General features: G+C 36.2%; 1 protein-coding gene and 1 long non-coding RNA gene across 4 annotated transcripts; one reads left to right on the forward strand and one right to left on the reverse strand.

Moving 5' to 3' along the window:
* Positions 1-3,468: 3,468 nt before the first annotated feature.
* AUG3 (HAUS augmin-like complex subunit) lies at positions 3,469-44,776 on the reverse strand. Of its 3 annotated transcripts, none has more exons than XM_088957653.1 (18): positions 43,361-44,776; positions 40,559-40,595; positions 39,279-39,382; positions 30,960-31,155; positions 28,406-28,472; positions 27,193-27,296; positions 25,911-25,995; positions 20,471-20,528; positions 20,092-20,223; positions 17,473-17,542; positions 16,741-16,798; positions 16,573-16,628; positions 16,054-16,206; positions 12,913-13,024; positions 12,664-12,805; positions 6,771-6,846; positions 4,735-4,830; positions 3,469-4,050 (listed from the first exon to the last, which is right to left on the reverse strand). In XM_088957653.1, exons 1-18 carry the CDS (start codon positions 43,534-43,536, stop codon positions 3,922-3,924), a joined length of 1,851 nt encoding a protein of 616 aa, XP_088813779.1. In that variant the 5' UTR covers positions 43,537-44,776; the 3' UTR covers positions 3,469-3,921. The 3 variants fall into 3 exon arrangements, with proteins under 3 accessions (XP_088813779.1, XP_088813778.1, XP_088813780.1); XM_088957652.1 differs by having other exon boundaries at positions 20,471-20,531; positions 43,361-44,069; XM_088957654.1 differs by having other exon boundaries at positions 20,471-20,525; positions 43,361-43,965.
* Positions 44,777-54,434: 9,658 nt separating this feature from the next.
* LOC148843339 (uncharacterized) lies at positions 54,435-55,070 on the forward strand. Its single transcript, XR_016103857.1, has 3 exons — positions 54,435-54,678; positions 54,800-54,866; positions 55,019-55,070. It is a non-coding gene; the product is annotated as an uncharacterized LOC148843339 (long non-coding RNA).
* The last annotated feature ends 722 nt before the right edge of the window (positions 55,071-55,792 follow it).

Raw genomic sequence — 55,792 nt, forward strand, 5'->3', positions numbered from 1 at the left:
ACACTACAACTGGCATTGTATTGTGCGCATCGGTACACATAGAAACTGCACAATGCAGCTAGTGTGATTCAAACCATGGTTTAATTAATCAGATACTAAGCACTAAGCATCTAAACCACTAAGCCATCCATTAATTTGCAATAAAAAATGAAATAAACTAATTTTATTATTTTTATTTAAGATGCAATCAAAAGAAATGCCATATTAAAAATAAATATGTTCAAAGATTAATATTAAAAATTAATGTTTATAATTATAAATGAAATAAAAATGCTACTAATTTTATATTTATATCAAAGATTGATTTTCTATTCTCAATAAATTTATACAAATAAAAATATTAATAACAGAATAATTATTTTAGTACTTAAAATCCATACATTTGTACATATTTATTATTAATTGATATTTTAATTTACACTAGATAATGGCATATTTGTTATTTATAAAAATAAAAATTTCAAGCATAAATATTAAATCGTATCTATCAAATCCACTAATTTAAATTTATATCAAAAATAATTTCTCATTTTAGAAAAAAAATATTGAAATAAAAATGTTAATAATGGAATAATTATTTTATTAATTAAAAATTATGAATTTGCATATGATATCTATTTTAAAAATGTTAATATATAGATATGAAGTATTTTAAATTAAGATTATATATTTTAAAATTTTCAATTGATATTTTAATTTTCATTTTATAATAAAATATCTATTATTTAAAAAAATAAATATATTATTTATCAAACATTTCAAAATTTAATATTTAATTGACTTTGTTAATGTTGAAAAGTAAAAATAGTAAAATAGAAAATAATTGATATAGTAATTAAAATATAATAATCGAATATGTTTTGTGTCTTGGACTTAAATAGAATATAACATATTAATGGTTTATGCATGTGTTATTTTGTAAAGATCTATATATACGAGTCTTGGATTCTTAATTGATGGATTGTCAATATGATATCTATGCATCCCATTATATTAATTGTAATATATTTTTAATATATACTATTAAAATATACATTTTTTATGTATTCATATCTTATTTGTGGTTATTTTGACCTTAAAACTAATGTACGTGAAGTATTTATGAAATTTGTATATATTTTCCTAGCATATTCATGTATTTTCATATATTTCGTTCGTATCTATGCATTTCCAAAGCATATCCATATCCATATCCATATCCAAGTCTGATACAATACCCAATACTAATACTTTAATCCTTGTCCATAAGTGCCTTGCCCCACTATTTTCATGCAAAAAACCCCTTTTGACCTCAAATTGTAATTTTTAATATTTTTTATAAATAAAAAAATTAAAAATTGAATTAAAAATATATATTTAATTTACAATAATACATGTAACATATCTAAAACATATTTATACATTATTTATTGCTAAAATAAATATTTATACACATTTATATACATACATACACACATAAGCTGACATGGCATGGTCTGAACTGTTTGACCCAACCAATCAAACCGATGACCTATGACCCAGAGCAAAAAACGACTCAACCTCCAGATAGGTTTTTAAAACATTGTTTACAAGGATGATGTTTGGCATTCTAACACCATCTGCTAACTCTACAAAACATGCCAAATTTTTCAATACTTTTTTTCTTAAAAAGTGTTAAAATATTAATTAGTTTAACATGTTATATTTTTTTTACTTCATCTCAGTTTTGGAGAGCACAAATATTATATATATATATATATATATATATATATATATATATATATATATATATATATATATATATATATATAAATTTTCTCCTTTTTTTGAATTTTATATTTTTTATTCCATATCATTTTTAAAGAACCAATGAGACGCTCTCCTTCCTAATAAAAAATTATCTAAAATCTCTCTCTCTCTCTCTCTCTCTCTCTCTCTCTCTCTCTCTCTCCCATACATACCCAACAATCTCCTCTCCTAAAATTTATCCTAAACTACATCCCCTACATTTTCCTAAATCATCTCCAACTCCTTAACCTAGCCAACCAAATCGACATGGCCAAGTTAAGGAGTTGGTTACCCAAAACCTACTAACCATTAGTTAAAACCAACTAAATCAGATTATATTGGTTTGAATTGATTTTTGTTTTGCTCAACTGGTTTAAAAGATTAAATTGAAAGCTTAATTTTAAATTTTAAAAATTGCATTAACATTATTAATAAATAAATTTATAATATAAAATATTTGAGACTAAGAAATATGGGAATTTCTCCACTTTTCCATATTAAAAAGTTATATTTAAAATATAAAATATTAATATATGTATCTGCAATTGGGTCATTTGATTTTGATCAATTTACAAATGGCCACAACAAAACTAATCCAATTTCAACAAAAAATATTATAAACTGAGCAATTCAGGTCGAGCTAGCCGGGTTGGTTGGTTTCATCAGTTTGATGAACAAGCTTAACTGAAATAAATTATTGTTATTTTTGTATAGTAAAAAAGTTATTAAAAGTATTATAAAATATAAATAATTAATAATTATTTAAAATTTTAAAAATATAAAACAATTATACTCTTATGTGTTTTATTGTTTAGCTTTCCTTAACAAATGTCATGCATCAAACAAATCCCTGCTAGTACAAATATATAGAATGCAAAACCTTATATTTTATATGTATTTATACTTTACTCTTTTCAACCTTGTATTTTGTATGTTTTTACACATACAAATATATAGAGTGCAAAACCTTTTATTTGTACTCTTTCCAACCTGAGACTTCGGAACATTCTGCTTCAAATTATTACAACTTAAAAAGGCGACATAATAACACGCAATTTTCTGCTTTTCCAATATACCACATCATAACTCCCCCCCACCCCCACGAAATTGAAATGAGTTTGTTTGTTGTATTGAACTATTGATGTTTGTACGTTAACAGGCATATAGAGTCATAGACAACACGATATTTGCCAAACCACTTATTGATTAATCATTTTAACTTAACACATCAGCAAAATAATCACAATGAAGCTAAACACCACCTCAAACAAAACATTAGACATCCAAGTCAGCGCTGTAGCCTGTAGAAAAATTTTTGATACCAGGTAAAGAATCGTTTTTTGTAGAAACTAAAATGTTTCTAACAGCAGCAATGTCAAAACCAGTAAACCAGTCAAACTGCCAATCAGATCAACCAATTTTGTGATTTTAGTTGCTATTAATTATATATAACAAGACAAACATCAATATTACAAGTATGGTATAAACTAAAGTTTAATGCACGTTGTAATCCCTTTCCGATTGATATTAGTAAACATTCACATATCTTTACTACATAATGCCAATACTTGGCGTACATTCAGACCACCAGAAAGTTGCCCAATAGTTTTCTCATCTAGTCGTGAAAGATCATGAGCAGATGAGCTCCCGACCAAAGATCAACAGTAATAGGCAGCATCAATAAAAATAGTTGCCCAATAGTTGCATGCTCAAAATTTCACTATATTTCAGTCAAGCTAGTTTATAAATCAAGTTGATTGGTTGTCCATGGAACTGCCAAATTTAGCCATTTGATTTTACAAGGCTGGTGAAATACACCCATAACACCCCAACCTTGTCTCACCTCAATCAGGTCAAACCTACCTCAAGTTCATAATTACAATGAGCAAACAGATGAAGTAACTATACAACCATATCAGAACGAGGTTGGTCAGACAGATTTTTATCATCGAAGTACGGTAAAAAACATTCAGTTGCTTTACTAATTTACAAGGTTAGACCAATCTCCCCCAACGAGATGGTTGAACAGAAGGAGAAAGAATCGGGTTCTCACTGACAGGAATAGAGAATTGAACATGACTTAATTTTCATCATGCTGGCCTCCAGTTGGCAGAAAACTTAGCCACAGTATTGCATCTAGTGTAACAGAGGTTTCTAAACCTGAAGAGCCTTTACTCTAGCTGTGAGTTCTCTAACTTGGTTTCTTAGGCGCTCTGGATTGCAGAAGAAGTCAACAAAAACTTGCCTCTCACGACCCACCTCATGAGGATGATGCTTTACAATCTGCACCAAGACCATAAACTATATTAGCACTAGCTCCTTTTACACCTACATTAATCCAAGGTTACAGTTAATGGAAAATCACAGAAAGGAAAAATTCTATACCTATAGCCACCATCTGTTTTCTTGTCTTTTTTTTTTCACCTTTTCTTTATGGTGATCAATAACAAGGGACATTTATTAAAGAAGAAATATTAGAAAGTTACACCCCCACCCCACCAAAACAACAGGACCAAGGCTGCAACAAGCTTCAAAAGAATTCTCTGTTCTCAAGTAGTATTCCAGTTAATTGCATGACAGGTATGTGAATGAGAAATATATGAAGGTTCAGGAATCATGGGCTGACAACAGATTCACAATCTAAACCCACAACCAGTATCAGTACTTTCACCATATTAAATAAAACTAAAGTTAATTGAATAGACATAGGTGTATAAAAGGTTAAAGCACAGATTAAAAGTTATGAGGCTATATCTAGGAAATGAAGCTTGGTGACACTGATCAATGCCAGTTGATTGTTTATACACAGACCAGTCACATGGAACAAGACATCAACAACCCCTGATTCTAAATGTCACCATATTTTCTAAAGGTATAAACAAGAAGATGGCAGCATTGATCATGTAGTTCAATTGGTGAAGAGGAACTTAGTGACTTAGAAATGAAGGTAAATGAAACCAAGAGTACCTCAGCCTTCTCACGCTGTTCACGTGTCACTTGTTCAATGGCAGGAAATAGTTGTGTGTTAAGCTTATCCATTTCTCCAAATTCTTTGGTTAACGGCTGGAAAAGATAGCAAAGTTTCAATGTTAAGCACATCAACTTAGAATGCAGACCCCATAAAAGAGGCGATATAATAAGATTGATAAAACTTAAAAGAACTCCTTCACTACTGCCTTCTTTGGTTTTATGCCTCATTTCTACTTATACATCAACAGTCAGTCACAAAAATATTTAAAGCAACATAACAAAATAAAATCATGCGTTATATTAATTTAAAGAACTAGAGATAAGCACAAACAAATAAAACTTTAAAATAAGTTTGCAGGTGTCTAGGTTGACTAGCCGTTAGTCAACCCTGTTGAATGCATCAAGAGTATCTATTGACTACTTAGTGATGCAATCACTCTGGCCCTGGCCTTTAACTGACTACTCAACATTTTGATAACACTAAAATGAGAGACCTTGACTCCCTTATGGAATAAACTGGAGAAGATCATGTAATTCAAGTGGTGACAAGTGATACATTCGTTTATGTGATGGTATGGTGATAACAAAGTTCAAGTAGTAACAGATAATGCCAGGATATGCAAGGGAAAATGAACTATGGAGAAATGAAACATGTTATTTTTAGGTACCATGCACAACCCATTTTGTATACAATATGTTGATGAATACTGGAAATACACCAAATGTGCTGAAATAGTTATGAAAGAAAGATTCTTGGCTAGGTCCATTTACAAGCATTGTTAGGTTCTAAATTTTGAAATTCGCAATAGTAAAACTGGATCAGGTAGTTGAGTAGAGCAGGTATTAATATGCTGTCTTATATGAATGTTCATAAGCAAAGGATTGATTTAAGAAACATAGTTCAAGTTGTAACAGATAATGCCAGGATATGTGAAGGCAGATGTAGGGGTGTCAATTGGACCGGATTTAGTTCAATCCGATCTGGTCCAATATGAGTCCATTACAGCTGAACCAGGTCCAATCCAATCCAATGAACACTCTGGACCATTTTGGAATTTGGACCACTCCAATTTAATGCCTGGACCATCCCAATCTGTTCAAATTGGCTTTAATTTAGAATCAGATTGGTTCCAACCCAAACCAGGTCCATTGAAACTTGTATTCTTATCTTCTATCCCTGGACTGGATATTGATTCAATCTGACCCAATCCAATATAAATCTATTATGGACGGACCAGGTCCAATACCATCCAATAAATACTTTGGACCATTAAGTCTGGACTGGTCCAATTCAATACATCTAATTGTGATGTCCAATCCATCCAAATTGATTTTAATTTGGACGGGGGTCCAATCCAAAACCAGTCCATTGGCATCCCTAGGCAGATGAACTTTGAAGAAATGAAAGATGTTATTTTTAGGTACCGTGAGCAGCCCACTTTGTAGACAATATATTGATGAATATTGGAAATGTACCTAAATGTGCTACAATAGTTAAGAAGCAAAATTCTTGGCTAGGTCCACTTACAAGTTACAAGCATTGTTGAATTCTAAATTTTGAAACTCATAATAGTAGAACTGGAAAAGGTAGTTGACTACAGCAAGTATGAATATGTTGTCTTATACTGGAGTGTTCATAAGCAAAGGATTGATTTAAGAAATGTTCATTTATTTAAGAAAGGTGTTCGTATTAGAGGAGTAAGGTAGAAAGGGAATAAAATGTTCAAAGAAAGATGAAGTGATTAAAGCATATACATTGTTGAAGTTGATGCTAACTTTTGGGCATTAATCAAGAAATACACATACATCATTTAAAGTTATTAAGAATCGACAAAATTTCAGCCATTCTTGTGACAGAGAAGTACATTAAATAATAATGCCCTAGTCCTTTATTATGAAAGATGTTAATGATATAATCAGACAAGATGTGAAACAATACAAGAACAAAAGCACAAAACATAAACAGTAAGAGCTTGGAAAATTTTAAAACCACATCCACAAAATTATATCAACAAGAAAATATATGAAATTACCCAAGGTTGTAATATTGGTTCTGCAGTTGTTGAAGATGCAAACAGTAGTTGCTGCAAACTTTGAATAAGAGTACACCTAATAGACAAAAAGAAGATCCCAATAATATATAAGTAATTGAAGACAGCATTCCAACTTCCAAGTGTAATAACATTTGGAAAAAAAATAGTGCAATTGTTTTTATCCACTTGATGGAAATAACCAGTTAATCACTAACAAGGTATTCTCCAATGTGTACAGTTTTGGTTTCTGAAACAAAAAGAATTGCCACATCAACAAAAACAATATACTTTTGCTAATGTGGCAATTATTTTTTTAGAAAACAAAACCATACACATTGGCAAAAACCCCCATGTTGATAAAACCATTTTGTAGCAATATATACAATGTAGTAGTTTCAACAATCTTCCTATATGCCTCATGTTCTTAACTTCCACTGAAACTTAAGTAGGTGTGGTGAAACATTCCCATCTATGCTTCCTCATGTGAAGTGGAGGGTGATCCACAGGCAGTACTAGGAATATTTGCTGGATGGGGAAGAGTAATGAGGGGTGGGTAATAGCTTCTTTGAAAAGGCTGGATCCCCAGCATCAACATTGAAATCTCATTCAGATGAGTAGAGTTCAGCTAATTCATTAGCATATACCTTGGTTAAGAAGTTGAACTCAATTGTATTGGAGATCATCTCTCATTCAGAGTCATTGCCCACTGTACAATACAACCTTTCAAATATTGTTTTCTTTGCATTGTCTAATCCAGTTTGCCTGCTTGTAGTATTGTTTGGTTGCTCCTTCCTATCTTCCTTTTGGAAAGACTTCAAAATTACACTTGCTCCTCTAAGTTTTCTTGTTACCAATTGAGGAAAAAACATATCCATTTTTCAGCAATATAAATGAACCTAGGGATGCAACTTAGGTGGCGTTTGATAAATCTGAAAAGTGAAAAAGATATTAAAAGTATCTCAAATCTTAAAAGAGGTATAGGTGCTTTTCTACTTTTTAGAGGCTCTGAATAGATAAGTTTGTTTGTGTTGGATCAACCCTTCAACAACTGAAATTCCCTAATTTTACTATTTTACCCCTAAAACATACTATTTGGTAATTTTGAGTTCAATTTGCATTATTTCATAAAAATAATTTATTAAATTCAAAATAATATTGAAAAATATGAGTAAATTATAAAAAAGAAAAATAATATATTAAAATAAGAATAAAATTGAAAAATACATATAAATTTATAAATTAAAAATAAATTATTAAGAGTTAAAATAATAATGATAATAGTAATAAAATCCATGAAGCAATAAAAATATTTAATAATTATCAAATTGTTAAATTAAAATTATTAAAATATTTAATAATTAATATAAATAAAATTTATAAAAGTAAAAAAAATCATAAAAAACTATTAATATATTTACTAATTTATAATTAATTTGGTGTTGAATGTTGTTGAAACAAGGCCACTGCAACTGCGGGAAGACAGGGGAGATAGAGAGAGGGAAATCAACTGCCGCTGCTGAGAGTTGCAGCAGCGGTGGCAGGAAAACAGGGAGGGAGGGGGAGAGAGAGAGAGAGAGAGAGAGAGAGGGGAGAGGGAAATCGACTGCTGCTGCTGAGATTTCCAGCGGCGGTGGCAAGAAGACAAAGAGAGAGAGAGAGGGAAATCGACCGCTGCTACTGAGTTGCAGCGGCGGTGGCAGGAAAACAGGGGAGAGAGAGAGAGAGAGAGAGAGAGAGAGAAAAATCAAACAGCTGAGAATGGAATCTCAATCGCCGACAGCTATAGGTTTTTTCGAGTTCACCGTCGTCATTGATCGCTGGAATGTAGATCGCCGGAAGAACGGAAACATAGATCATGAAGAGACTTCTCCGCTGCGTCGACTTGAAGTTCAAGTGAGAAGAAATTTGGGTTCAAAAGGAGATATCTATTCAAATATTATCAGGGGCATTCTAGCCTTTTGAACACATCTGAAACGTGTCTGAGCATGTTCAGTGATGGCCCACGGTCTAAACATTTCAGTTCTGAAATGCAATGTCATATCAACTTTCAGACACATACCCAAACACTTCTGGAATCTAAAAAGTAATGTTTTCAGATTTCAGACCTCTTAAAAACGTTATCAAACGCCGCCCAAAGGCAGGCTCAGTTGAGAACTTGTCAAAATTTGACCGAGTCTGGCCTGAAAAGCAGAGCCCAACACAATGTAAATTCTTCAAATTGGGAACCCGATTTGCACCCCCTAAATTTTCCTCATTGAAGTTTCACTAAATTTTGGAAAGTTCTGGTCAAACTTCAGTAAGTTCTTTTGTTCATTCAAATGCAATTGTTATACCCCTAATATAAGAAATGCACTTCAAACTCCAAAGACGTGATACAGAGAAGGGTCTTCACATTGAAACTGAAAATAGCGAAAAAGGTAAAATCTCTTCTTTTTTGAGAAAAATAATGAAGCAAGGTTTAAAGTATCAGAAATGAAAGATGTATCGGCAAGGAAATTTTAAGAGATGTATCAGGACACACTTTAAATACGCATCGATACAGACAAAAAATTAAGTAATGGTTTCAGCAGTATTCATTAATTAGCTGGATTGAAATCAGAATTATCCATTGAGTAAAGACAAGGGAAGAGTTTTCATGCTTCTCCATGGATGATATTCTCATAAGATGGTGGGATAGAAAAATCGCTCCCACGATCGGATGTTCTCTTCCAACTCCTTTCTTTCTTATCTTCTTCTCCCAACCTTTCTCTTCTTCCCCCACATTTCTACAGGTTTATTGTTGTTACAGAACAAATCTGTACTGGTTTCAGCCCTAGATTATCAGAGAATAAAAGCAGGAGAGAGAGAGAGAGAGAGAAGAGGGAGGGAGAGAGAGAGAAAGAAGAGGACTGAAAAAACTAGTTCAAACTAGAAAAGATAATTTCCCCTAATTAAGTATGGGAAATATAACTTAAAGAAAGAGCGAAAAAAAACTAGTTCAGACTATCAAGACTTAACTCTTGATTGCTGGTTTTCTGGACAAATCTTTTACAAACAATAAAGTATTGTAGACTGGTAGTATACAAAAGAAGGAAACTTAAAAGATGTTTTACATTGAAACCAAAATAAAAAAAAAAAAAAAAAGTTTAGTCAAACGGAACCCATAACCAATAATTAGAAAGGAACCTATCTTTTTAGTTTAGTTGATAGGAAGCATTTTCATTCAATCAGAAAGTGGAGAAATAATAATAAGGCTATAATACTAGATATCCAAAAAAGAGAAAAGAGGATAAAAACGTATAAGATGATCAGATCCAAAGAAAAGTTTCTATGATAAGGAGGCACACCAAACCCCATAAAAGTGCACCTTCAGTGGATTTCAAGTATGTTCCTGTATAGCTAGCAAGTCAATAATATCATTATCTTAATGAATGATGTGTTACTATGCTCCAGTCATCCTACAAATCATATGAGTTTTATATGGTATATACAGTTATATCCCAGGTTAAGTCATGGATAAGGTAGTTACATAGATGTGTTGAGAACAGGGCTTACACCCACTTTGAAGATTTCAGTTAAAGCCATTCTAATGCATTGGCTTTGTTCATTCTCAAATCCCACCTAACTGAAAGCCACTTTGGCTACTCTACCAATCAAATCATGACCATGTCAATCATGCTCTCACACTCTTGTAATGTCATGTTTAAGATATTTGGGAGAAATACACCATAAAAGTCTTTCCACAGCATTGCCAAGAGAACCAGGTGGAAATTTTGGATGTTGAAGGTGTTTGGGGGAATCCAGTACCACCCCCCCCCAGGGTGGAAGCTTTTGATGGTTGGTTGAAAAAGTAGAGGCATTCAGAAGGTGGGCAGACACTAATTATGTTTGGAAGAGGAAGAGAACGTATTTCCCCTATGCATTAAATGTTGCTACTTGAAGATCATCTGGGATTTTTAGATTATTCAAAATTGATATGTAGTTCCCAAGATCACTAAACGAGATTGTTGGTCTACGGTCGGTCCTAAATGGAAATAGAAAAAGGTCACATGGAGTGGTCTTTTTGCAATTTGTTGGGAGGTTTGGAAGGAAAGCGACAGAAGAATCTTTTGACACAACTACAAAAGTTATGGAATAGGAAAAAAGTTATGAAATGGACTGACTCTTCCAGGATTTGATGATGTTAACAAAGATTCATTTGGGGCTGGTTTCTGGTCAGCTTTAGAGCTGGAATAGGAAAGAGGAGATATGGATTTTACTTTGTGCTCTCTTTTATGCAATGGGAACATGAGATGATGTTATTGTTGTATTTTTTTTTTCTTTTTTGTCATTCTTGTTTTTGTGGGTGACCTCTCATCACCACTCTCTTGTAATCATTTTTTTTGTCTTTTTGATAAAATTTCTTTCTATTGACTACCAAAAAAAAAGTGTTAATGCTTCTCTTATAACAAGAGCAACATGGACCATATTGCTTGGCATGGTGGAGCCTAGAATTACCCATTGTGGATCATGCTAAGAGAAATCCGTTCACAACTAGGAAGCTTCATGGAGTTGCAAGAAATCCAAGCATTTCTCATGAAAAGGGGTTTCTCATTTATAATGAAGATATTGAAATATCAATGTCTTTCCTCTCGTTAGATAAAGAAATTGAGTAGCCACTTAGGAAATATGAATGAATTTACAAGACTTCACCAACCAAAGACACCTAAAAAGTTCATAATAGTCACCTACCGTCCTACCTGCCATTATTTAATATCAGATTTGCTTATCATCAGCTGAAGTGGGTAATTCACACCACAAGAAGACAACAGGGTTCTTAATGAAATTGTTGAATGTCTACCTCTTTAAGTAATCCTAACTTTTTTTTTTTTTTGGATAGAAAACGGTAACTTTCATTAAATAGAAAATCAGGAATTACAAACTGTAAACCTACAGAAGGACAAGGTGAACCCTGAAACAAAAAGCAAGTCACAACACAACCCAAAACAAAGTCTCTCTATTCATCCCTTGCTTTGCTAGTAAGTCAGCTAAAGCATTTGCCGACCACCTAGTCCAATTAACAACCACATCCAGCTCCCTTGTAAGGCTCAATAATTCTCTTACAGCTTGTCTTAGGGACCAAGTTCCCTAAGGCATGATAAGACAGATGCAAGATATTAGAACTGGGCAAGTTCCTAACTATTTGTAAAGAGACTAAAATGTATATGCTTTTGAAGACAAAGATACCTTATGCATTAAGTTTTGTCACTACAAATGGGGAAATATTTTTGTCTTTTCACTGGAGATGTTCCCCGATTATAGAAAATGGGATGTGTCCAACTCATCATCCTTTTTCTTTTCTTCATGAAAGGATACATAGAAAATGAACAAATAGAGTGTGATCCAATGCACCATAGAATATTGCCATTAACGGACAATATGAACATGCAACACAATCCATATCATATCATTTCACTGCAAATGGGGGAATATTTTTGTCTTTTCACTGGAGACATTCCCCAATTATAGAAAATGGGATGTACCCAACTCATCATCCTTTCTTTTCTTCATGCAAGGATAACTAGACAATGAACAAATAGGATGTGATCCAATGCAACATAGAATATTGCCATTAACGGACAATATGAACATGCAACACAATCCATATCATATCATTTAGCCATCAATACACATCCAAGAAAAGAAAGGATGATGAGTTGTGATCCAGTGCAACATAGAATATTGCCATTAACGGACAATATGAACATGCAACACAATCCATATCATATCATTTAGCCATCAATACACATCCAAGTATCAAAATTCAAAACCATGTAAGAACAGTCTATATACCCTATAGTATATCATACAAGGAACAATTATTATCCCTCTTGTAATAGGAAAGATTTTATGTAGATAAAAACAAATCACTCACAGTTCATTGATGCATCTATTTCTATCCTCTGGAAGAGAATTTTCAAGGTCTGACTGCAGGGTCATTAATTCTGAATGAAGTGCTGTTATCTGCTGCACAATGCCTGGTGCTGATACATATGTTGGTAACCCACCTTGAGCATCTATAAAAGAAAAGCAAGGAGTTCAAGATGCAAGAAAGAAATATTTTTCTACTGAGAATATAATAAGTTTTTAACTTCTTCCTAAGTACAACAGATACTGTGTGTACTTGAATGGATGCTCAAAAGATCTCTAACACCATGAAGAAAAGTATCCCGATCATCCACGGCTCCTTGTTCATGAACCTCAGAAGCAGCTTGAATTAGTGATAGGCAACGGCCCTGCAATGATTACAACAATGTCGGAATGCAGGTTGATAATGCTGTGTAGGTAAACTTAGAACAACATTAATGATATAGCTGTAAAGTGTGATAAGTAAGCATCTAACATGGAAAGAGGGAAATATTCGGGCATAGTGTTTCTAAGACTTGTTCAATGTCTAAAGGATATGCTGATTAAGTGTTGATATTACAAACCTGTTGGCAAGACAATTTAAAAGGGAGTGTGAAAAGGCTAAACAGCAAGTTCATTAGGGGTGCAAGTCAGATACCTGATTTGAAGAATTTGCATAGCATTGAACCCCAGACCTTGGGCCAGGCCCATTCAAATTTCAACAAATGCTCAACCTGAGCCCACCTAACTTGCAGTACTAGGGTTCGTTTGGTATACAAGAGGAATGAGAGCTGTGGATCTAAGGATAGATAATAAGTGGTTCTGGTGCAGCACTCTTCCTGAGGATGAGGGTTTGTTCAGAACTTTGAAGAACATTCAAAGAAATGGAAGAAAATAGGAGAACAGAGGGGAGAGAAAGAGAGAGAGAGAGAGAGAGAGATGTTATGGTGTTGTCACCAAGACATAAGACTCTTCAAAACACAAACACCAAGAGCTACGGAAAAACAAACTGATTCGAAAATACCGTTATTCACTACAAAAAAGAAAGAAATACAACTAATTGTACAGAAAAAGAGAACCATAACCCAAACCTTACTTTCTAGTCAAGTGACTTGATAAAATAAAACAAAAAAACACAAAATATCTTAGTGCACATTCCTGAAATATTCTCCTTAGCTTCTTCCAGTCTAGTTCCAAGACTGGGTTCAAATATGGGCTTGGCCAAGAGGTCCAATGGCCTTAAATGAGGGCATTGTGCCCCCAATGAAAAGTGAAGGATCAGGAACAATAAACAATAGTTAGAAATGTCCAGCAAGATCAGGCATGGGATTCTAGGCTGGGCATACTTCACATTGGCTAGAGTTTAAAGAAGATATTGCTAGGGAAATAATAGAAAATTAGGATGACTGGACTTTATATTAGATTTGCAAAGACCAGAAAAAATAATAAAGGACCAGATTGAGTGAACAAACAAGAAAAAAGTACTTAGAAAGATGAAAAAAAAATTAGAAAGGAAAAAAATAGAATACAAAGTGAACAAAGAAGGATATGTGAGAAAGAGAACAGACTCTTTTCCACAATAAACTTAACAGTAAATTATAAACGAAAAGGCTCCAATTAATTCATTCCACCCCCTCCCAAAGAAATGAAAACGAATACATGTATATGTAGAGCTAGAGAGTAGAGAGGGATATCCAAATTTGTGTACATCCTACCAGAAATAAGCATAAAGATTTCGAGAAAACACCCCTAACATATTTAGAAAAATATATGTAAGAATCCTGACTCCTAAAAAACTCATAATAATAGGACTACATAGCTGGTGTTTAGAAGTATGAAACATTGCCACTTACATCTGAAACCAGTTAAAAGGTTATTTCCCTTTTAGTTTGCTTAAGAATCTAAATGACTGTATGTACATAAGTGCTTCTTTTACTCTTTTGACCTTTTAAGTTTTCATAGTAACAAGGATATTCCTTATACCCATATTCAAAAAGAAAAAATGCAGTAACCACTCCACTCAATAACTCCAACATGATAGCTTAATCAGACTTCAGAAACAGATTGTTTTTATTTGGATGGATACATAAAATTTTATTAAGAACAAATATGTATAATATACCCAGCATCCATTACATACATAACCCAGCCACGGCCACCCAATCCCAATTGTAGATTTTTACATTCATTCTACATTTAAAAGGCCCCAAAATAATTGTTCCCTATTTGCTCCTTGTTTGGCTAGGATATCAACCAAGCCGTTGTCTGTCTGATATTCGAACCCATGTAAAAGTAATACTTCTCGCTTATTAAGCATCTGATTTCCTTTAAGATCTGTCAATGTTCTTGCCCTTGTTCTCCACACCAACTGACTATCACCCATGAACCATGTTCCATGGCATCCATGCTTAGATATTTCTGTAATTTAAAGATCTTGCCAGTCTTAATCCTTGAAAGGGTGCAAGAAGTTCAGTCCCTATGGAGTTTTCAAGCCTATAAGTCCGGTACATATTGCAAGAATAGTCCTATACACGCCTCTGAAAACTCCCTCAATACCTATAGGGCTTTGACTTCCCATGCTACACCTATAAAAATTTAACTTAATCTGATTACTTCAGGCACAGGTAAAATTTGGGCTAACAAGGATAAGAATGCAGGTTTGAATCTGAGAGCAGCCACTTTGTGCAAAAGATGATGCCAAAGGTTAGGACCATATATAGTTTACCCCTCCCAAAACCCCATATGGATGGGACCAACACTGGGTAGTGTCTTTTTGATAGTACTCCAGGCACAGATTTTCAGACAATAACAACAACAACAATAATGATAATAATAATAATAATAATAATTAGACCTTAGACTTTCAAACAGCACCAAAAAAATAACTCAAAGTATGAATAAAAGAGAATAAAAAAGTTAGAAACTAAAAGTGCCATAATACTAAAATAACTAAAACACTTGTGCACCTACAAAGACAGAAAACAAATATCCCCTGAAAACAGGCCCCTTAGATGAATTTCATCAGTTGCACTGCTTATTGGCCTTATCCCTAGGAGGAAGCAGCACTGGGTTGGAGCCTCACAGACTTCATATGGGCCCCATAGGTTAAAGGGTTGTCCTCTCTTCTTTCTTGTGTCCATGTCAAATCTCACATGTAATGACCTTTCCATAGGTAATTTTGCACAGAAAGAAGCATACACTTGAGGGTTGAGAACATAATGTTAATATCCAACATTCTGGTCTTCTTTTTAAACTATATACCATGCATAGGCAATTTAAACACAAACCATAACATAACCAGAAGTAATGATCCTCTTCTATGTTTCATATACATATGACTAAAGAAAATATTATCTAAGAAAAGAGAATATCCAATGCAATTCATAATGCAGTAAATGTAACCAGGTGGGATGCATACCACTCTGCCATTAGTTGATGAGAGGTAGCCTTGCAGCTCTGATTCAATGACTTTAAGCAATGAATATGCTCCAAGCATGGTTTTCTGCTCCAGTTGGCAAGCAATTTTCAGGAACTGATGCCTAGCTAGCTGATTAATTAGATGATCTATGAACTGCATGTCAGAAATTATCAGAACAAGGTAAGTATCCTGAAAACGGCCCAGTTTTGTTATTCCAGCCCACACAAGAAAGACTGTCTTAAAGCAAGAGAACAATAAAATGGTAGTACTTATCAAACATGTGTAGCAATACTGCCAAAGACCTTCCACCCCATATATGGAGATAGAGTATTTATGTCAACAAATACATACATAGAAAGAAATTAAACAGATGAAATATAATATACAGGAAAAAGGTTTCCTAATCAGGTCAACTAGGAGATTCCCTACATGATCTACTTTACTTTCACCAAATAGAAGAGCAATGTGGCTGATCAAACCATCCACTGAATTGGGGATTCTTAGTAGAGTTAAACATACCGCCTTTTGCCGGCCAATATAGGATTCTTGGCGCATAACTTTTAAATCATAATCACCTAATAGTTCAGAAAGAACAAGGAGAAAGAAAGGCAAAGTGATTATGTTAATTAAATATCAAGAGTTTGTTTATTTGTTCTCTTCAATTTCATTAGGGCATTTATGCAGTACCTTGCAATATGTAGGTGTCTTGAAGTTGAGCAAGCTCCCAACACAGATCTGGAATTGTCTGCAAGTCGGAACAAAATGAAAATAGACAAAGAAAAGAAAAGAAATGGAACAGAAGATCTTGTCAGAAATGCATCAATGAATACAGGAGGAAAAAAATCCCATTGAACAGTTATAAAGGAAATCTTATTATAAACAAACCTTGGCATTCGGATTTACCAAAAGGGAAAAATGGGTGTGCAAAATTTTCCCTTGTCAAAATATTTTCTCAAAAGTGAACTCTTTATTATAAACTCTTTGCGAAACACAAATCCATCAATCCAAAGACCAAAAAAAACCTCATCCATTTTATAAATAGAAATGAAATCATACTTATACTGTAACTTCATGCCTTTGGTCTATTTGTGCTTTTAATACTTGGTATGTGATGATGTAGACATGGAATAAAGGAAAGAAACCATGGAAGTAGAAAGCAAGTTTACTCATATTCTTTAACCAGTGACAATTTTATAATTTCTGGGTGCTTTGGATTTGAGTTTTCTAATAAACTTTCTAGTTTGTTAGTGTCTTAGGAATAGGGTTAGACATTTTGAAGGACCAATTTAGTTTTTAAGCTCATGCAAGGAGAAAAAAATAATAATTTGCATTCCAAACCATATACAATAATTACAAGCTAAAAAACTATGGCATGTGATTATTAGATTTTTGTCCAAAATACAAGTGCAGAGTGCAGACCTCAGATAACAACTTCTCCTCTTTACGGTATAGATTTGAAAGCTCTGCCATTAATTCAGAATGCTTTCTCCTGCCCAGTCAAAAAAAAGGCAGCAAAAAATGTAAGATAAAGCCAACAAAAAAAATCATACACAATTGCCTTGCCACAAGCAACAGAATCTTGTTCACAAAGGAGCATTATTAGATGCCTAAAATCAATCCTACTAAACACATGTTTTGAGGAAAATCTGATAATGTCTTGAATATCCGTCACTTCAACTGAGGATAGCTTAAAGTAGTCTGACCATATGACTCAAATCAACACTGTGGCAGACAGGGGATAAGTGTTTGAGGGCATTGCGATATTATGGGCTCATTACTGAACTCATTTATTTGGTGGTTACCCAGCAAGATATTACCTTCCTTGTAAGTGTTTCAAGTCAATTCATGTATTTTCCTAGACAGCCATACAGGGATGCACATACAGGGATGCAGTTATTCATATCCTACAGTATCTCAGGGTAAGACCGTAACAAGATGACTGTATGAGCAAAACAAACATCAGGCAAGAAACAATACTGAAAATTTGCCAACTGCTTATTAAGCAAGATATCCTATCAATGGGAGGTGTACTGCTGGGTATTGCATCTTTATTGAAAGTGATTTTGTCAAGTGGCAAAGCAAGAAACAGCATTCAGGTTTGAGGCAATATTGTCAATGCAACAAATAGATGACCAAATAGTTTTGGCCGCCCCATGCAATGACTTAACTAGCAGGTGCCTAGGTAATGAGTAATCAACCACAAAAATACTTGCTAAACCAAATATAAAGATGTATTCTTATCTACATGCTCATAAAGACTATATATGCAATAATAGATATGAAATAGAACATTCTGTGCCCCCACCATGCAAACATAAAAAGGACAAATGGAAGGGCTAAGGGGTCATCTCATGATGGCTAATGTGGCTGGACAGGATGGCTTATTGCTATGATTTTTAGTGGATAATATATTTTTTATCAGCAATAAGATTAATTTCACTAAAATGGAATATCAATAAGATTAGTACAACATGATGACAAAGGAGTCAGCCCCCGATTATCAAAATCAAAGTTACATAGAAGCCCAAAACAGCAATAAAATTCAAATTTTTAGTGGATAATATAGTGATATAATAAAATATTTAGACCATATTAATCAATGCAACATGCCATTCAGCCATTAAAAAGTATACAATCTACTTAATGACTTATTCACTAAAAGAGAGAGCAATGAGTCATTCAATTCAACCACTTCATCCATTACCAAGCAGGCCCTAAGATATGAAATGGACAGTTCTTGTCTATCAGAAGACAATTACTGTCTAATGTGCTTCCCCTGCTTGTAAAATCTTAAAAAACACCACCTATTGGAAGAAGATTTACAAGCTCCCCCCCCCCCAAAAAAAAAGAAAGAAAAAAAATATTCCACTCATTTTATGACTTGATTCCATTTTATTTACACTCCAGCCACATGCCATCACAAATACTTAACCAGCCCACGTTCATATAACAAACAACATAAAGTCATATATAATATCATTTCTATATATTGACAAATAAAATCAATTAAAACTATAAAATACATTGATGATTAACTACTTGCCACGAACCTAGTGATGGAGCACAATTTACTTGGTTAGATCAGTTTTGAGTCTCTTTGGAAGCCCAAAAAGTAGCTAATAGATCTGAAGAGAATGAAGAAGTGATAGTGGCCTTTAAAATTCTTTTGGCCTCATTCTCGCCATTAAGGAATCTCACAGTAAAAGAATCAGCAAAAACTAAAAGTGGGGTCTACCTAAGACCAATATCATCATCTAAGTCCTGCCCCAACTATATATGGTCAGCTACATGAATCCTGTTTCACCATTCCATTCTATATAGTGACATATCCATTGTTAAATAATGGGTGCAGTGGGGTCTACTTAACATTCAACTCTTTTATTAGTTGTAGAGTCTTACAAATAGGATTTTAAGTATCCTAGAAGTTTTCTGTTATTCCAAAATTACCATTTGTAGTAACATCTGGTCTTACTATTTGTAGTAATTCTAATGGTTACTATTTATAGTAACCATGCAAGTTACTATTTTCAGTGATTTCTAGTTTCTTCACATTGAGTTAGTTTTTGTTGAAATATGGCTGTATCTGCATGTTATTCTTTTCTTCTTGATAGTATTCAGTAGTGGGATTATTTGTTATCTTTGTTTTGGATCTTAGAAATCAGAATAGATTTTTGGTCCTCTATTTTATAATTTGCTGTTTTATTTACAGAAACTGATATAAATAGCAATGGGGGGCATATTCAGATGATCATGAGTTGGGCCAGATCTTAACAGAGTAGTAACAGCAAGTTGGGTGGCCTGGGCCTGGCCCAGCCTTAATCCCGGCCTAATAATAAATGTCCACACCTAGGCTGGACCAAGCCAGGCATCAAAGCTTTCCATAAAAATTAATAAAATTATATTTAAAAAAAAAAAGATGCAACTTAAAAAAGATGGGTTGGAGACATATTTCAGGAAAAGCAGAAAAGAGAACAGAAATCAGTTCGTGGAAAACTGGAAAACAGAATAATATCAGTACAAGAAACAACAAGAACACACCGGAGAGAATGAAGATCAAGATGAATGTGAGCTTCATCCAATGTTATTTGAGATTTAAGTGCCACAAGAATAGCCTGTTGCTTTGCATTCTCAACTTGGGCTTCTACCCACTGCCTTTCACTTGTTCCAAATCTGTCTCAACATTGGAGGTATCACAGGCCATAAGAACACAACACAACACAAAAGACTAAAAAGCAGAAGCTTATAAAACACAACAAAGGAGAAAAACAAGAACAATGAAAATTGGACACCAGATAGCAAACAGAAGTAGAATATGTATGTGTGACAAATCCAAAATGTAATAACAGTAAATGAACAAATGGAAACCTAGTAAAAGGAATCAAACAACTTGAACAAGTGTGTAAATGCAAATACATACATAGAGCGAAGCCTTTGCAACTCAGCTACACGTTGATGGTGAGATTTCTCTGAATCTGCTGCTTTGGGAAAAAATGCCAGGAAATAGGTTAGTGGCTTTGTCTCTCATTTCAAAAATTACTAAAATTAACTTAGAACTTAAAAGAACAAATTGAACGGATGAAATTCTGCAAATAAGAATCTAGGCACATGAACTGCATGCACTGTTTTTTTCTGATTGGCAATTCAGGCTCAGTTTGGAAGGAGTACAAATACAAACCTGTAGAGTGCAAAACCTCGTATTTTGTATTATTCTGTATGTATTTGCACTGTACATATTTGTATTTGTATTATTTCCAAACTAAGCCTCAGTATCACTTCTATTAATCCAGTATCACTATTCAATTTAACAAAAATATGGAGTTATGGACCTTAAACGAGCAAGAAAAAATAAAACAAAACAGGCATAAATATGCACATATATACAGATTTGTATATATCTTTCGGCCTAAAATATCCCTGAGGGGTCTTGCTTCACCATTTGAAACACATTGAACTGGTGTTGACATGGCTACCCAAAAAGTGCATCACTCCCACTCTCTCTACCCATGTCAATCACTCCCACTCTCTCTACCCATGTCAATCACTCCCCTGGGGATAATTGAAAATGTAAACCATGTCACACAAGTTTCTTTTGTTAATACATTTTTGAAATTGTTAGTATGATTTGGGAAAGAAAAAGAATAAGAGAACTTTGTTAAGACAAAAATTGAATTATACTGTAAATGGCATATATAAAGCCAAAATACTTGTTCTGTGCCATATCTAATGGGAATGTTTTTATCAACAACAAAAGGCAAGTTACTCAAAATAAATGGCAAGAAAAGAATACAAGGAGAATAACTGACAAAAAAAAAGAGAGAGACAAAAGGAACAGAAACCAAAAAAAATAACAAAAACCATCAAAGATGTCCCAACCAGTGCAACCCCAGCCAACACAAACAAACCAAAAACAGAAATATACTAGTCATTAATTGATAGTAACAACTAACAACAAAAGCAGCAGCAGATAACTTGCTAGATATCCAAAAACATTATTTCAGTGACTCCACAAAGACCCAAAAACAGAGATTGCCCTTTTAGAACTCTGTTGTGCTTTTTCCTACCCATCCATCACTCCTTTAAGCATAATCAGATGAGCAGAATCATCAACTTCACCATCAAACACAGGTTACACTTACACATCTAGAGCTTCTTGCTAACCATCCCAACCAAGTAAACCACCTTTAACTCTCGGCTAATTTACTACTTTCTACAGATTCAGTCATCGCCTTTAATGTCCCTTTGTCACAAATACCTGATTCCTCCAAAAAGAACAAACCAAGAAACCTATTTTTCTAGTAAGCTTGACAGAATGGCTGATGTCTGCCTCCATATCAGGGTCATGATGTATGTGAGATACTTTATCCATCTTCATTTCCTCATCCAAGGAAGATACCTCATCCTCAGATAATGCAGATTAAAAAGACAGTTTTCTTCAAAAACCATGTTCTGTCTCCCTTTGAAAGGACCTTCATCTCTTCTCTCCAGCACGGCCCCAATTGAACCATAGTCACCTTGATATCCCTCCATCCTCCACCTGCTCCTAAAGGCTGAATTCACTGATCTGAAGTTGCCCAATCATTGATGCAGGGGTAATATTTGTACCTTTAAGGCTATGAAATGAAAATTATAGAAGCTTCTATAGTTCTGACAGCCATCCATGTCCTCATTAACTACTATTTACCAATAATAAAGATACTATTAAATATATAATGTAAAGTTGTGCACAGAAGTGAAAATAAACCATGGAGGTCAAGGTCAAATACAGATATAGTGCAAGGCACCACACAAAATACACAACACATAGAGAGATCCACCCAGTGATGGCCTAATATCTCCTCCCACTATCTGTCAAAATAGATCATATGCATTTCTTTGAATTCTTTGTGTATCATTGCCAAATACATGATAAAGAATCTGATGCATTTGCAAACTATGTTCTGAGATCCTCAGGTGCCATCTAATATTCTTCCACTATTCCTCTCATTACTAAGCCCCCAAACAACAGCAAAGGGAGTTTTTTTTTTATCATCAACAGCAAAGGGAGTTACTGTCCACTACATCCTACCCTTTGCTTTAAGTGGAATTCATACTATGTTTGTAAAGGAGCTTGAGGTATAGAGGTTTCTCAGGTATTCCACTTGCATATAAACTTAGCGGACATTGTATATGGATATTATTGTCTTTGCCCTGCCACTACAGTATTAATAAGATATTATCTTGTAGAGCAATGTAGAAATACATATTTCCCCTTCTTTCTATTCTTATTCTTCTTGCTTTTCTTTTCTTTTTTTAAATGGTTAAGTAAAACTTTATTAGAACCAACAGCAGTATAATACAACAAACTCCTTGGGGCAAAAAAGTAACTCTTACCGCCAAAGGAGCAAATAACACAACTTTACAGATCCCAGAGCCTATTTGAGCTTAAAAGCACAAATACATTCTGATTAGAGAGTCATTTTGAAGCTGAGATACACAACACCATCTTGCCCACAGCACACCTAATTAGATCCTCTACCTCCCTACTCTTTCCATTGAAGACTCTCCTCTTTCTCTCATCCCACAGCACACCTATTCTATTCTTCCAACTCATTTTCCTTTTCTAATCTTTTTTTTTATCAGCAAGAATTTTTTTAATTAATAAAATAGCAAAAGTTACAATCAGTTACAAAGGTTATAGGTAGCAGAAAAGCATTAATCTAATCTGCACCCACATACAATTAGTTACAGTTCTGCCCAGTACAATGTAGATCTATTTGCCCCCTGTTTTTCTAGGGTATCCATCATCCCATTTGCAATCCGTTTGACCCAACCAAACTGAGAGTTGATCCTCCTTGTAAGCATGTCAATTTCTCTGAAGATAAATTTGAGCTTCCAAGATACTGATGTGATGTTTTCAGCCATCTTTAGACCTTGAAGTAGGGCTAGAGATTCAGCCTGTATTGAGTCACCAATACCTATTAGTCCTGAGAAGAGTGCCACCACCACACCCAGATGATTTCTAATCACACCCCCTATGCCTGCCCTTCCTGGGTGACTAGAAGAACTCCCATCAAAATTTAGTTTTAGTTTGCCTGGTGCCAGTGGCTTCCATTCTGCACTCACAATTACTTTGGGTGCATCTGTTAGTGCTACTTTAGCCCAACTTCTTAAAATCTCATTCGTGGACAAATTTTTTAATAGCTCCATGGTCTCCACCCAATGTGCAGTTCTGACTTTTATGGCTTCAATAACTTCCTCCTTTGATTTACTTTTTTCAGAGAAAATTCTTAGGTTTCTTTCCTCCCACATAGTCCATATTGTAGCTGCTCTTGCTGCCTTCCATAAGCATTTTCCTCTTTTCTTCTATTGTCTCAAGAAGGAAGGGCTGAAAAGACTTACCACATCCTGTGGGGGAGCCCATCTGCATCCAAAGAGAGAACAAACAACATTCCAAATACCAGAAACAAAGGAGCAAGATAAAAGTAAATGGGGTAGGGTTTCACAACAATCCATACAAAGGACGCGCACATGAGGAGAGAGGCATTTGTTTGGCCTCCTTTTCTATAACACATCACAAGTGTTTACCTTCCCTAAGAACACTTCCCAAAAGGAAGCTTGTACTTTTAGAGGGATCGGTTTACACCATATTTCTTTCACTAGGAAGTTCACCCCCATAGGATCAAAGTGAGTGAGCAAACCAAAGAAAGATGCACAAGAAAATAAACCATCAGGAGTTGGGGACCAAACTCTACTATCAGCTATAGATTGGTCTAAGTAGACCCTCTCAAGTGTTGAGATTAAAAGCACCAAAGACTCACATTCATTTTCCCTCAACCCTCTTCTAAACCCAAAATCCCAAGAGATACCAAAGTCTGAGAGCATACCAAACCTAGCAACAGGTTTGTTTTTAAGGTTTGATAAGGAGTAGAGATCCAGGAATTTAACCACAAGAGGCACATCCCCAACCCAAAGGTCTTCCCAGAATAAAACTTTATTGCCGCATCCAACATCAAACCTGATAAATTGAAGAAAGGTTGGTAATACCTCATAGATTGCCTTCCAGTGAGAGTTTGGAGCTGCATTGGAAGCTAGTTTTGCATCTCAGCCGTTAATTGCTTCACCATGAATGCTTTTAATGACCCTGTGCCACAACCTATCTTCTTCACAAGGGAATCTCCACAGCCATTTCCCTATAAGGGTCTTATTTTTCTTTAATAAGTTCCTTATACCTAGGCCACCCCCCTGCTCCTTAGGGTAACAAACTTGCTTCCACTTCATTAAATGATCCTTGTTTTCATCGCCAGGTTCCCACAAAAAAATCCCTCAAAATCTTCTCCAATTTCCTAGCTATTTTCATCGGGATCTTAAAGGTGGAGAGGAAATAAGTGGGTAGGTTTGCTAGGGTAGATTTTATCAAGGTGATTCTTCCCCCCAAGGAAATAATTTTCATTGGGATCTTTCTCATCCACCCAAAAAAAAGTATAGAAAATAACCCAACTTCTTTTGCCCTCTTGCACTTCATGGGTACATAACTAAGCATCTTCTTCACCATTCTCATACACAAGAAATTTGCTTGCCAAACAAAATGGTTTCACTAAAGCTAACCTTGTGTGAGAAGTTTGACAAACATAGTGAACCACATGAATGCTTTTGCCTAGGGCACCAAATTGACCTAAATTTATGCTACTCCACCACTCTTTCTTATTAGTTTATTTTAGAAAGATCCAAAGGAGATTGTATCTTTTGGATCATCCTCCCAGACCTTTTGCTGATCACAATCTGGTTCCACTTCCACCAAAGCTACCCCAAGACCTTCAACTAAATCATGTATGTGTCCATTGCCATTGCAACAGTGGTCTTCTAAATGTTGGGCCATATACTATTAGCAGTCTCTGGTCTCATAGATCTGTTGAGAGCGAAAAAAAAACTTTTTCCCCAACGAAGGTGGCCTAAAGTTAAGTACAGGTCTTTTTAAAGTGATATAACAAAAACAAAATGCAGACTCATACAAAATAAAATCCAGGTCTGCCCCAAGAATCTCCAGCAGAAAGTAAAATGGTATGAAGTAAACTGAAACAACAGTTAGACAGTTTTTCTTAACAGAATAAAAGCTTACTACCTCCTAAAGACATTCCACAACTATGAAGCCACAGGAGAAATATGGAGTACTTGGGACACCAAGTACCCTCATATAAACCCACAAATTCTAGCATCAAGCCCCCTTTTCTGTATATTATGGTAACAGGACATCATATGATCAAAATAAAATAGTTTACATTGCAGAAGAATCTAAACCAGATTAGAAAGTTCCATGGACAGAAATTTACACTTTTAACTGAAGCAAATTAAATGCAATAGGAACCACAGATGAAGAATACCTCGTACTAAACAATTTGAGATGTCATCAAGGCTCACCCATGAGCATTTAGCTTTACCCTCCTCAGCAACCAATCGAAAAGGACCCTGATTGAGAACATAATAACACCATCAAAATATAAGATAATGCATGGCTGAGAATGCATAATAACACATCAATAAAAAATACGAACAAAAAAAGGGTAGCCCAGTGCACAAGGCTCCCACCAATGCAGGGGGCTGGGGAAGGACAGATGTACACAGCCTTGCCCTTGCAGATACAGAGAGAAGCTGTTTCCACATCAAAATACAGAATAATGCATTGACAAGAGCAAAAAAAAAAAATTCTTTCACCTTAGAGATCTAGTGGCATTCAAAATCACAAAATAAAATGGCTATAATTCCTAAACCATGGGTCATCAAATGCTAATGAAATTAGATCATTAACTTTTTTTGAAGATAAAATCATAAAATAAAATAAATTTTATTAAGTCAAAAAAGCAATTACAAGGAAGGTGATAAGCAAAACCCAGAGAACCAATCAAATAAACCCCAATCCCTAAATAAGAAAACCACCCCAAACAAAGAATAATCCTTTCGACCCAGCTAAAAGAAAAAACTACACTGCAACACTAAGGCAAAAACCAGACCCTACAAACCAAATTCGACACCCTCCAGAAACCCATCCCTACTAAGACAGGACAAATTAGATCATTAACTTCTCCCTCTAAGACAGGGCAAGTAGCATATAAACTAAAGAATAAAACCCTATTCAGGGACATCACCTAACAGCTTAAGCTTTTAGGCCAAACGGTTCCTTGATATGGTATCAGAGCCTGTTTGACCAAGTGGTCTAGTGTTCAATCCTCATTAAATTTCAGCATAAAGTATTATGGGCCTGTGCCTGTCCATACTTCAAGCCTGATGGGCTTTCATGTGAAGGGGCGTGTTAGAGAATAAAAACCCATTAAGGGACCTCACCTAACAGCTTAAGCTTTTAGGTAGAACGGTTCCTTGACATCTATTAAATCTACAGTGCTGAGAAAAATGTCCTTGACAATCTTTCATGTTCTATCCTAGAAGACAACAACAGAAACTTTTAATGATAAATAGGACATATTTTTTTGTATTTCTTAATATTTTCTATATTTTTAGTAGAGTCCTTTGTTAGGCTACAGCCACCCTTGGTGCTCTTTGATTCCTCAGTTGCTTGTATGCATCAAAAGTCTATTATGTTAATATATATCTTTTGCAGTTGCCAAACCAAAAGAAGCTACTAAAAAAGACAACTAGATGAAATGATACCATTTCAAACTGCTTCACAAACCATTGCTTTAGCTCCTTTGTACAAGCAGAATCTCCATTCAAATATGAACGAAAGTCAGAGTAAGCCAGGTAAATTCCATCCTCTGCATAGGGAAGTTATAGTCAAAACACGTCAGATGGTGAAAACAATGACTAATATAGCAAAAAATGCCTATACTCGATCCCCCCTTGTTCATGTAGTGCAATTTCAGCTAATATTGTGAGAGTTTTTGCCTCCCACTTGATGCGTTTTTTTTCTTTGGAAAGTTTAATTATGGTTTTCCTTTAATTTCTGATTTCTTGCCTAAAGTAATTGACAATCCTTGAAGCAAGGTTGCACCATGTGGTATCCAAGTCCCACTGACTGTTCTAGAACGTTAAGAAAAACTAGATTCATTAGTAGCTATTTCCAGAGGAAGCTAATGGTTTTACTTGAGATTTTACATGATTATTGATAGTTGGGAGAAAACTTAGTTGATTTTCTTTTCTTTTTTTTTTTTTTTTTTTTTTTTTTTTTGGGGGGGGGGGGGGGGGAGGTGGATAATGCTTAGCTGAGTTTTATTTATCTATTTGTAAGTATAGAGACCCAAACGTCTTTAGGCCCCGTTTCAGTCACAGGAATAGGGATCCTGAATCGGAATCCCATTCCTGCTGGAATGGCATTCCCCCATTTGAGGGAATGGCCATTCCCTGCCCCTCCCTTGCGAATGAAACCCCATTCCTGCTGAATCCAATTCCCATTCCCATTCCTGTCTGAACCAAACAGACTATGGGAATAGACCATTCCGATTCCGAAGGATTTTGGTTCCGATTCCGACTGCGAACCAAACGGACCCTTAGTTCATTTAAAGGGTAGGGAGTTAGGGTTTTAGGAGAATTAAGCAGCAAATAATAAATAACAAGAAAGGACACCTTGGAGGCAAGGACGTTCTGTTTTAAATGGATTGATTAATACAATTTCATACCTCATCTATCAAAAGAAGATTATTCAGTGAAGTTTCACCTTATTTTCTACCTTTTTCTATTATATTTGGTTATATATTCTTTCAGCCTTTGATTTCATATATTTCACAAGTCTAGAGAACAAGACCAAATAATCTCCCTTACCATATTGCAAAATAATTATTAAGTAAAAAATCCAGGAAAATACATTAAGTAAAATGGAAAAAAAAAAAATCAGCCTTAAGCTTATGAGTTAAAGTGAAGAGAATACCATCACCGGAATGATAGTGAGCCAACTCCTGTGCAGTAGAAGCAATTCTTCCAAGAACTGCATTCATCTAAACACAATCAAACAAGTCAGAGAACCTTGAAAATGTCATGGAACAGTGTTTTAAAAGCGCAAGGCGCAAAAAAAGTGAAAGGGCCAATTTACGCCTGAGGCACAACGTGTAAGGCAAGGCGCAAAATTAAAAAAAAAATGTCAGCAATTTCAAAAAATGCCAAAATAATTTTAAAAAATGCAAAAAAAATAAAAAATATATATATTAAACATAAAGTTAATAAAAAATATAAACGTAAATTTTAAAATAAATGTTTCAAAAAACCTATTATCTAAAATTAAAATACATAAACATAACATGTAAAGCGTATTCAAATGAAAATTTAAAAATAAAAGCAAACATATAAAGCATTTTCAAGCATGTAAAACCCATAATCTCTTTTTTTTCCACAATTGCATTACTTCAAGTAGCTAATGTGATGTAAAACATAATGCACTCATGACTCTATGAGTCGCCTTTGTACCACGCCCCTCGAGGCAAGCCCAAACAAGTCCATGTTAGGGTCTTAAATTCTTATTTATCACATAAAAATAATGATTTTATAATTTTAATTGCCTTTTAAGAAGAAATTTTATTGGAATGAATAACATTAACAAATAGGGGGCCGGGGGCCCCGGCCCAGCCGTTAGGCTCAGAAAAAGAAAAAGCAAAAAGCACAAAATTTTAAAAAGGCACACGCCTGGGCTGAGGTACAAGGCACATCGGGTGTGTGCCTTTTGAAAGGGGTGCGACCAGGATTTGGGTGAGGCGCATACCCTAAAATGCGCCTAGGCGCACCTTTTAAATCACTGCATGGAACCAAGCTTGTTGTGTGAAAATTCTTATATGATAAATTATAGCTCACACCCATAAATTGTTTCTTCAGTCCCTGTTGTGTTCTATACCTCTTCGTGTCTTTAGGTATTGTTGATTTGTCCATCACCTATCTCATTTCATGTGGTAAGTTAGACCCTGAAGCCATCCCATGTGTCTTCCTTGGGCATCCTTCCTCTTAGAGGAGAAGCAGATCTAGCTTGGACGTGATCCTTTTGACAGAGAGCCCTTCTTCTTAGGCTCCTATCATTTCCTCAGGGGGAGAGTAGTGTAGAGAAGAGGCACTTTATTAGAGAAAAACTTGAGAAAGGAGAATTGTGTTCTCCATATGTCAATTTCAAGGAGCAACTTGCTGATGTTCTCACAAAGGGCCTAAATAGTCTGCGGATTGTAACAAGCTGGCATGATTGATATCTACGACCTAACTTGAGGGAGAGTTCTGTAAATTCTGTTATTTGTGTCGTAGTGACACTATTGTCTTTTTACCTTTATTGTACATTTGTACTGCCACCCTAATGTAAATAACATACTAGGTGTCATCAGCCTAGTTTTTGAGCCTCCAGTACTTTTTTTCTTCTTCTCTTCTTTCCACTCTTCCCTCTCTTTCTCTCTCATTTCTCTCTGTTTTGTACTTGGATAATAGAAATAATATTAAAGATCACTTGTGAGCTGTGATACTAAAATATACAGGCCCATTAGGGAGGGACTTCCATCAAAGCATAGTTCTTATCATCTATGATACCCAGATACCCGTACAAGGGTGCCATATCATATTGGATACTTTAATTCTCACTGTAAATTTTGTATCCAATACCATATCCAGCCACATCCTCAATTCTCAATGTAAATTTTAGTATCCAATAACATATCCATCTGCATCCTTGCCATATCCAGCTTTTCCAAGGCTGGAGATTGAGTTTCTCCTTAGGCCACACCAAATTGGAGGTAGAAGGGGATTTCAAGTTGTCATTTGATGGATGAGGAATGAGAAAGAAAAGCCATGGACATACCACCATCAAATCAGATGAATGAGATCCCTAACTGCTAGAATAGTCAGATCATTGAAGTAAATTAGGAGATCAGAAAATGAGATGGCAGACACCATATAGTTGGAACAAAGCTTAGTTGAGTTGAGCAATGAGATGGCGGACTCCCTTGCTAGGAATGGTGCACATTGATCTGTGTGTACTGGGAGCTTCCAGAGTAGATAGTGATATGCACGGGCTTTAAATAGAATCATTAGAATGGATTGACGAAACAGGATTCATGTAGCCAACCCCATATAGCTGGGATAAGGCAACGATGATGATTATGATGATGATGTTTGCTGTACTCTGCATTTTTTACCGGTTTCGCTGTACACTGCATTATGTGATTCATTTCATAAATGAATAAAATCTGAATCAATTTCTTGGCGATCAGAAAAAAAAAAAAAAAACAAACAAACAAACAAACAAAAGAAACAAGAGCAAACAATTTTGCAACTGATATCGTCCATATGATTTGAAGTCATTACTATACAAGTAGACATCAATACATGCTTGCATTTCCAACCTCAACAGAGAACAGCTGTACTATTTCAATCACATTAGCATATAAAGGTTGAATCAAGTTACATTATCATTAAATCAATAATGCATTTACTTTTGCCAAATTAACTATATCAATTACCTCTAAATTTCTAGCTGAAAGCCTATCATCTAACGCAGTAAGTTGTCCATTAACTGTTGATGTTGCTGCTACCCTTGCCCTTCTTCCTTGAATCAAAGCTGAAGCTTGGCCCGTGAGCAAATCAAAATGGGTCTGTAAATAGCTAAGCTGTTTCTGCAATTCCAGTGCTTCTGCCTTGTAAGCCAACGTAGCATCCCTAGAGATGAAAATCCAAGACATCAATGGCGGGGTAAAAAATATCAAAATGCATCACCAATAAGAAAATACCAGAACAACTAACAAGATATGTCAGGACAAGCTAGCAAAGGCAATGCATACACATATACATACATACAATATATACCAATGGATAAATATTCTTGGTCACCATATTCTATCCTTTAAAATACCTCCCAGCCATAAGCAGCTTATTCATCTCCTTCAAACACATCATCTTGCCTGTCCCTTTCCTCATTCAACTCATTTATCTCTCCTTGCTATGATCTTCTTCAAATTCTCTTCCTTCGTACTCCTTTCAAAAGCTTCGAAAGCCCTTCAAGCAAACTCCGCCCCTCCAAAAAAAAAAAAACAAACAAACCAACCTAAGCCCTTGCGAACCCTAACATCTCTTTTGGCCCATTTTTCAATCTCCACTCCCCCCCCCCTTCTCTTTCACATTAATTGGCTGAACCTCAGCTATGTTCTTATCAATGTATTTACCACCTTCATCAATCTTTTACTCTGATCCTGATTCAGCCTTCACTCCTTTCTCAACAGAAGACAACCGCTGTGTCTCCCCCTCCATTGACACTTGTGGTTTAACCTCCCATTCCTTTTCTGCCTTCTTCTTCAAACTTTTGAACTTTATCCCTCTCTTCTTGTATGCTATCTTAAATTTGCTTGTAGGGCAAGCACTAATCAGGTCATCCTTTAATCTTGAAAAGACCTTGGAAGTTAGAAAGACGAACAATATGGGCCTTACTTGAGTCTCTAACTTTCTTCAACACCTCTGACGTATCATCAACTCCTTTGTTCACAGCAATCCTTCTTCGTCCCATTTCAACTCCAATCCTATCAACAGGAACTTCCAACTTTAGAAACTCCTCACAAACTGCTGGTAAATCTCTATCTCCTTTTTCACCAGACACCCCGCCCCCTATTTGATGCAACCCAATTTGCTTTCGGTCTCACTTCGCTCACTCGCCTCCGCTTCAACAAGACCCCCCTTTGAACTAATGTTATGCATCTTTTTTCTTCTTAATATAAAAGATTTATATTAAAAATAAAGAAAGAATGAAATCCCCCTTCCTCTTCATCCTGCTAACCCCCCTCCTCTTAAGGAGGCATAAGCCTCCTTGTGTTCGGGAGGCTTACGCCTCTTGCGTTCTGAACTACGCCTCACGCCTCTAGGTAGTGGAACGCATCGCGTCACGCCTCCGCGTTTTAAAACATTGATCCTAAAAACACCAAAAATTATAAAGTAAATTAAGATTTTACTATAAGTAGTAATTAAAGGGATACCATAAATAGTATGTATAGAAACTTTGATTTTTTTCTAAGAATAGTAAATTCTAAATGATTAAAAGTTAAACCAAATTCCTAATACACCACCAAGTTAAAAAAAAAATCAAATAACCCAAAAATCATGGAATTTGTTTTCTTTCTTGAAGAGAAAGAGAAGCGAGAGGGGAGGAGAGAAGAGAGAAGAGAAGAGGAAGAAAAATGTTTTGGAGTCAAAAGGTTGGGCTGGCGGTGCCCAGCTTCTAATTTATAATAACATGATGTAAAAATAAAAGAAAATGGAATTACAAATATGCCCCTAGTGGCACACCCTAATAATAAAAAAACTTAAACAAAGAAAAGAACATGCAGGCAGCACCCTGGACTGACAGCACTCTAACAACAAAAACAAAACCAAATCTAACAACACTCCCCAACAAGTTGGGCTAAATATGTCTATCATGTCCAACTTGCCACATAACTCATTGTGCCACAAGCATGGAAGCCCTTTTGTGAGAACATCAGCTAGTTGTTCTTTGGAGTTATCATAAAGAGTACAGATTTCTCCCTTTTCCAATTTTTCTCTTATGAAATGCTTGTCCACTTCAATGTGCTTGGTCATATCCTGTAAGACAGGATTGCTAGCAATGTTTATAGCTGCCTTATTGTCACAGTAAAGGGACATAAGATTGTGAACAGTAAACCCAAGTTCCCCTAGAATATTTTTCAACCAGCCCCATGTGTCATAGCCCTATACTCCAATTCAGCACTTGACCTTGCTACTACACCTTGTTTTTTACTTCTCCATGCCACTAGATTTCCTCCCACAAATGGGTAGTAGCCACTTGTGGACTTTCTATCATCCACAGCACCTATCCAATCAGCATCTGTATAGCTTCCACCTTCAGATGATTATGTTTGCTAAATAGCAAACCTGTTCCTGGATACTTCTTCAAACACCTAAGAATCCTCTTTATTGCCTCCATGTGTGGTCTCTTAGGGGAATGCATGAATTGGCTCAGGACCCCAACTGAATAAGCAATGTCTAGACGTGTCATGGATAAATAAAGCAACCTTCCCACTAACCTTTGAAACTATTTCACATCTTTCATAGGTTCACCATCACAATCACCCAGTTTATGATCAACATCCATGGGAGTATCTGTTGGCTTTCCACCTAACATGCTTATGTCTTGTAACAGATCAATGATATACTTCCTTTGAGAAATGAAGGTGCCCCTTTTTGAGCTGGCAACTTCAATTCCAAGGAAGTACTTTAGAGGACCCAAATCTTTCACTTCAAATTGAGAGGTTAGGAATTCCACAACTTTTGTATGGTAACTTCAATTCCAAGGAAGCGCTTTAGAGGACCCAAATCTTTCACTTCAAATTGAGAGTTTAGGAACTCCTTCAACTTTTGTATTTCTGAGCTTCAATTGATAAAAATGATGATATCATTCACGTACACTATCAACACAACTTGTTTTAAACCATAGAAGGGCTTTCTTAGCTTGCATATTTTATTTTCACTTCCTTTGGCACAAAAACCAGGAGGTTGAACCATGTACACCTCCTCCTCTAGGTCACCATTTAAGAAGGCATTTATATCCAGTTGATGCAATTCCCAGTCAAGGTTTGCAACCAAAGACAGAAGAATCCGAATTTAGTTCATCTTAGCTATTGGAGCAAATGTCTCACCATAGTCAACACAGTAGACTTGAGTGTGCCCTTTTGCTACCAACCTTGCTTTGTACCTTTCAACTGTCTCGTCTGCCTTGTCTTTCATTGTAAACACCCACTTACACCCCACTAAGCCTTTCCCTTTTGGAAGATCCACCAATTGCCAAGTCTGATTCTTATGGAGGGCATTAATCTCCTCCTTCATAGTATCTATCCATTCAGGACATTTTAAAGCCTCTGCAACATTTCTAGGTACGGGGATGCTATCAACTGCATATAGGAAGTCACAGCAAGAAGAGGTATAAGACACATACTGGGTAATGGGGTGTTTGGTAATGCATGACCTGACTCCCTTTAAGCAATAGGAATGTCAAGGTCATTCACAACTGAAGTGGGAGCCAAGGTATCAACTGGTGCAAAAGTGCCTAGTTCATTTGGACTTACCTCCTAGGAATCTAAAAGTGTCGGTTGCTCAATGTTTGGTGGCTCCACATCTTTGTCACATTGTTGATCTATACAACGTGTACATTGGAAGACACAAAAAAGAGCAGGATTCAAAATAGAAAGAAGAGAGACTTGATGGACCTGGACATGCTTCTCCACTTCCACGTTACTCTCCCCTTGAGGAGTAGGGAAGAATGGTTCAAACTCAAAAAAGAGGCATCTATAAAAACAAAAAATTATGACCAACGGGATCAAAGCACCAATAACCCTTTTGAGAGGAGGGATACCCCAAAAAGATACATGGGAATAGAAAATTAAGGAAACTAAGGGAACAACAACTGATGAAGGGCCTTGTAGTTCAACACTCTAGAGGGTATGTGATTGATGACATTAGGAGCAACAAGTAAAGCATCTATCCAAAAAAACGTTTTGGTACATTCATGTGTAACATCATCCCTTGTGCTACCTCAAGGAGGTGTTTGTTATTTTGTTCTACAAGACCATTTTGTTGTGGTGTTCTTGCACATGAGCTCCTATGAATGGATCCATGAGAAGCAAAGAACTCATTGAGCTCACCACGAAAATATTTGTTTTGCATTATCTGATTGAAAAATCCGAATTTCAACACGAAACTGTAAAAACACCATCCTCTAGAAATCTCTCACAATCTTTGGAACTTTGTCTCTGCTACGCATGGGAAACACCCATGTATAACGGGAAAAATCATCAATCAATATAATAAAGTACTTATACCCACCCTCCAAAGTTATAGTAGTAGGCCCACACACATCAAAATACACAATATGGAAAGGCAAACTTGATCTTTTAGTACTTCAATGTAATATTATTCTACATTGCTTGCTCAACTAACATCTTTGACACTGGAAATCTGACACTAAACATGACTTAAATAAATAAGAAAACAAAGACTTCACTATTTAAAAAGACACATGACCTAACCGATTACGCCACAAAAAAAGACTCATATTTGATTGACTTTGCGACTTTGAGGATGGCACCAAGAAACCAACCTTGTTATCGAGAGTGTAGAGACCATCCACTAAGCTTCCTCCACCAATCATCCTCCTAGAAGTTAGATCCGAAAAAACACATGAACCAGGAAAAAATGTTACACTGCAATTTAAAGAGTTCGTGATACTACTAATGGAAAGAAAATCGACGGGAAGTTGAAGGACATGCAAAACATTGTTCAGGTTAAGTCCATGAGGAAAGGATATCAATCCTTGGCCTACAATGGAGGAGAATGATCCATCTGCACGTCTCACTTTACCCCTTCCTAACAAAAAGCTATAAGACTGAAAACGGGTTGGCTTACCGGTCATGTGGTTAGAAGGCCCTAAGTCAAGACTTAGAGGGAATCTGTGATAATGGAGACATGGAAGGCAAAGATTGCATTACCTAATGTAGACGCAAATGAAGTAGAAGGGGTACTAGTAACTAAATTGTCTGTCCGGTGCAAGGCCCTACCATATGATTCCAAATGACTACGAAAGGAATTCATGATATCTTCCTTAGGGTCAAAACCAGTGAAATGCTCCCGAGCAGTACCAATTGACACCCTAGCAAACTGAGTATCTTGAGTTGCCACATTTTTTTACATTGTGTGTTGTATTAGGCTTCTTTTGAACATGCACCTTACCCTGTTCTTGGTTTTTCACAGCCCACTTTGGCGTCCCATAGAGCTCCCAGCATGTGTCACGTGTATGTCTTGAATGCCAACAGTGGATACAGAACAACTTCTCCTTATCATTAACTTTCTTGGAGTCATTTTTCTTTCCCATATTATTACCACCCATTGCAGCTAATGCCACCTATTGATCCCCCTCAATTGTAACCATCACACTCCGCCTACTTTCCTTAGACTGAACAAGGGCATACACCTCCTGAACTAAAGGCAACTCTTTACTTCCTAAAATATGAACTCTAAGAGGTTCATATACAGGGTTTAGTCCTAACAAGAAGGCAAAAACCTGTTGTTGAGAAACCAATTTCTTATTGGTTTTAACATCATCAATATGTTTCCATTCTATAGCCTAATAGTAGTCCCAACTCCTTCCATACTGAAGTAAGAGCTGAATAATAGGCTAACAAATTACGGTTCCCCTGTTTACAGGTTGAGGATTCAACTTGTAACTAATAAATCTTGGCATAATACCTTTGCTCAAAATAGGTGGTTTTGGCTTGTCCCCATATCTCACAAGCAATGCCTGCTACATAAAGTTCTTCTTCACATTAGGTTCCATAGTTGCAAGAAGCCAGGACATCTTCATACTATTTTCTTGGTCCAACCCATCATGCTCAGTTGTCCAACTCTTGGGTTCTTTCACTCTTCTATTTATATAACTAGTTTTTCCTTGTTACATAAGGTTTTACACCTTTAACCCATTCCAAATAGTTCAAGCCATTTAAAGGGGTAATTGGCATAAGAAACATCATATTTTCAGCTCCCATACCAGTTGTACTACGGGTTGATGCAACTCCAGATGAGGTAGAATCATCATTTGCCATTGGCAGAAACAAAGTCTACAAGACAAAAACAAATCCCACAAGTGCACAAGACCAGTCCCCACTCAACTACTACCTCTCACAGTCACATTTAGGCAATTAAACACCAAAAATTCTGCTTCTGAATTAAAGAACACACTGCTGAAGTCCACTGGCAGCAACTAAACAGTCCAAAAAAAAAAGAAAAACACTGTTGTAATCCACTTGCAGCAAATAACAATCTAAGAACAGTCCACCAATTTAAATTTCAGTCACCATTGGACTACACACTTCACAGACCAACCAATCACAGCACATACCTGTGACAAAGGGGATCACACACCCCTGTACAGCACCTGTACAAAGGTGCAAATCCAAGACCAAGTCTCCACAGTATCGGCCTGTTAGTGAAGGGGTATTTCGGTCTTTGTACCTGTTGAGAATGCTGATGTGTACTATTATGTTAGTTCGAGTGCCTCTTACTTAAATAAGGGCACTTATGTCTTTTCTAATTACATTAATAATATAATAACAGGTCTGGCCGAAACTAGGGTTAACTTTTTCCTAATTTCGAACCAGACCTTTTCTCTTCTCCTTCCTCTTTCTTCCTTCTTTCTTCTCTTCCTTCTTGCTGTTTACTTCACTTTTCAGCTAACAAACAAAACAGACTTCTAGGGCAGGCCGAACTTCAACACGGCCAAAGGAAAGAAGGAGCCTTCACAGCATCGGCCCCCTCCTACTAGGGTTACCTTGGTGCTATGGCCAAGGAAGAACCCAGAAGAAACAACAAGAGGTGGTTCTGATCAATCCGATTAGGGTTTCTTGTCCACTGTCCAAGAAATCAGAAAACTGGGTTGAATGGATGTGACTCAGAGAAGAAAAGAGACTCCTACTGCCCAGACTTGCGCTCTGATACTATGTTTTCTTTCTAGAAGAGACAGAGAAGAGAGAAGGGATGAGAGAAGAGAGAAGAGAAGAGAAAAGTAAGAAAAATGTTTGGGAGCCAAAAGGTTGGACTGGCGGCGCCCAGCTTCTAATTTATAATAACATGATGTAAAAATAAAAGAAAAGGGAATTACAAATATGCCCTTGGCAGCACACCCTAATAATAAAAAGCTTAAACAAAGTAAAGAAGATGCTGACAGCACTCTTACAGCAAAAATAAAACTAAATCTAACAACAGAATTGTCATTGGATGAGGTATTAGGAGAAACCTGCTTTTTTTTTATCAGTGAAATCTGATTTTTTATCAATAACTGCAAATTTCGTTAAAATGAAAAGTAGGTGAGTTAAGCAAATTTCATTAGGAGAAATCTGACTTCTTTCCCCATGGTTCCTTCCCTGCTCCAAGCTTGCATCAGATTCTTATCTAGTCATTTATTCTCTGAATCAGGTGACTTAAGACTCCTTTCCTGGATGAACTGCCTGTGTGGAGATGGTATCCAATCCATACATCCATCAGATAGGAGATTTTGGGTTGGCCAGGCATTAACCAATGTTTTGACAACCAGACTGGATTGGCCATTTGAGCTGGAGAAAAAACCAAATCCATTCCATTCTGATCCAATGAAAACAGGGTAGTTTTGCTGTTTTGAGGTAAAACTAAGAAAACCTGGAACTGGATCCCTTTACGGTTCAATATCTGGTTCAGTTTTTAAAGCATTGCATTTGTATAGGAGATTCCCAAAAGTGATATTAGCCATCCTAAACTTCAAGTCAAAAAAAAATGCCATCAAAACGAATCTAATTGTGTAGATGGAAATAGGGATTCTAGGGTGAAACTTGCCCCATGAAGCAAACCCAGAGGAAGAAAGATGGTGCTCTTTTAGGCCAATGAAATTCCCAAGCCTATTAGATATCTTCACAAAATGAGCCTAATTAACAATCATGTATCCATATGCACCCCAATCAGAGGTCTTCTAGATGTTTTCTATAAGACTATCAAACTGATGGCCATCTCAGAGTATACAAAAATACATATGTGCATACATATGCATATACATGCACACTTAATAGCATAATTACCTAAGCCAAGATTTCCGTAAAATCTCATAGCATGATGCCTGCTTATCATAAATCTTTCATGCAGAACAAATGTGGCATGTAGTCACTCATTAATGATCTAAACTTTAATAAGAAAGTATATAAAAGGAACATGAGAAAATAAGCATAAAATTAGGAACTAAAATAACTTATTGATAAAAATATTACCGGATATCTTTCAGTCCTTCTTCAGCTCCAAAAACAGCCTCTTGGTTGTCTCTCCTGCTTGAGAAGGCTGAAATGCTACCATAAGCAAAGTCCAAGTCCTCCCCCTATCAAGTTTAATCATGATATAATATACATGTAGTCAGACAAGTGCTTCTGCATCAATAAAAGAGCAGCAGCATGATGACATACAAAATAAGATAAGGAATCACACTACCAAATAAGTCCTGTTTTGCAAACAGAAAAAAAAAAAAAATTAAACAATATGTTGTAACAAATATCTGACAATACATGGCTTAATTCATGTGAACCCACAGGGCATGTATGAACTTACAGTTCAAAAGAGATATGGCCCTTGATAGAGTGGAATTGCAAAACAGCATTTATAAGGAAAAGCAACAAATACTCCTCTAAAACAAACATATAACTACTACGAGATAAAAGTTGTAAGCTATATTATGGAACTTCAGGGGAGAATAAACAATATTAATTATGACATGAAAACAAGAATATCAAAAATGATCAACTTTATGCCACGAGGGTCAGTTATCAAGAGGAAAGCACTGAAGATAGAGGGAGGGAGGGAGAGATAGAGAGATTAGACAGAACACCCAATTACCCATATCAGTATCTGTATCCTGAAAGAAATAAATAGTATGTATGCTAATGATGTTAGTTACCATATCCACATTTAGATATGGACAGATTATGATTATAACACTACATTCTTTCTTTATCTATAGAAAGAGTGGGTAACATTTAATCGCATGTAAGCATGCAACAATAGAGGTTCTCTGTTGTTTAAACATAAAAAAAAAGAGAGAGAGAGAGAGAGAGAAATTATAAGAAGAGGGGAAAGGGTATGGAAGGAATTCAGAGAGCGAAGGATATGAATGTGCATGACTTGATCGTTGAAGGAGATCCACGGTTAGTTATCAATTGGCTTCTAAAAATGGGAAACAATTTATGATTGTACATAGATGAATTGAAAAGGTTTAAATGGTTGATTAGGGGTATGGTTGTAAAAGTCCAATGGGTGCATAGGTCAGCCAACAGCATCACTGATTCCTTAGAAAAACAAGGGGTTGGAAGGAATCAAATGCTTTGGGCTACCTTGTAATTTAGAGTTGAGGCAAATTGGAGAAAATATGTTTTATCTCCACCTGCTCCTTGTACCTTCTGCTCTATTGTTTTCAATATTTTAATGAAAGTTCAGTTACTGATCAAAAAAAGATCAATGGTACCCCAATACAACAAATACCAAAAATGGAACTAAAGAATACCTCTAACAGCTTTCCTTCTTCTAGAAACTGTTCATACCTGCATGGAAAATTTAAAGAACCATTAGTTAGAGAATTAGTTAAACTCTCTATGTGCAATGCACATAGAGGGATCACATTTCTTTTGTTTTTCAAAATTAATAGAGATCATGTTTATCCACTATAAAAGGTGAAATAAAATAGTTGATTTTCAATACCCAAAGAAAAGATTAGGAAATGCTATATAAAGTAGCATTTAATTCAAGGCCCCATTTGGCATGTCTTTCCGTGCAGTCTATCAGCTATTTACAAGCTCAGCAGACCGTGATTCGGTTTATTCCCGTTTGGTTCGTGGTAGATCTTGCCGCCGTGCCGAAAAGACACAAGAAGCCCAAAATGGGCGATTTTCGGGAAGCTCCAAATGGAGCTTTTGCATTTTTTTTTCTATTTGTCTTTGTGCAGAAAGATGCACAGAAAGACACTCCTAAACCAAATGAGCTACAGGCTGCTCAGATCTTAATGCAAAAGCTCAATGCGTCTTTTGAATGTCAGAGCTACCAAAAGATCTTCCCAAAAAGACTTGCCAAACGGCCCCTTGATCTTTACTTTGAGAGTGGAATTATAAAACAAACTTGTTTGGAGAATTAATTATTATACTAATCAATAAAAGTGTCTAACATACTATACTTAAATGGCAAAAGTATTGAAAAGAATCAATAATAGTATTATTCATTTGGATGGGCAAGATTGTCCTTGAGAAATCAGGAAGCAATGACACAACTAATTGCCTGATAGGCTGATAATCCTTTTGTGCAAGGAAATTAGAAAACATACTAGCCAATGTAACATAGAAGGTGAAGAATCATGAGGAAAAAAAAAAACAGAAAAGGTAAGTAAAATAAGCATGAGAATGTGTGTTCAAGTGTAAAAAAACCACTAAATGACAAAACCCGGTTCTGTATCCAATGAGTCCACCCCTCCCAAGACTCCAAATAGCTAGGGCCAACATTGGGCAAAGCCCTTTTCTTTTATTAACTTTCCACCACACAACATACAATGCCAAAAAAATATGAATTTGTACTAATGCCCCTTACAGAAGATAAATAATCATCCTTTTAAGGTAAAGAAAATTGCATTACCAAAGGAAAGATAAGAGGGCAGAGTAGATACCCTACAGGAAAACTTAAATGCCCATGGGACTGCTTGATAACAGCTGAAGTGGTAGAACTGAATGGTGAATAAGATATTAAGTTGGTTGTGAGCTCCTTAATGACTGAAGATGAAGTTGAGTTGATTACCATACCCTCAGTTTTTATCAGTAAGCATCAAAATTTATTGACTATGAAATAAAGAATAACTTATATACAAACATGCCAAGCAAAGCATCCCCCAGCTATAGGTTAGCAATAAGTCAGTTCAGCCACCTCGGCCATTATCAAATGGCCCCTAAATAAAACTAATTAAAAACAAAGAGAGATTTCCAATCATTACAAAAAATTTAGAAATTCAACCCCATGGAGTAGATAATCAGGCATGCCCAAGTTGCATAACATCTTAGGCAATTAAACATTGCTAACTCCTATTACTAAATATTTTTGAACTAAAGATCTGTTGGGATTTGGAAGGGTATAATTTTTTGGATGAATAACATGAATATTATTAAAAATTTCAACTTTTAAAGAGCACAACATGATGCTGCAGCAGTACATTACATTCATAATTTGAGGGCATACCCCAACTATCCCTCCCCTCGGCAAATCTATTACAATTGAGCCCAGAAAAGTTGTCGTCTATTGACCTCTTGTTTAGCTAGAGTATCCATTGAATTATATTCCTTGTGAACCACATGAAGTGCCTAATTTCTTTTTTATAAGTCCACAAAGCTCAGTTTCCATCCATCAACCAGCTGATCACCACTAGAGTCTCCTTCCACTCCCAACTCCCTAAGCCTTTAGCACCCCATTCAATGCCTGCTGCCATAAGTTCTGCAGCTTCTGCCCTGATTGCATTTGCTTTTTGTTTGATAAAACCTGATTGCATTTGCTTCACCTATTGGTCCTGAGCACATCGCAAGAATGGAGGATCATACTTCCATGAAGGCTATTGAGAGTCTTCAGAAATTTGATATTCTGCGTGCATTCAGAAAACAAAAAAGGGCCAGATGACAAAATACAGGATATAGAATTGGATTTCATTTGTTATTGATTTCCCCTATGAGTTTTTCAAGTTATTGGAAAGGGAGTTTTTCAAGTTATTGGAAAGGGGCAATGAATTCTGCACAGATTGACTGAAAGTTCCTTTTTAATTTCCCTTTCTGGTAAAAGAAAATTCAAGGTTACCCAATAACAAGAAGAATAGGTTCAGGAACAGTTGCCATGTTTAGTAGTGCCTCCTCTGGTGAAGCCAGAAGCAGAATTACCGTGTATATGGTTAAAGAGAACCTACTCCAGCTGACCTCAACCAACAATTATTTATTCAATTTGTGGTTTTCCTCGTTTTCACCTTTTAGTACATTGTCCAGGACGAAGTAAATGACACAATTAACATATACTACACCCTTTCCTCTTGAATTTATTTCCAAAAATCCACGAACCTCGCGATTTTACAGTAACCCAAATATAGTTAGTTTGAACCACATCCATAAAGAAAATACAGTACTAAGAACATGTTCTCATATTCTATCCTTCACTGCCTTGAGAGGAACATGTTCTCAGGGAGATGATAATGACGATGCCAAAAAGCCCTAGTACGAACCTAAATATATCCAAATGCAACAACACGGATTCAACCTTCGATAGTTAAAAGAGAGATTAGAGCAGAAATTACTGGGAGAGCTCAGCGGGGGAGAGAACATTGGTGGAGCGGAGATTAGAGCAGATCCACTCAAGGAGCGGTCGAGCCTCTTCGTACTGGAATGGCCATTCGAAGCTGTCTGGATCCAATGCCTCGTGCCCTTCGTACCCCAACTCGCCCAACAGACTGCAGAGTCTCGCTCCGCTCATTGTCTATTTACAAGATATGCTTCTCTACTGGCTTGGGGCCGGAGCAGGAGAAGGGATCGCTAGTCACGTCAGACCCACTTTACAGAATGAAGTGATTCACCGGATTCCCCAGATTCCGATCAGATTCGTTGAGCTGAAAGAAAACAGGGTCAGAGTATCCTTCACAGACCTGCGTTGCAAAATTGGAGACGAGCGCGGGAGCGGTACATAATCCTCCTCGTGTTTTGCTGGCTCAAAAAATATTCTGCTGGCTGAACTGAATACCAACAGTTCAAAATTCTTTCTCTGGAACAGAAGAGAACATTACATTGTCCGAAGAGTTCATTTCTGCTGTGCCAAACGTCTCAGGACTTTCTTACAACCTCCAATGAAACGCTGAAACGATCCCAACGCCAATTATTATTATTACATACGTTACCCTAACTGTTCATATGTTCGACAACGATATTATATTTATAAGCATTGTAGGCAAGTTCATGCGTCAGCCTTATTCATATTTCTATTTACATGGGCTATTACAGTTATATCAAAAAAGGATAAGAGATAGAGAATATTTTGCTTGATGTTATGAACTTGCCACTCCATTTCTTTATCTATATAGATACTTTTGACCACGCTTAGAAAATATTGTCAATTTCTTCATCTTCATCTTTAAGGCATATTGAATGCCATGTAAGAGAGCCCACCATTCGGCTTGAATGGGGGTTAGCAGCTGTGACCCTTCTACTACCTGAGAAGACCTCCTTATGTTTGCTATTATGATCCAAACTCATATTCCTACCACGCCTGATAAGGGTTAAAAGACCAGTCGATAGACAATTTAAATTGAGCAACTAAAATGATATGGGAATGCATGAATGACTGGTGGGGGAACTGTATTGCTTCATTTGGGATTAACCACGTATTCACCCGATTTTAAACTCTTCCAGATGATTTTATTAGAAGATAAATGATGAGAGATTAGGGTGTGATGAATTCGACTGTGGCATTCCTCCTTAAAAATTGATTCAATTTTTCTACTATCCCACTCTCCCGATGTGGTGATGATTTCATTCACCTTTAGACTCTTACAAGAGTGACAATTTCGGGTTTTATGTCTGGGATGCCATTAATAAGAGAGGGAACCCATGGATCTGAAATAAAAGCTTGTGCCCCATTTTTTGACTTGCCATATTGTATTTTGTTTTATGACATCCCATAGTTGTAGAACATTTTTCCACCATCCCGAATCCATTTATTTATTTTTTAGGGAGTAAATGGATGGATTTTTGATATATTTTGCCTTTATTGCCTCCCTCCATAGTCCTTTTTCACTGGACCATAAATCTCCAAATTTGCTTACAGAATAAGGCTTGTTAAACTCCTTCATTCTTCTGAATCCTAACCCACCCATTTTTTTGGGTTGACAGAGAGTTCCCCATGCTATAGTGTGCATTGCTCTATGATTTGCCGAGCCATCCCGCCAAAAATTTCTCTAAACTTGCTTTAACTTTTTCAAAGTGGTGCTTCAGAGGATTGAGGTTCCCATAATGTAGTTTGGCACTAACAGCAAAGTTGCCTTTATCATGACGATTCTTCCAGCCTGTGACAGCAACTTTGCCTTACATAGTCCTAACCTTGCATTCATTCTTTCTAGCAATTCCAATTGATTGGTTTTTCTTTTTCCCCCAAGAGCAAGTTGAGTCCCCAAATATTTCTCTACTTTATTTAATTTTTTCATGTGATGTAGAGCAAGGAGAAATTTTACCTTTTTCCTATGCATCCCTGGACTGAAATACCCACCAGTTTTTTTTACCTAAAATCCTTTCAAATTCTTTCAATACTTCCAATATTTTTTGTACCTGCTTAACATCAGCTTTGCAAATAGTGAGACAATCATCTACAAACAGTAGGTGAGAAATACTTGGGCCATTCCTGCTCAAAGTGATTCCTTGGATCTTCTTATGCATCTCCTTTTTGGGAAGCATTCCGGAGAGTATTTGCATTCCCATAATGAATAAGTATGGTGATAGTGGATCACCTTGCCTTAGCCCATTATTGAGTGAAAAGAATTCTTTGTTTGTTTCCGTTATTTTGATAGAGAACCTTGGTGTTTCCATACACCATTCGATCATTTTATACCATTTTGTCTGGGAACCCCATACATTGAAGAACTTAAGTAATGAAATATCTCATCATTCTATCATAAGCATTTGACATGTCAATCTTCATTAGGATCCAGCCTTTTCCCTTATTTTGCTTTCTTATTTTATGTACAATTTCTTTGGTTAGGATCACGAAGAATCAATTATTGGTGATGTATCAATCTTTTGTGGTAAGTACCTCGTCATTTGGTCTGCTTTCAAGTGGCCGATGACTCGGAGGCCGAAGTGGAGAACTTTTGCTGGATGAGGACCTAGATGCCGAGCTGGAGGCAGATTAGGTGTTGAGTTGACTAGGCCGAGTTGGGCAGGTTAGGTGTCGAACTGACTGGGCCAAGCGGGGCAGGTTAGGTGTCGAACTAACTACACCGAACTGGGCAGGTTAGGTGTCGAGTTGACCAAAGTGCCAAGCTGCATATTAGGTGTCGAGCTGACCAAAGTGTCGAGCTAGATTGATTGTTGAGCTTCGTAGTTCTTTAGAGACCTGCAAGGAATCAATGTCAGAGGACCCGGGTGGCTAACCCAGCGTGGTCGCTCCGATGCTTAAGTCAGTACTCTCATATTAGACTGCGAGATAAGAATCACAAAGTATGAGAGCTAGAATATGCTTACTTGCCCCCCTATGCCATTGGGGTTGGTGCCTTTAAATAGGTATTGTTTGGCGTGGGCTTCACGCACCGCATCCAAGATTTTCGAGAGATCGCCTAAGTGGTCCGAGATTCCCGGAGGCAACCGCCATGCACGTTGACCATCCTCTAGAACATTCGGTATGTGGGCCAACTTCTAGAAATCGTGGGAATGTTGGGATATGCATGTCGAATTTGTCGGAGAGCACGTCTCGCAGTCGCTAGTTTGGCGCTTGTGCCAGGCTGCAATCATCTTGGCTAAGGCAAGTTGTTGCCTAAGTGGTTTCGGGTGTCACCTAGTTGTTCCAAGATGCCATGTATTACAATGTCATTGGAGGGCAAAATTCGCCTTCATCAATTGCCCCCCACACCCGAGCCGAGAGTAACTCGGCGAAGGGAGCAAATTGCTCCTTTTGGCCTGGAATGAATAATTCGATGAGCTCATAAGCATCAATTCAATTCCTTAGGCTCTAGGAGTGACTCGTAGTCCACTCTCATTGATTTTGCCCATGCCGAAGAGGCGACTGGGTCTTATGTGGTGCCAAGGTCTTTTATCAGTTTGACACTTTAGAGCTGCAACTACACTACATTGGCATCATAACGCCGGTCACCCACTCCTACAAGAAACTACTGGGAGCTCGACCTATGGGGGCAGCACTACTGATTTTAGGTCACCAGCTCGCACGGGAGCCTTGGAAGGCTTGACTAGCAGGGGCGTCTGTGAGTCTGTTGGCCGCCAACTCCCGCGGAAGCCATGAAGAGCTCATCTCGTATAGGGTACCCCACAAAGATGACTGGCGAGGCTTTATATGAGTTGAAATAAAGTCGACAGAGCTGCTTAGTCTATTGGCCATCAATTTCCTGCATAGTCTTTGAGTTCATAGAAATTGAAAACTAAAAAGTGAGAGCTTTAGTTTCTAAAAGGTGAGAACTTAGCTTTCTGAAAAAAGATGACTTAGCCTTTCAGATGATGAAAACTTAGCTTTTTGTAGTATTTCCCACAAACGGCGCCAATTGATGAATCAATTTTTGGTGATGTATCAATTTTTTTTTTGTGGTAAGTACCTCGTCATTTGGTCTGCTTCCAAGTGGTCGATGACTCAGAGGCCGAAGTGGAGAACTTTTGCTAGATGAGGACCTGGATGCCGAGCTGGGGGCAGATTAGGTGCCGAGCTTACTGATCTGAGCTGCGCAGGTTAGGTGCCAAACTGACTAGGCTGAGCTGGGCAGGTTTGGTACCAAACTAACTGGGCCGAGCTGGGCAAGTTAGGTGTCGAATTGACTGGGCTGAGATGGGCATTTTAGGTGTCGAGCTAACTAGAGTGCCGAGCTGCCTATTAAGTGTCGAGCTGACTAGAGTGTCGAGCTGCCTATTAGGTGTCGAGCTAACCAGAGTGTTGAGCTGCCTATTAGGTGCCGAGCTGACCAAAGTGTCGAGCTGCCTATTAGGTGTCGAGCTGACCAGAGTGTCGAGCTGGATTGATTGTTGAGCTTCGTAGTTCTTTAGAGACCTGCAAGGAATCAATGTCAGAGGACTCGAGGTGGCTAACCCGATGAGGTCGCTCCGATGCTTAAGTCAGTACTCTCATAGTAGATTGCAAGATAAGAATCACAAACTATGAGAGCTAGAATATGCTTACTTGCCCCCCTATGCCATTGTGGTTGGTGCTTTTATATAGGCATTGTTTGGCGTGGGCTTCATGCACTGCATCTGAGATTTCTAAGAGGTCACCTAAGTGGTTCAAAATTCCTGAAGGCAACCGCCATGCACATTGACCACCCTCTAGAACGTTTGGTACGTGGGCCAAATCCTAAAGATCGTGGGAGTGTTGGGATATGCATGCCAAATTTGTCGGCGAGCACGTCTCGCAGGTCGCCAGGTCGGCACCTGTGCCAGGCCGCCATCATCTTGGCTAGGGAAAATTGTTGCCTAAGTGGTTCCGGATGTCACCTATTTGTTCCGAGATGCCATGTGTCACAATGTCATTGAAGGGCCAAATCCGCCCTCATCATATCACATTATCTACTCACTGTCTTCCTTTGATGAAAGCTGACTAATTTGGATCAATAAGTCTATCCATGTGATTTTGCATTATGATAAATTTGTGGAATTTATTTCTTATGGAAATTTGATTGAGGAAGCGAAATGTTTGGGATGCTTAAAAGGAGAGTATCAATTCTCGAAAATGGAGAGTCCATCGTTTCTTGTAAGAAGCACGATGCTTATATTTTATTCTGATGGGATGCCATGCTTGATAAAAAATGTGAACTTTCTTGCAGAGAGGGGTTCATTGACAGGTGATGTATTTGTGGTTTTAAACTTAAGTATGACTTTGTGAGAAGAAATTCGAACAGATGAAAAAGAGTAGAATGCTTCACATATGCTTTTTACAGCAGTAAATCAGATACCACGGTCCTTGTATTTTTCTTTTGATCAGAAGGCATTAATTTGTTATTGAAAGTGCAGTTCTTTTTGTGGCTATTGATTTCAGTCTTTGTAGCAATATCTCTGTTGCTTGTATGCATTTCAACTTTACATGGTCTCTTTTGTGGGATACATTCTGAACCCATGGCCCAGAAAGAAGACTCCATTTCGTTTCTTTTCTTGCCTTTAGCTATGGAACACATCCTACCCAATAATGATTTATCTTTCTGTATGAGCATCACCTATTGGAATCTTATTTTCTGCTTTGTTTTCAGCTGCAGTTATACAGGAGATGATGCACTAGGTGATGGAAAACAAGTGTAAGCACTATTGATATCTAATTGTCCCATGTATAAACTGATACAAGTGGATACTTGGTTCAATATGTAAGGACTATTTTCCATTTATGGACTCCGAATATCTATGCACGATATAAAGATCTGGTTTAAACTGTGACATGCTCTCTTCTGCAACCTTCATTTATGAACTGCTCATCTGTGTGCGTGTCGCAGAGACATTTATATAGGGTGGTGATCTAGGCAAACGTCGTTTTTGATATCCAAACGGTGCTTTTCGTATGATATGTATCGATTTTCAGGTCATTGGTACATCACTTGTTAAGAATTTTGACCTTTTAGAACTTTCAACACACTGTACATTAACTTCTGTCAGATTTTAAAAAAAGGAAAAAAAAGCTATTTCGGCCGGGCTTGGATCTGCTACCAACGAGTTCTCAGTTCTTACGTCCCTTATCAGTGTTCCGCGGGTATCGATGTGGGAACAGTTTGTGAGTAGCAGATCAAGCTAGATCTGCAGATTACAGAACAATGTGTTTGCACATCTACAGCTGCACATTGAGTATATCCTTGTCATCCACAAAAATGTTTTCAGTGTGTGACTGGTGTTATCATCGTGCAGATCCGCTCCTTAATTATGTCTAATTGGATTTCTTTATATGCCATTGAATTCCCTTAATTATTATGATCCGAAATTGTTTGGTATAAGAATCATAGGTAAGATGATTTAACTTTGGCCTTCAATTCAAGTTGAAAGAGAACAAATCAATCACTATGCCATGCTTTAATTATTTGTTATAGTACATTCAAGATTTAAAACATCAAATCTAAGGTTGAAATATGAATAGGGTATAAACACAAGAAATGCACACTTTAATAGTTTATATTAAAAGATACATTATAACAGGTTGAAATATGAATAAGGTATATAAGCACACAAGACTTGTACATTTTTATAGTTATGTTAAGAGATGCATTTCAATCAACAAGTATTGCTTATGACTACAGCTATAAATTTTTACTTTCGGGATGTACACTAAATTTGTGGAATTTATTTCTTATGGAAATTTCTCGGATTCAAAGAAATCTCTTTCCACATTGCAAACATCTACATTTACTGTATCCTATAATTTTTTTTGTAAAAGTATGCTGAGAAACCATCTAGACCCGAGGCAGAGTGAGATTTTAATGATTTGACAAGTTGCTCAATTTCCTCATTTGTGGGAGGCCTTAGTAGTTCTTCAGCATCCTCCTCCGAAAGTTTCTCCTGTATTAAATCATGAATCTAGGGAATATCATCATGAATATTGTTGCACACCTCCTTTGTTTGGGCCTTAAAGGCTTTGGCTACTTAGTGTTACATAATTATTAAATGCTTAAAAATAAAAACTGTAGTTATGGCTATTCTGAATGCTTTTTATATTGCCACATGAAGAAGAAAATGAATGGAGCGTTTGTGCTGTTTAAGTTCTCTTTCCTTTATTTAGTACATCTACTCATGTACTCCTTGTCTTATTTAATGAAATCTGATTAACTTTTTCTCAAAAAAAAGAAAAAGAAAATGAATGGAGTCTGAAACTATGGTTTTAGTGATGAGGGACATGCTCAAAAGAAATGGATGTAATTTGAATGGCCATTAGAAATTTAGAATTTATTAAACAGGATTTTAAATTTTGGTTTTAAACTTCAAACCAGGTTTTGATCTTTAATTAGGCTTGAAGCCTCGAAACTAGAATTTTAATTGAAACGCTGGTACTTTTTTTATTCACTTGGGAATTAGAGAACTTGCTTATATTAATAGGAGCAAATTCTGGTTAAATTTTCATAACTGGATGAACATGTTTGGTAATCCTTAAGACCAATCACACCAGGACAAACTAAATTCTTAACATGTATAAAATGAATACAAAGATCAACAAAAAAATAACGACCTGTCAAATTCTACAAAAACCTTCGGTGTTCACTTCCTGTGTAGGTCTCAAACACTTGATCTACCTACGACAATCATCTAGAGAATGTTGCAAGTTGCCAACATGCTCCAAAATATCACCATTACTGTAAGGAGAAGTAACCTCATCCAAATATCCTATAGGAATTGCCGACTCATAGAATTTGCATCCTCCATGTCTACTGGAACAGTTCAGATATACCTCGCATTCATTGAACGTGTTCTCTTACAAGTGTGTGAGTACGTGTAAGTTGCAACAAATATAACTATTGAGACTTCTGAAGACAATGTTACACTACTAAAGATTTACCTCATATCTAATTCGATAGTTGTATAATAACTTCTAAGGGTTTTGGGGTGACGTAGATATACAAAAGATACACTTTCTCCTGTTGTAGCAATACTTCGTTTCATACTTCAAATTCACAAGGAGGGATTCCCTCCACTCCATTGGCTGCTCTCTTTTTTTTTTTTTGTGCTAATCGGTGGGATGTCCATATTAGTATATACTATTTCGTTGAAGAAAACTAGCATACAATAATTCCATAACTAAAATAATACCTAGTCAATGTCTTCTCCTAAACATAATCCTTATAGATGGTTGTTATGATTGGGTCAATGATTAACAAAAATATAATGCCATAATACTCCTAAGACATTTAAAAGTGAACTCTGGGATGTAGCAGGGTTAGTTTACATACCAATTACATCACACCATTTTATATTCCCCATTATATGACTTAGGCAGATTTAATCATATAAAACCCAATGCCCTCAAAATGGTGTCACACTAATATACTTCTATTTATGCAAAGATCAGAACCAAAGAAATAACCTATGATGGATTAAGAATAACGAAACAAATAATCAAACTATTTCAAGCAAAACAGAATTACTAGGTCCGCTAGTATTCTTCTGCTTCATTCAATAGGGGTGGGGATATAGGTAACACCGGAAACCATGACAAAATTACAACATATCACAAGTTCTAACTAAAATCAATGATGATTTCAACCCCATCTATAGGCGATTACTAGAAACAATCAATGCATGATGGCACAACTCTGCTACAACAAAGAGCGGATCCCTGCCAATCCAACCAAACGCTCAAATACTGAAAGGTTGGTTCCTCCTTTCGAACTCCAACACATACCTTGTTATAGAGGGGTGGAATTGATTGCCCTCTAGAAGAACATAGGGTAGAGCCTCAGGAGAGTGACACTTCAACCATGGGAGATGAACTTCCCAAAAATTCCGGGAATGAAGCAGGTAGCCTCCTCAGGGGAATGGGTTGGTTTTGGATTGAACCCCATCCAATCCAAAATTAAATTGGACTGATTAGACAGACCAACAAGACATATTGAATTGGACCAATCCGGTCCAAAATATTCATTAGATTGGATTGGACCTGGTCTGTCCGTAACAAATTTATACTGGATTGGGTTGGATTAAGCAAATATCTGGTCCATTGATGTAAGATAAGAATATATGTGTGAATGGATCGGGTCTGTGTTGAAATCAATCTAAATTAAAATGAATTTGAATAGATTGGATGGTATAGACATTGAACTGGACCGGTCCAAATTTGTCCAAAACATTCATTGGATTGGATTTAACTTGGTCCATTTATAATGGACCCACATTAGATTATATCATATTGGACCAAATCCAGTCCAATTGACACCCCTAATGGGAAATATAGGTGTGAAATACGATATGTTTGCTTCAACCCAAGGGAGGTGAACTTGTTGAAAACCTAAGAGGAGATGAACATCATAAAAAATGGTAGGATAAAGAGATCCTAATAGGTGCTTCCCGTTGAAACAAAGAGGAAGTAATGCAACCACATATGCAAGACCACAATGAAACCGCGATGAGGAAGAAGGTGGAAGTAGGAGGAAGAGGAAGAAGGTGAAAACATGAGTAAGAGGAAGACGAATACTAGGGTTGTACGTGGGTCGGTTCGATTTGGTTATACATAGTTTTGTCAACTGAACTAACTATATCGATTTGACTATTAAATCAACCGAAAGCGACCCAAAGAAATAAAAACCCAACTTGCAATAAAAAACTATCGGTTGGTCGGTTTGTTCGGTTTCAATCAAGATCTCCTTCATCCTCTTTATTGATATGACTTAACGCCCATGACCCAATAATTTTTATTCTTTTTTGTCATTCCATATACAAACCAACTAAATTCAAAACACTGTAAAATAAGAAAAAAGTAATTAAATATAATACATATAGAAAAAGAAAAAGAAAAAAAAATAATAGATAATAGATGTAGAGTCTTATTAATGTTCTATTGACATTTTAAACTTCAAATTTGTCGTATTATACCTGAGAGCTAGGCCTAAGACCGAGATTATACTTCACACTTCCACCTTCTTATACGTTATCTCATAAAAAGACTTTTGTCTTTTTCTTTTTGTTTTTCTTTTTTAATAATTGAACTAAGACATGAAAGCATCATTCATATGATCCTTTGGGTTGGTTTACAAAGTAATAACCTACAATTGAACCAATCAATCAGGTTATGCGTATTTCTAAACTGAAACCGACCAAATTAAGTTAAAAATCAACCACATCGAGTTGAGTTGAGTCGATTTTTGACATTTTGTGAACAACCCTAACAAATACACAATGTTTGTACGGTCAAACAGAGGTTAAGGGAGGTTGGGTGGTGGAGTGTTGAGAGTCGAGGGGTATAATTTCAACAAATGCATAGCTGACGTGTGAGTGTGGGTGGAGCAAACGATAATTAGAGATTTAACATTGGGAGTCAACAATCAATTCACACACTCTACAATGCCATCAAGCATTTTGATTTTTGAGGTGGAGTAAAACCATAAAACTCCATTTTTTAAGGAAAATTCATGATTAGTACCTTATACTTTGTGCCTAGTGACACTTTGGTTCCTAAACATTAAAATGCGATAATTCAATACTCGAACTTTCAAAATGTGACATTCCATACTTCTAGTATCTGTCAATAATCAATAGTTAACATGCCGTTATGTGACATTTGAAAATGATGCAAATGGCCTTCGAGTGTCATTTAATTTTCTTTATCATTCATCTAAACATTGACAAAAAATTAAATCCCAAATCCTTATTTATTCCATTTAAGAAAGTTGGGGTTTCGTTTGAATGGGCATTATGGTGACACCAACTTTCTTCGATAGAAGAGGCAAGGATTTGGGACTATTATTTTTTTTTTCAATGTTTGGACTTTGGATAGTTGATAAAGAAAATTAGATAACACTTGAAGGGCATTTATGTCTTTTTAAAATATCACTTAATGTTTATTTTCACGTTTTGAAAATTCGAATATTAAATTGTCAGATTTTAAAGTTTGGTGACCAAAGTGACACTTAATGCAAAAGTACAGGGTACTAATCGGAAATTTTTATTTTTAGAGAAAAAAAACAGGTTTTAATCGTTGTTGTTCTAAGTTCTAACGGGGTAAATATGTAAAAAGATGAAGAAAATTAGGGAATAGGGAGTTGGGGTGGGAGTAACATTAATGAGGTTTTTTCCTCTTTTCTTCTTGGTGGTTCGAACTGAGTGAGATCTGCAAAAGAATCGTGCTCTTCTCAGCGGCTCAACCTACATTGAAATGACGCTTTTTTTTTTTCTCATCCCCTTCTTCTAATTTTTTATTTTCTCGCGATTTTTGCTTGTCTACCTTATAGTTAACTCCAAGGTTTGAGTTTATATTTGAAATGGAAACTGAAAACAGAGTTTTGCTTTGAGTTTCCTATCACTCCATCTTCAATATTCAATATAACTTTGTGTTTTTCTAATTTTCTTATAACACAAAACAGAGTTTGGTTTGAACTTTGAAGTCTGTAATTGACTAACAATCGGCTAACCAAGTGATCAACGGCCAAGGTAAGTTCTTATTCTTATTTCTTAAACCATAATTTTCAGTGGTTAATTTGTTGCGGTTTATTGGTTACTTAGTTTTACATAATTATTAAATGCTTAAAAATAAAAACTGTAGTTATGGTTATTCTAAATGCTTTTTATATTGCCACATGAAGAAGAAACTGAATGGAGCGTTTCTGCAGCAACAGGCTTCCCCCCGTGTAATTTTGCGTTTCTGCTGTTTAAGTTCTCTTTCCTTTATTCAGTACATCTGCTCATGTACTCATTGTCTTATTTAATGAAATATGATTAACTTTTCCTCAAAATAAAGAAAAAGAAAAAGAAAAAGAATGGAGTCTGCAACTATGGTTTTAATGATAAGGGACATGCTCCAAAAGAAATGGATGTAATTTGAACGATCATTAAAAATTTAGAATTTAGAAAACAGGATTTTAAATTTTGATTTTAAACTTCAAACCAGGTTTTGATCTTTAATTAGGCTTGAAGCTTCGAAACTAGAATTTTAATTGAAACATTGGTACTTTTTTTTATTCACTTGGGAATTAGAGAGCTTGCTTATATTAATAGGAGCAAATTCTGGTTAAATTTTCATAACTGGATGAACATGTTTGATATAACTTGCTTGCTGGTTGTAGTTGGTACTTTTAATGAAACTGAATCTACCAATTTAAAAATTTAAATGTTTTGCCTAGTTTTATTGGTAAGAAGTCTATTTATTATAGGAAATACATTTCAAAAAATTTATTGTATTTTTTTTATAGGAATTAGCAATTTTGAACTTCACTTATTCATGTTTTGTAAATTGGCTATTGGATTGCGTCAGGTGTGTTCTTCATCCCATCTTCCCTTTTTTTGCAACACACATTTAATAGTTATTGGACCATTATACAATAAATTAGTCACACATGATTACATAAAATTTCAATTAT

The sequence above is a fragment of the Nelumbo lutea genome, chromosome 8 (genome assembly GCF_056320005.1).
Source record: "Nelumbo lutea isolate HS-2025 chromosome 8, American lotus-T2T, whole genome shotgun sequence".
In the NCBI taxonomy this organism is placed as follows: domain Eukaryota; kingdom Viridiplantae; phylum Streptophyta; class Magnoliopsida; order Proteales; family Nelumbonaceae; genus Nelumbo; species Nelumbo lutea.

Bases quoted from the DNA above. Each gene is read 5' to 3' on its own strand.
- AUG3 (XM_088957652.1), bottom strand. From the start codon at position 43,536: ATGAGCGGAGCGAGACTCTGCAGTCTGTTGGGCGAGTTGGGGTACGAA. The intron at 40,596-43,360 runs GTAATTTCTGCT...TTTTCCATGCAG, and splicing joins TCCCCCGCTGAGCTCTCCCA to GTATGAACAGTTTCTAGAAG. The intron at 20,532-25,910 runs GTATTCTTCATC...TTTTTCCCAAAG, and splicing joins CTCAAATTGTTTAGTACGAG to CAGCAGATTCAGAGAAATCT.